Source organism: Callionymus lyra, chromosome 3 (genome assembly GCF_982586985.1).
Source record: "Callionymus lyra chromosome 3, fCalLyr1.hap1.1, whole genome shotgun sequence".
In the NCBI taxonomy this organism is placed as follows: Eukaryota; Metazoa; Chordata; class Actinopteri; order Syngnathiformes; family Callionymidae; genus Callionymus; species Callionymus lyra.
In genome coordinates this window covers 29,859,014-29,931,102 of record NC_141820.1, presented here as the reverse complement: position 1 = coordinate 29,931,102, position 72,089 = coordinate 29,859,014, and the positions used below count along the sequence as shown (strand labels likewise).

General features: G+C 39.9%; 3 protein-coding genes across 4 annotated transcripts; all 3 read left to right on the top strand.

Annotated features, from left to right (window-relative positions):
* Nucleotides 1-16,677: 16,677 nt before the first annotated feature.
* On the top strand, nt 16,678-26,524 carry topaz1 (testis and ovary specific TOPAZ 1). 2 transcript variants are annotated; one of them, XM_087785924.1, is made up of 21 exons: nt 16,678-16,766; nt 18,273-19,209; nt 19,276-19,325; nt 19,468-19,559; nt 19,646-19,689; nt 19,804-19,838; nt 19,939-20,012; nt 20,529-20,621; nt 20,750-20,807; nt 21,860-22,011; nt 22,112-22,204; nt 22,298-22,413; nt 22,569-22,619; nt 22,778-22,835; nt 22,930-23,101; nt 23,462-23,562; nt 23,653-23,818; nt 24,518-24,670; nt 25,169-25,372; nt 25,634-25,814; nt 25,874-26,524. In XM_087785924.1, exons 2-21 carry the CDS (start codon nt 18,362-18,364, stop codon nt 26,070-26,072), a joined length of 2,940 nt encoding a protein of 979 aa, XP_087642050.1. In that variant the 5' UTR covers nt 16,678-16,766; nt 18,273-18,361; the 3' UTR covers nt 26,073-26,524. The 2 variants fall into 2 exon arrangements, with proteins under 2 accessions (XP_087642050.1, XP_087642049.1); XM_087785923.1 differs by having other exon boundaries at nt 19,646-19,838.
* A 3,261-nt stretch (nt 26,525-29,785) lies between these two features.
* Nucleotides 29,786-57,661, top strand: trim71 (tripartite motif containing 71, E3 ubiquitin protein ligase). The gene is made up of 7 exons (XM_087787496.1): nt 29,786-31,230; nt 44,417-44,584; nt 47,869-48,003; nt 50,782-51,024; nt 51,202-51,699; nt 51,980-52,120; nt 52,383-57,661. The coding sequence occupies exons 1-7, from the start codon at nt 30,493-30,495 to the stop codon at nt 52,953-52,955; spliced, it is 2,496 nt and encodes an 831-aa protein (XP_087643622.1). The 5' UTR covers nt 29,786-30,492; the 3' UTR covers nt 52,956-57,661.
* A 1,065-nt stretch (nt 57,662-58,726) lies between these two features.
* On the top strand, nt 58,727-67,944 carry LOC148084425 (class I histocompatibility antigen, F10 alpha chain-like). Its single transcript, XM_087787495.1, has 8 exons — nt 58,727-58,850; nt 59,756-60,022; nt 65,672-65,950; nt 66,296-66,586; nt 66,742-66,843; nt 67,003-67,020; nt 67,153-67,209; nt 67,313-67,944. Exons 1-7 carry the CDS (start codon nt 58,799-58,801, stop codon nt 67,206-67,208), a joined length of 1,065 nt encoding a protein of 354 aa, XP_087643621.1. The 5' UTR covers nt 58,727-58,798; the 3' UTR covers nt 67,209; nt 67,313-67,944.
* Nucleotides 67,945-72,089: the final 4,145 nt, after the last annotated feature.

Here is a 72,089-nt window from a genome sequence, read left to right as displayed (position 1 = left end):
TGGCGCACTAAATGTCGCATACTAAGAATTGAGACGCACTTATGCACTAAAAATACTAACTTTGAGTATGCAAGTATGTGATATGACACACAGCAGTGTTATTTATGTGTCCTTTTGTCTCACTTCCTGGTTTTATTTTGAAGTCTTGTTAACTTCCTCTTGTGCTCCTGATCTGATTGCTCTGATTGGTGTCACCTGTGTCTTCGTCTCACCTGATCCCTGTTCACCTTGATTGTTGTGTGTTTAAAAAACGCTCCTTTGTCGGTCAGTGTCTTTGTCATCAATTTTCACTGGTTACGTGTATTGCTCATTTATCGTGTTAGTGTTATCGTATTTTCAGTTCAGATAGAAGCAGTGCTATTTCGTTTTTTTCATTAATTCTGTTTCCCGTTTCTGAATTTTTGGTTTCCTGCCATTGACTATCTGAACAGCATTGACTTTTATAAACAAACTAACACAGAAAACAATGTTAATTTTTATTACGTTTTTGTAATATAAATTGTTTACTATTTCATATTTGAACATTTGCAATATATGCACTTTTATCATCTCAAAAACATTTGTGTGAGGGAGAAGATAAGCTCAACTGTTTAGCTTATGTATTATCTTTCAGCACGCCTACTTGTCAATGTACACATAAATGTTAAAATACACTTGACTTAAATGCACTTTGTTTTTTTGAGAAAACATTTAGGCATGTCAAATATTCATGAGTGTTTTAGAATTACATCAAAACATTTGTTTTGATTTCATTTCAAGTTTATTTTGTGCATTGTTGATAAATTATTATTTGAGGCTTTTGAACTTGACTTGACTTTTGACCAAGAATCGGTCCATTCCTAATTTTTACCCATGGATCTGATTTAATATGTACTGGAGCACAATATTATAAACAATAATAAAGCTGAATAAAAGAAAAAACGCTGCTTTTAAAAGTAAAATACCGGAAAGATGTTCTCACTTACAGTCACATGATTACGTACTAGTTACGTTATATCTGCGGTGACAGTGCAGTTTACAACAAGGTTGATATTCACACACTCACGAACAAGTGCACTGTCATAACAACACACTGTGCTCCTGTGTTCCTCCTGTTTTGACATCGGCGATGATTCCACCGAGATCCCAATATATTTGGGCAGGACGGTGTAGAAGGCTACTCGGGGTAATTTAATCTCTAAAGATGCGGCTCAATTTGTCCGGCCAATGATGAGTTGGCAAAACACGCAGCGACTCAGAAGCTGCTTCTCCATCTGCTCGTCATTCGCTCGAACAATGCTGGATAAAACCGTGTCAAAACATATCGACTAATAGAGTAAAGACATTCAGAGGAAAGGCTGGGCATTTTTATTTTCCCCTCTTAGTCCATCACGTGACTTCTGGTAAATCTAGGATCTATTTTAGAGCTATAAAGAACTGACGATATTCAAGGCAGGGCTGCCGCACACACACACACACAGAAACGTAGTGTGTGATTCCGAGGTGCACCTGCTGACCCCAAAGCAACCACAGAGTTGAGCTTCTGTTGGTGCTCACCACACATCCGACACACGTGCGCGCAGAAATGTGTACGTACTTTGACTAATAGGCCTAATGCTTCCTGAAGTGGGCCCGGCACTGCATTAGCTACGGATGTGGCATCGATTTAGAAACTGAAAGCCTTATAATGTGTGTGTCTGTGCGTGTTTGTGCGTTTCTTTCTTTTGAAAGCCGCTGTTATCTTTTCACTGATAATTAACATTTGCGCACACAGAAGCTCGTCCCTTTGTCAGTTGAAAACATTGTGTAGCGCAATGATTTATTTTTTATATTTCATCTCGCTGCAGTTTGTTCTCTCCACCTCTCTGATGTGATGGAACATAATGATTGAAAGACGTTGAAAAAAACCCTCTGGGTGGCTGTAAGACACAAAAACTCACTTGCTAATTATAGCAAGTCAGCAGCAGGGATAATTAAAGCAGTTTGACCCATCGCACTCATTTAACAGGAGTGGAACTCTCTTCCCCTGCCGGATTGACTTTTTATCTTTTATGAGACAATGCTTATATTCACCTGGAAAACAAACACTAATCCAGACAGCAAGGAGATGTTCTGTTCAAATGGAACCCTCAAGCCTAACAACTGATTGTGGATGTGGACTGCCAGGGGCGAACAAATAATCAGTTTGCTGCTCCGCTGGAGCAATAACCAGCAACCCTGCAGTGAAGCGGGTTGGTCGTGTGGCTCTGAAGCTAGCTTAATTGCTACATTATCCCTCGCGCCCAAAGACTATCTCGTAAACATTGACGTGGCATTTGGAATGAAAACTTCAGTTCAATTCTCTGTATTAGACCTGGTTTAAACACAGTTAAAAATAGATTTTAAAAAAAACTTAAAAGGTCAAGACAACACAGTGACAAACATAGTAGCCCCAATATAATTTAGAAAAATAAGAAATAAAAATTTCTTAAGATGTTACTTAAAGGAGTCAGTAGATCTATCAAACACAGAGGGAGAGGAAGATCGTTCCAAAACTTAAGAGCAACAGCCTGGAAGGATTTCTCTCTTCTGGTCCTGAACCGTGTGCCAGGAACCATCAGTTCTTTCTGATCCACAGACCTAAGAACCCGAGCTGTTGTGTAAGGCTGGATCAGATCACTGATGTAAGGAGGAGCCTGACCATGAATATTTCTGAAAGTAAGAACCAGAATTTTAAAATTGATCCTGAAAGAAACTGGCAGCCAGTGAAGAGTTTTAGGGATCGGAGAAATGTGAGTTCTTCTACTAGAGTGGCTCAGAATTCTTGCTGCAGTGTTGTATTAACTGCAGGCGAGCCAGCTACTTCTTGTTTAGACACGAAAATAAACTGTTACAATAGTATAAATGAGAAGTCACGAAAGCATGGATTACAAGCTCCAGATCATGTTGTGACAACCTTCTCCTAAATTTAGAGATTTTTCTCAGTTGAAGGAAACAGTTTCTGTTTAGTTTTCTGCAGTGCAACTAGAGACATGACTTTGTCAAATACAACACCTAGGTTTCTCAGGCTCAGTTTGACAGACTGACCTAAGTCACCCAAGTACTGACTCAACCCTGGAACCTTACCATCAGGAGCAATAACCAGAGTTTTGTCCACATTTAGCTGCAAAGTGTTTTCACTCAGTCATTGTTTGATTTCTAACAAACAATTGACTAAGCTGTTCAGCCTCTGGGGTTGAGATTGATTAAATGAGCAGTAGAGCTGGATGTCTTCAGGAAAATAGTGGCAAGAAACATCAGGAAATCTATGAATAATTTTACCCAAGGAATCAAGTAAAGCAAAAATAATAATGGACCCAAAACAGAACCTTGAGGGACTCCACACAAACAGATTTAGACCTTTGGACTTTTCAAGTGAGTGTTGATTGTGTCTCAGAATTGTTTAGTTGAATCTAAAGAATATTTGAGAAACTTGTCCTAAATATTTTTCTTAAAATAAAGGTTATAAAAATACAATAAATGAAATCATTTAAGGATATTTGGCTTGATTTCCTTGACTTTACACTTTTCGCTTGTTTATTTTTGCTTGATGTCTCCTCCCAACAACCAATCCGTAAGATCTGGCTATTCACTGCAGATCATTATTTATATTTTATATTTTGTAAACCACAGGACAAGTCACATTATGATCATAACTATTCTTTATTTTTGAGAAAAACATTAGTAATAGTTAGTAATATCAGAGCAATTTGTGTAAAAAATATTTTATTTTAGGAAATGCAACAAAGACTATAGAAGATATAATTGAGACTCATATCAAAGAGTCTAGCTAGTAAAGGAAATGATATTTTCACAATGTTTTAAAAGGTGTTTGACATAAAAAGAACCTCCAAATGGATGTCATGGTTTTCCACAGAGCTGGAGAATGGAGAGGGCGGGAGTTTTAATGGACGTATCACCATTCAATAATGATGTTGTTAATTGTATTACATTTCCACATGATGTTCTTTTTTTCTGTAATCAATAGTTGGTTATTAACTTGAGGAAGTCCACCCTTTATTAATATATATATTTTTAAATGATAATTTGTTATCTTTGTGTGTTTTTAAATTGTGTTGCTATCTCTATGATTCTAAGCTTTAAATTGCTGAAACACAGCTAAGTTTCACCAACTTAGAAATCATGCAATTGCCTTTGCATTTCAAGATAGCGACTATCTCTGCCTTCTCTTCTATTTAAAGATGAGAAGGAGCAGCCAGAGATTGAAGGAGGTCATGGAGGATGAAAGGAATATGGTCGGGGAGGCAGGTGAGTATCAGAGCATGCTGGTGGGAGAATAAGGGCGGAAGAGAAAAGGGTTAAAGAGTGTTGCGAGCAGAAGAGAGGAGAGGGTGAGGTGGCCTGGGGGGAGGAGAAGTAAAAGAGCAGAGAAACAGGAAAGCAGACGAGGAGGAGGTAATGAATTGATGAAGTCGAAAGCTGGCTCGGTCCTGCTGCGAAGCCGTGTGTGTGCGCGTGCACACGCTCCGCACACGCATGTGCAAGTGAGTATGAATGGCAGTCTTAGGCAGTAAATGAAACTGTTTATCAGATCAATATGGCCATCATCTCTCAGAAGACTGTGGCCTCTGCCGAGGAGCCATCATAAATCACCACCGAATATGGAAGGCACCGATCTATACTGCCGTGTGACTGAGAGTGTTCACGAGGCCGTCTTCAATATCTGAGAGCAAAAGATAATAGAGATTAAAAGAAAAACAACGTATATTTTCATTTATATTTTGTTAATCACCGAACACATCTTCAGACTTTTCACAGCGGGTGTTTCGTAGGCAGCCGAGCACACTCTGGTCGGGTCACCTTTACAACGTCTTTACTGTAGAACGATTAGTAAAGTCAAGGACATGAATCGTGAGTGAAATAAATAAACTAGTTATTCTGCTCTCTTATCTTCCAACATCACTACGTTAATACATGTGTTGTATCAAGACAATACCAAAAGCTAATTAATAAAATATATTAATCTTTAACTAATATTCACGTCTTTCAGTAGATGCTTTGTCCTGCAGTACACAGTTGATATTTACACTTCTGGGTGAACCATGTCTAGATAACACAACAGCTCACTGTCCTCTTCTAAAGCACAATTTATATTCTCACAATGCACCAACTGTTAACTCATGGTGTGTATGATAAACTGTGACTATTAGAGGTTGTCATTTTTCAGCTAAAGCAGGGGTGGTAAATTAAATTTCCACAAAGGCCACATTTCATGCTGCTGTGTGGGGCTGTCAAGCCAAAACGACCAAAAAGAAAAAAAAAATGCCTTAATGGCACATCTTGACCAAAATATTTTTTAAGAAACAAGGGAACAAATGTTAGAAGTAATCATTTTACAAACTATAATTATATAATGATGGTGGATAAAAAGTTTCTGCACATAATCAATGCATCAATGAATCCGCAGTGAGAAGTCAGAGACGGCATCGTAAAGAACTGACTCAATACAAAAAAACAAAACTATGAATGATCCAGAAGGCTACTATATCTTTACGTATATCGTTACACCCGTGGCATACAGTAAGGTGTGGCCTATATTTATATAAATTTCCCTTTTTCTATTTGTGGGTATATCAAGGTGAGCTTACAGTCCGGTAGTATGCCACCAAATGTTGTCCCTTCAAAAAGGCTGCATAAATACAGTCAAAGAGTAATGTGACAGAAGTCCAAATGAATACAGTTACAATTTTAGTAGGTTTGTCTCGGGGACAGCGAGTGGGAGCAAAGGGATCGAGACTTCTCTCTCTCCAGACACTCATCTGATGAGATCTGGATGTTCCCAGGTTATCTTCCCTAGCACCTCAAAAAGGTGCCTAAGACACCAAAATAGCTTTTCGGGTCTGGCCACAAATTTTCTTGTCTCTTGAGGCCTCGACATGAGCGATTTTTCCGAAACAACTTAAATAAGTCTATATTTTAAGTTTGTTTGTAGAAGTTATCAATCTCTCAGCAGCTGCCCGATGTATTCCAAACCCATTGCAAGTGTGAGTGTGCAAGATTTACACTGCAGGCCTGGCAGCTTACGCTAAAAAAAATATATAGACTTGTTAATTATTTCAAAACAATTCCTAAAATCGAGGCTTCAACACTAGATGGACGTTACAGACGATCACCACAGAGGGATTTGTATGTTTTTAATTGTCTTTTTGGACGAAGATGAAGACGACAACAACTGAGCATCAGTCGCCACATTAAAATGTACTTTTTGACATTTTTGTCTATAACTCTCAAAAGGAACAGATTACTCTGAAAATAATCCCAACCCTTAGTCGACGTGAGAGTGAGTAGATTTGTTATTTCAAGAGTGACATGGGTCAAAGTCCATTCTCTTTAAATGTGAAGTAGAAAGAATCCTTTTTAAGACGTAGATTAGTCAGAGATGACAAATGAAATCCCCCCCAAATAACCTCTACATTAGTGATTGATAAATACCATCCAACACATTGACCAAGTTTTCACATTCAAACCTTTAAGATTCAAGACAATCTGACTGAATAATTTGTACCCCTGAAAGATCTGAACCCCACATCGATTGGCCTTTGAACTATATTAACTTGCTGAAGTCTGGGTTGGTCATAAAGAGTAGTGTCAGCCAAGATGAGTCATTTAGGTAGCACAGAACTTTTCATACAGTTGGAGATATCGTCTGCAGTAAACGTGATCACACCTACTGACTGAACCCTTCAGATGTATTTTTCAGAGGAACATCAGCTTTTTGTCTTTGGCAGGCCTCGTGGCTCCCGCCCTGAATAATGTAGCCACTCGATATCACCGAGAAGAATCGTGGAACCAGAATAGCTACTCTGATAAATATAGTAGGTAATTAAATCAGCGGCAGGAGGGAGACGGGGAACAGTTTCCGTGAGAGCGTGTCCCTCCTGCCGCCATCAGACTCGAGTGCAAGTCTCTTCTCTGGAAATCATCTGTTTTCCAAGAGCTTCCAGTCTTTGGTCCGCGGCCGACAAGAAGAGCACAGTGATTCAGCAGTATTTCACCAGACTCTCGGGAGATCTGGGCGTGTGTGTGTGTGTGTGTGTGTGCGAGCTCTCACTTTCAACTTCCTGCTTCTGTTCCGTTGCTCCACGAGAGCTCCATGTCCTACCTCATCATGTCAAGTTTTGTCTGGGAGAGGGCAGAGGTGAAAGGTGGACGGGGTTCATCATGACATGATGTCCTGCGGGGTGTGTGTGTGTGACATGTTGTGACAAAGACTTACTGACAGGCCTTTTTTGTAAGACGACACCCGCGATCACAGACTAACGATGACAGCTCTTTTTTTTTTTTTACCAATATCTTCATATCTCTTTTCTTTGTGGAAGAAACAGCATGAAAGACCAACAGTGATGTGTGTGTTCCTCGATTATAAGCACATGTATGCACATTGTCTGCCTTTTTACTCACACACCGACACACACACACACACACTACACTACTCTTTCTGTCTTGGAATTCTACATTTTGATGAGGGAGGAAGGGCTCAGTCCAATCAGAGCGGCGGCAGCAGGGACAGACCATCATCTCAGGAGCTGCAGGATGCTCCAGACGCAGCCAGAGCACAGATGAGAGGAGCCATCCCAGCCAGTTCCTCCCTCTCCATCCCTCGCCTCCGAGATCCACGTGGTACATTCCAGCCAGCTTGATAAGATCCCCTCCTCTCGTTGTGCCCCCTCTCTGTCAGGCTCCAACTACAGATTCTATACTACGGCAGCGAAGGGAACATCAAGTGTCAGTGCCCTGCGACGCCAGCCAAAGACTGCTGATCGCCACGACAACCGGGCCAGGTGAGTCAGGACACGCAGATTTGTGATGTGACAGGGGGTGACGCCAGGAAATTGCTGCAAGTATGCAGGTGTGTTTAAAGCTTCGGGGTGCCATGGATCGTGACACAAAAGTGAGTCATGTCAGCGTTGCATGCTTGTTGTACGGGGCAGACGAGTGTGGATGCAGATCTTCTCACTGTGGGAGACAAAGACTTCCCTTCTGTCTGCCACTGGGAAGCCAGCTCTCACCGATGCAAGGGGGGAAAGTTCCCTTCATCATTTCTACTCAAATAAACCTTCTAAAAACTACATATCCGACGTCCAGCCGCGATGGAAGGCTGCGATCAGAGCGGAAGAAGAGCGGATGGGTGGGGGTAGGGTGCGGGGTTACGGTGTGTTCTGAGGACACGCCGCCTGGCTGGCGATCAGGACACTGGTGCTACTGTAATGTGCTGCAGACGGAGAGAATGAGGTTAAACACACATGTCTGCAGGGACACGGGGGTGGTCATCATCTGCCGTGCACATGACCGTGTGGAGCAGAGAAGCGACGAGATGTTGCCATTGACCAATAGACAAAGAGATCAAATGTGCGGACTCATGTCATATCGGTACATGTGCAACGGCTGGGAGCGTGTGGCGGTTCAAACCCGGCGTCTTGCAGCGATGGCAAGAAAAAAAGAACATCACTATTACACCTACAGCTCTTTTCTTTTTTTTTTTTTTTCTTTCAACCTGTTCTTTTTGACAGCTGGGCGCCATCACAGCCCGACTCCTCGCCATCATGCGACACCAGCCCAGCCGGAGAACTGTAAACTGGTTCACCCCATATGACAGGAGATCAATCCCTTCTTTGTGTCCACTCCTGTGATGGATTTCCTTAAGTGGCCTTTGTTGTAATTCATCGCAGATCTGAACGGTGACAGTACGGCTGTAGTCGACCGTAACTCCGTGGTACACGTCGGTATTTCATCCAAACTAGTTGCATTAGGTGCTGTGCCTCCTTGTCTGATTCATTTATTTATTTCGTGTTAAAACGGTGGCTCAAACGTGGGTGGAGATCCTGGCACGACCTTAGGACAAAGAGAATTGAGGCCAACCAGCTTGAGAACAGAATGTTTCAGGACTTCCACATTACAAATGCTGTACTTCTGCCTCCTCTTGCTTGAATGTAGTTTAATTCCTATTAAATTTTGAATCCTGCTGATCTCTATCATGACCATGCACTTGTCCATATGTGAGCACCGTCAAACTGTAGGGCGTGCCCCCCCCCCCCACACACACACACTCCACTCCACTCCCTCCTGCACCCCCCCAACCCCCTGACACATACATTAAACAGAGCTGTGTAGCATACTTACACTCATGCCAACTGGAGTTCACGCATGGATGCACACAAACTGACATGTCGGGCTGTTGTGCACTGCATGTCCTAGTTTACATTATGGAGGCTCAGCAGTTTGAAAAAAGGAAAACACAATTTAAGATCCCGAACAATACACTGGATTTGAGGAAGGTGTCGGGAAACGATGATGCACGTAGCAATTAAGGTTTCAGAGCAGCCCTGCAAAATGGCTGCCGAGCAAACTGTGATGGCCGACACACGTGTGTGTAGGTTGCTTGCGTACAGATATTTAGTTATAGAAGTGGAACTGGAAGAGACGTATGGAAGTCTATGAACAGTCTGAAGTCACCTCACGTCACCCTACGCAAAGTGTCGATGAGGCTGTGATAACGTTCTCGATTTCAATCCAAGCTGCTGAATTTGTTCCGTCAAAAAAAAAAAACCCGCTGACCTTGTCATTTCTTCGCAGCAGCCTGTCTCGCCAACACAGCGACCACTCGGCCGTCCAGTCGCCCAGAAGCCCACGTTACGACCGGCATCAGGGTTAGTGCTTCACCGGCTCTCGCCAATGTATCTTCAGATCTTACACTTATACTGAATCAGAGGTTAAGCCGCCGCTTTCTAATTTACGATATTCAGCAATGTTTCGCCTAAAAATGTACACTCATTAAATTAAAGCTCTGACGTTGTGTCCACGACTCGTAAAATCGCCTGCGTGACACACAGGTTGGACGAGAAGTCTTGGTATAACCGAGAATTCTCGTCTCTACGGCGTGGGTGAGCCACTCGTGCTCCAGTGTGTCCAGTCATGAGTGTGACAGCCGAGGGTTGGACTACACATGAAAATCTCTGCTGCTGTCGCGAACGCATTAGTCAAGGAAGAGGAAGAGGGTGGCCGAGCCACTCAGGCCGTCGAGCAGATACCAGGACGACAGCTCGGTCTCACATAACACTCCAGTTTTGGGTGTGACCACATTTACTGCGTTTAGTGATCAATAGACCATTAACTCTGTACTTCCTGTCTGTGTCATACACATCATCCACCGCTTGACCCTTGTACTTTTAGTAAATGAAAATGTACTTATACCTTAAATGAATACTTTAATTTGGATTTCAAGAAAAAGGCAAATATTATAAAATAATAAAATATATTAATTAGAACACCATACAAATAGTAAAATAATCTATATTATATATACAATGTATGTATTCATGAAATACAAAATAATGTCATTAAGTTATTTAATATTCTTGAATACATCTTTGGTGAATTAGGAAGGCATGACTAATAGTACTGCACTGCTATGAGGCGTACTCACATTTATTAAATCATTAATAAAATAGTATATTCTTCACTATACTATAAATACTAAACAAAAGGTAAAATACTTAAATAATACATTAATACAAATAATTTAATGGTTAAATATAAACTGTTTTCAAGAAAGAAAATGGTGACCATTAGTACGCTACACTTATAACACACAAAAAAAACAGTATGTAATACGTTGAATTTCTTCCTTTAAAATAAGTTACACGCCCTCAATAATCTATAGATAAAATTGGAACTGGATTTTCTCCCTTTTTTTCCTTTTAATTCATATTTCTAATTGTTATTTGTGTGCTGGGAAGGTTGTTTCACATCATAGAAGAACAGATAAAATAAGAGACCTATTCAGCGGAGACTGGTCGATAGTAGAAGTGGGAACAAATAAGGAGTTCTGGAGTGTTCAGTGGTCCAGTGAAGGAGTTTGACCCTTCAACTGTATCACTCATGAAGTCATGACTGACACAGCAACTCCTCCCCGTCATAAAGCAACACTTATCATTTAGACAAGACATAGTGTAAAGTAAGAAAACGCTCAGATAAATTTAGGTTTTTAATAGAGAACATCCTTATATGACCCATATGCAAGTTATCTAATACTGGTGTGAAATGTATTTCCTGAAGATCTATTTGAATGGTTACTGCCTGGATGACTGTCAAAGGTTTTTGAGTTGTAAAAATTAAAAAAAGACTTGCTATAAAAGTATCAAAAGGACACCAAATAGAAGTCCTTTTATGTTTCTTTTGGGACCCATCACTTTGATGATGAGTTAAAAATAACACGACGGAAAAAGATTGCACATGTAAATGTCTATCTTTGTCGTGCGTTCACTCGAGGACAGGCCACATGAGGATAATGATCTGTGCGAGCGGCGAAAAGCCTCTTTAGACCCTGCGTGGAGAGGAAATGGAAGCTGGACAAATGCTGGTCCTTATCTCTCACCGCGAGCCGACCAGTGTGGCTCCACAATAATGACCAGGCGGCACGGAGTCACTGGAGCGCTCATCTCTTCGACAGAGGCTTGACACGAGCGGCAACAATGCCAAAAATAATTGTATAGTAATCCATGCGTCTCATTGATCCGAGCCAGAAGATTAGCGTCGTTCCTCGCGCAGCCAGAGAGCATTTTGGACAAAAGTGATTAGGGGTTTGACACAAGTGCAGGTCTGCTGGTTAATAGTGTCAGAACGCTGAGTGGGGAGGATATTCACCACGGCAAGGCTTTCTGCTTCCCTGGCGCGCATCCCGAGTGCAGACAACAGACGTCGTCATTTTCCAACTCAATTTACGGATGCATTAGAAGATGCTGAGGCGCGCCCCAACTCTCACAAATGCAATCAGACGGCCTGTGTGCTTTAGGAGGAAATTGAGGGTGCCATTTATCGACTTCTTTTCTTCCACGGATAGATTTTCTCCACTGATATCATTTCCAAACATTCACAGCTGCCTATAGATTACAAAATGACAGTTAATGACGGCTGCTTTGTCTCTCTTTCATACTCAGGGAAGGCCCGGAATGGTCGTCGTCGGCACGATCGTCACGTCAAACTGGTTCGATGAGGTCAGTTCATCTCTGTACCTGCACGACTTCAGGTTCTCTGCGCTAGATAATCTGTTTATTGTATCTGTTTTCCAGGTAACATGATATTGATTCATGCCACGTATACTACCTGGCTTATTATTATTTTAAAATATGTTGTCTAGGTTTTTCCTTCAAGATACCTTAGGGTCATCATTTAATGGTGTAATTCTTGGAAGGTAATACACAAATGCAACTTTACATTTAAATTAGAGATTTAAGAAATGTATTATCACCGGACATCTACAATCCTTAACCTTTAATTATTATTATTTTTGAGAGTTAAAGTAAGCCTGGACGGTATAGATTAATTTAATTATTTTTTTGCCTGATGTTTTCTATTGGGTTGTGCAGACGAGTAATGCTACCTATACCACCTTCTGCCCAATGGAGCCTTTAACTATTTACGTTTTCATTTATATGTTAAATGATTTCTTTCAGTTTTTTCTCAAATGCTAAAAAATGTGGAGGAATAATTGTTTACTAGAAACAACCTTTTCCCTTGTTCATAGATTTTAATATTAATGATAATATGTAACCATATATAGGCTTAAAGGGTTTGAAAATGTTTTTATTTTTCTTTAATCTCACAGAAAAATATGTTCGAAAATGGACCTGCGTAAAATTTCACGAGATATTTGTAACGGGATCAGCTTAAATTTCAAATCTTTTGAAAAATATATGAACCTCTGTTAGCACCCAGCGCTTCAGAGCAAGCTAGGCTAATTTTATTTATTGTTTATGTGCGTGTTGCGCAAGCTACTGCCATCTGCTGGTCAAATCGGCTCATTTATATCGTTGATATTTCAAATGCTAAATAAGTATAAAATTTAATGGCATTATAAGGATATATAAGGATAAGGATATATGGAGCTACATTTGGTGCTAAATTATTTTCAGTTGTCGACCTTTCTTTAAATATTTTGAACACAATTTTCTGCCGTGAATCCCACATTCGTCTATGAATGAAACTGTGCCTCGGTCTCTTTTCTACGCCCCTCAAACCTTTGCGTTGCCAATGTCATAGGACTTAAAGACAGAATTGACCGTCGAGGTAACGTGTGGGCTGATCCCATCCGGGTTGACCTCAGCTAAATATACTTCTAATTGAAGGATAAACACTGAAGGGGGTGAGAACGGAGGAGCGGCAGCAGACAAAGGATGGGGGCTGGGAAGGCTGCTGTGCCATGCATTTCTGGGGAAGACAAAGTAGAAAAGGAACAAAATCAGTATGCAGAAATCACTTTAAGGTCTTATGAAAGATGGAGAACATCCAAAGCACATTTAAGTGTTTTCTTTTTTTAGGAATAAGTCTCAGTATGCTTGTTTGATTCATCACCACACTCCCTCCTCTCATGTACTAGTTGTTCAGCCAACTGTATCGCTGTTGATCTCCTTTTCTTCTCTGTATTATGTCTGCCATCACACTCCAGCTTTCCTTTCATTACGCTTCCTTTCTGTCATGTTTCATTCTCGCCGTGACCTCCTTTAATATCAGGTCACAGCCATTTCTGCACACATAGTCTAGGATCGCTAATTTACTATGCCACGGAAGACACCTTTTTCACAGGTGCTCCTGCAGAAGAAGAACCTATAGCTTTCTAGTGGAGGAGGTCTGGGAGCATGTGGACGTTATCTTGAAATGAGGGGCTGGCTACCATGGCAACCATAAGATGAGGCGGGCAAGGCTATTTAAAGGAATTCATCTGCTGCCTGCGTACCCGTCAGCTTCATGTTGAGAGACAAAGAAACACAGCAGAGTCAATATATATATACCTTCTGCTTTTGCTTATGCGGAACAATATTTAATATGAAGGCTGGAGCCCACGGAATAAAGCCAAATATGGTTTAATAAAGGGAAACAATTCTCATATGTATTATGCTCAGACATTTAATTTCAGATGGTCTAGACATGTCTGGACTGGTGCGGATTGGGATTTATTTTATATTTTGGCATTAACCAGAGAGAATTTGTGGATACATTTTTACTACTTTTCATTGTTTTACACGTGAACATTTAAACATTTGTGTTGGGGCAGCATTCATATTTCTCTTATTCTAATGTTTAAAACATCTGAAGTTAGCGACAAAGTGTCCTTCATATACATTGTTGGGTAAAAAATATTTCGATGCGCACGCTGGTGCTTGTGAGGGGAGGTGCAGCTCGTCGCAGTCATGTCTCACAAAGGAAGTTTTTTTTTATTCCACACGATGATCATTTAGCTACAGATTATCACCACATTTGGAGACTCTTGGTTTTGACACATTCAATAATTAAAATAATGTATTAATACTGAGTCACTATTTATTTTTAATGTGGTTATACATGACACTCGTAGCTTTTTGTTTGGATCTCGAAAATTAAGTCTTGTTCATGTTTTTTAATTTTTTTAACACATTTTTACCTTGTCGATTACGTATTAAATATGGATTTGGATAAAGTGCCTTATATGTGCTTTAAATAGATATAAATATGAAGGTTTTCATTTGAATTAATAAAGTTTAGACCAAGTCAGTCTTTGCCGGCAAATCATAGAAGAGTCAAACAATTAACTTAAATTACTGCCAAGGGGTTAATATGATAATTCTTCTGTCTTTTAGCAAATTTAAAAAAGAAATAATGATCAGATTTCAAAACAATTTTCAGACAATATTGATATCACTCTGCACACAACAAATAAATCAACCATACAAATAATCTCAATCTTAAATACCTGTTTAAACCATTATAATTTTAACATTTTAAAGAATCATTTCTGGATCTGATGTCCAAAAACTGTTTATTTAACAGTCATTTAAATTTAAAAAAGCATCTTCTTTTACGCCTTCATACATGGAGATGGAATATTAGCAATACTATGACAGACTTAACTTGTGAATCCCTCTTCTGTTTGCATTCTCGATCATATTCTAATCCCAACTCATTTCATATGCTAAGTAAAAGCTTAGATCCCTCTTCAGTCAAGTGCACACTTTCCTCATCTGCGTGATTATGAATTTGCATAGTAGAAGCATTGAAGTGCGGTGGTGGGGGGCTGCTGGTGGTCTTACGCCTGTCAGGTGTAAAGAGGTGGAGCACTGGCTCCCGCAGACTGGATTTAACTCCAAACCTCAGGAGCTACGACTCCATGTCTCGGTATGTCCTCGGATTGTTTCTCGTCTCGAGCTCATTTGCATTCTCTCTTCTCGCGCAGCTGTCACGAGCGAAGAGATGGGCCCCCCTCAAGAACCCCCTCAAGAACCCCCACGAGGAGCAGGAGCCACTTCACGCCGCTGCACATGGAGAAGACTCTCGTAACAGCGACCTCTGCTGGCGTGGTGAGGCGGGACAGCTGGTGTTGTGAATCAGGCCGCCGCAGTCCTGGGAACCGGCTACTTCCCAACACCAGGGTCCCTCCTCGACCCCTCACTCCTGCTGCCTTCGACGAAGACCCTTCACTGTTGACCTCGAATACTGAGCACGTGATGGAAGCCGTCTTCAATATTCCATAAATATATGTATTTATTATCTATATATACGTTCACTGTATGTATTAATGTGTGTCCTTACTTTTGTTTTCAAATAAAATGTTGTTACCGTTATTATTTTAACCCTAAATCAAAACACTTTAAAGTTACGTGATGGAATTTAAGATGAATACTTTTCAATATCAAAATGACGAGTTAATGGTTCATCACTTTTAACCTTTTCTGACTGATGTGCCTATTTATTTATTTTTAACTATGGACATTAAGATCCTCACTTGCTTGGTCATGGAATAATTTTGTTCTTCAACAGCTCGAAAATTTTCTTGGACACATTAAATAATTATGTGTAATATTAATATTTATTTACATTAAATGTGGTTATACATGACATTACAACTTTCTTTGTGTTAGCATCATAAAAATCTGAACGTCTTGTCTATGATTCATATTCATTTTGTTAAAACGAAACAAATCTTGAAGCCACCTTTCCCTTGTTGACTTGGTATCTATTTTAAAACGTTTTTAATTATGACTGGTATTTTTTAATGGGTATGGGCAGCAGGAATTGATCTATAAAAAATAGGTTTAGTCCATGGTATTTAAAGTGAGTCATTTTCATTGTCAAAATAAAATCTCAATTCCAAAAATGTACTCCTCAAACATTTAGTTTATAACATGTGTTCATTTTGTACCTAATAAAAAATGTCCTCAAAAAATGATACTTTTGCTCCTGTAATGCCTTTTAAAAAAAGTTTCAACAAGGGTTGCCCCATTTATATGTATTATATGGTGAAAGTGTTTAACAATCATCCGCTCATTTCATGTAAACTTTAATATCCAGCGAATGGCTTTTCCTAAACTGTGAATCAATTTAAAAAATAAAAATATAGTGTAAAAGCTGCTGCCCCCGCGACCGAGCGTTTCAGCTCAGGTTAGCTTTTTTGCACAAGTTAGCTTAACTTCCCCTTTTCCAACAGCGACACTGACCCGTGTGCGCGGTGGAATAAACCTCGTTTTTTAACTTCAAGCAGATACAAACGCCCTTTCTAAAAAACACGTTACGTGCGCAGTATTTCATGTTAAGACGTTAGCATGAAAAACAGCTGACCAGCAGGGGGCGCGTTTGAGGTTTAATCACTGGGGGACCAGAGGAAGTCAACACCTGGACATGATGTCAGGAGAAACGTTCACGTCTGAGGGGGTAAAAAAATCGAAGATTATCGACGAGAATCCGGGCGAGGAAACGAAAAGCACCAGCTGTAGCTGAGGGTGAGAACACATGGCTTCTGGACATCACACCTGAAATAAGTGTTGCTATTGTGTTTATCACGTGTTACGTTAGCTGTGTAGAAAACACTAGCTAAGTAGCTACAATCCCTTTTAAATAGCAACGACTAGCTATCTTAGGCTAACTAAAATAATGTTTGTGAGTGTTGTGAAGCTTCAGGGAATTCTGTAGTACTTTTATTTTGCTTACTCTTTACTTTTATCTAACTTCAACATACTTTTATTTTTAAATGGCTGGCTAATGTCCTAAAATGTCACAAGTAACTCGAGTGTTATTCAGTTATTTACTGGTATCTGCACGTAGGTATCCCGTTTTCTTGTATTATTATTATTATTATTATTTATTTATTTTGTCTGTAAAGAGAAATTAGTTGGTTGGCTTCTCAAATTCTCACTTGATGTTCTGCAAAGTAGTCCTTTTTTAAAGATAAGTGGAAAAACTGTCCTCTAAATTGAAAAATAAGTTGCAGTTTGTGTAATTTAATATGTATCTTTGTTAAAATACTGATGGGCGTTTATTTGAATTCAATTTTTTGGTTTTTCAATCATGCTGAAATAATTTCTTGCCTTAGCAGAACTTTTCATCTTTCCACAACTTCACATTGGTCAATTACAATTACAATCAGAATAATTTTTATTGCCATTGTTGGTGAAGGATTCCAGCAACTGTGAATTTTTTTTTTTAGGTACAGTTGTGCAAACATTAAACAACTAAATCTTCAACAACATACAAATGAACTATTTATGTAGTGCAGAAAGTGTTTGCAATTGAAAGTGTGGGCAGTTACAGTAACTTTGTGTTCATGAGTTCTGGTAAGACGGATGTTGTTGACATTTACAGTTTTTGTATAAGTATATTCTTGAATTTTCCTTTTTAATGCAGGTGTAGTGTATTTTGGGTAACTGGTGGTTGACTTTAAAAAAAAAAAAAAAAAATTCCTAGGGATGCAACGATCTGACTTTTATGGTCTAGATACCAATACATGTGTGTTAAAATATTAACTTTCTTGCCCTACTGTAAGATTACACCTGTCTTCCCTTGAATAAAAACACTAACAAAGTTGGTATTGACTTATAGAAGGGTTTCAAAGTTGACCAGAAAACAGAGAAAATATGCTTTTACTATAAACTCTGTTTACCAAATAATATGCAAAGAAATAAGCAAGCAGAATAATATCCAATAAACAAATGGACAATATTGTAATATTGTGTGTGAATTGTCAAGCTCTTTAAGGAAAAGGCATACCAGAATGAAATACAAATTATGTAAAGAGTTACATTGCCTTGAACGTACCTTTTTCACCAACACCCGGCCTAGCTTTGAGAGGCTGTAACGGACCGTTACCTGGATCGGATTTGTGCATCCCTATTTGAAATGTATCTTCGGTCCTGTAAAACTTAAAATGTGGTGGTGATTGCTAAAGACGTTCTTTGTGGAACTGAAAATGAAGTGCCTATTCGTGTTTTTATTTTTTTTTTAATTTGCAGGAGGAGCTCAGCCACCCATCCTAGAATACTCAGCGCTCTTAGAAGGACGGCCTCGGTGTGTTGATCGGAGCGATTCGCCTTCCCAGAAAATGTTCAGTCAGGGGCGGCAACATCCCTCAACAGTTCCTGAGTGTGTCAAGAATTACCCCGGGATTACACATCAACCCACAGTGGTGCTCTGTGATATTATGCGTACCTCTTTGCACAGCAGTTGTAGATCAGCATCACATCTTGATCTTGTCCGTTTGAAATGTACACCTGCTAGGATAATGCCAGAGTTGAAAGATCACTGTAGCGTCAGTGATTCCTGTCAGCGAGTGAAGCCATTTGTAGGTAAGGAAATAGCATCCTGTGCACGCACCTATATGCCCTGGCCCTTTGAGAAGAAGGGCCCTTTATCAACTGATGGCTTATCTTTGGAGCCTTTGGCTGCATCATATGCTGTTATATCGGACTCTTCACAAAATGAACGTCTACCCTTGTCTCACCAAAGCAATGACCTTGGCCTAAATGGAACAGATCATGTTTCTGGGGAAAATAAAGATGAAAATGAAGATGAAAACAAGGAACAGGAAGCAACAGGACATAACACCTGTGAAACAGAGTGTTTACAGCATCAAGTGGATTCTATATCGCTTGGTGAGATCCAGAAAATGAATCACTCAGATTGTAGTGAACCAGAAGAGCAGAAAAGTTCGCCCAGAAGAGACGAACCGACTTCTGATGGTCTGGATGGTGTTGGAAATGGAGCAGGATCTGACGGTTGTGTGTTGGACGAGGTCACTGCTTATGAGCAGGACATCCTAATTGTCAATGTAATCCAAGACGAGTTGGATCTATGCGATGACTTTCCTCAGAGTGGCTGGATTGAAGATAATCCAGAAAGAGTAGTAGATGTATCTGAAAAAAAAACAACTCATGTACCAACAGACACAAGGTAATGAATGGATCATCCAAGTAATACTGTGCTATCTGTTATGCAATCTAATCAATTACATTTCAGATTAGCTGACCAGGTTGACCTCAACGGTTCCCGGCCCTTCCAAGTTTGTGGTATTTATTTTTTTGTATTTACACTTCATTGTATTGCTCATCCCTTCCCAAATTACTCTAGAATGATCCCCATTCCAAATTACATTCGTGTGCAGGTTTCTTTGTCTGTGCTTTTCAAAATATTCTTTATTATTTCTTCCAGTTAACACCATTCCTGGGGGGCAAAAGAACAGGTCTAAGTTGAGTCTCCGTATGAGAACTTCATGGACAGGAGGGTATCAGAATCATAACATGGTAAAGCTTCTTCATCTGTTAAATTCCGTTTTTATTTTGAATTCTTTTTTTGTGGTCTTCATATGGATATGACACTTGTTTGGCAGATTAATTCAAGCAGCAACCAACATTTTCAAGGAGACCATGGAAGGTGCTTTAATTTACTTTATTTTTGGTCTGCTGTTTTTTTTTTGTTTTTTTTTAAAGGTTTTTCTGTATTCACCATAAATTATTTACAACCAATCAATATGTGTACTCTCTGCAGAGTCCAGTTGAACCAGACATCTGGCATTCCACAGGGTCAGGAAATATGAAATGTTTTACCACACGTCTTTAGTCTAGCACATTGTAGATTTCTGTTTATTGTGAGGTTCAATGGTTTTACCGTTTTGCTTAACAGCTTCTGGTCTTCACCCATGTGCGACTTCACATTTCACAAACTTTTCCGGGCTCCAGCAAGGGAAACGTTTATCTGTAAGTACCAGAGTGTTGATAAAGTGTTGCTTTTTCAGCTAGATATCTTGGGCCTGTATCTGCATTATACGAGTATGGAAAATGTTAAACAAGTGCAACTAATATGAAAACCCAATTCCTCTCCAAGATGCAGTGAGTCCCTCATCATGACCATGTTTTGAAGTCATTAGTCTATATAGTTCTCTTCCATCTAAAATCTTTGCTCTCGTAACCTCTCGTCTGCAGAGTCCATTATGACGTAATAATGGCTTCACTCCTCCTCCAGCCAGCTCTAATCACGCCACACTTTGTTTACACAACAAGTCCCTTTAAGGTGGAGACTTCTGGAATTGACAAACCTTGATGCTTGACCAACACAGCAGAGTGGGTGTGTTTTCAGTGGGGGAATCTTGAGCACATTATATAAATATTTAAACTAAAAGAGTTTTGTGAAAATGAGGTCCAAGATCTATTTAAGACACACTTTAGTTCAACACATTAGTTGACCTTTTAATGATTTACATGTGGTTTCCCCAGCAACAGTACTGCAGGCTGTTCTTCAGTCAGTCATTGAACTGCAGCCTCAAGAACTGCCGCTTCCAGCATTTCCCCCAGAACGGGGATGAACAAGTACGTTCAGTGTGTTACTGTGCACTGTTCAGCTTCATTTATTTTGCAGTTTGTAACTCCAAATGTTGTGAAATAACGTTGTTTTTGTTACCTAAGAAATGCAGACTTAAACAAAACCTTTTTTTTAGTTTTGCATTGAATCTATGGAGCGGTTCACCCTAAATCCGGGGTGTCTTCATAAAGCAGGTATTTACCTTGTTTCGTTTTGTACACACTGTGTTACCAAAGTTATGTTTTATAAGGCATGTGTACGGAATACTCAAGGAAAACGTTCATAGTCTATTCGTCCCAAAAATGCTTTCATTCAAAAACTGTTGAGGTGGGAGAAAAGGGCTATTATTCTTCAATTTACATTTTGAAATTTACTTGAATTTTACATCCACTAAGGAGCTTGTTATACTATAATTGTGTTGGCTTACTGCAAGGTCACCCAAAAAAGGGCGTGAAGTGAAGAGCATTGTTAAAATATTAGCTTGAGATGAAAAAATGAAATGAATCATTACAGAAAATGTGTAAAAAATAATGTGAAAATGTTCCCTTTTAAAAATAAATAAAATAATAATAATAATTTGGGTGAGTTCATTGGTTGGGCAGTGTGACACTTGACGTGTTAGTTTTTCGATTGGTTATTGGCTTTGTGATTTTGTTAAAGCGCATCTTATTTTTTTCCATTTTGAGGCATGACATGACATCTCTGAGCCATTGAGTGTGTGTGGGCGGGCAGTGTCCTTCCACCTGAGCAAGATTGCCCTCCGGGCCAAGAGGGAGCAAAAGGAAATTAGATGTCTATTGTTAGACGTTATGTTTTTAATCTCTCCAGTGAAACCAAAAAGGGTGATGAGTGGACTTGGTCTTATCTCGGTATTCACGATTCTGGAGAGGGAATTTAAATATGCCTCCAGTATTTGTGTAGGCTCGGACATGTCCAGAAAATGTGGCCTAAGGAGCGTTCTAGAATCTGTCACAGAGTAGACTGACCTCGGGATAAATGCTTGAAAGATTGGTTTTCGCCAAGTGGGCTCTATGTCCAATTTTGGATCAGACTTTGGCATGCACAAAAATGTTCTTACCTTTGATATCAAAAACGGTTTACTTCTCACACCTTCCTGACTACCTCGAGTCCTTGAAACAAAACACACTAAAGTTGTATTTAAGATCATAATGTTTTATACTTATATAAAATTAAAAGGATAACACTGCTCCTATTTAGTAACTTCATGTACTTTGTTCCACTCCAGGAGCTGTTTTCAGAGGCTACTACCAGAACAACGCACCAGGGATGCACTTTTCATTGCAAGCTTTTCTGTCACTCCTGTGGCGTCTGCTCGAAGAAGGCATGGTGACTGAGATACTTGCTGTGCTAACGGTCAGCTTGGAACACAGAATTGTGGTTGGTGCAAAGTTTCTCATGTCCAGCAGAGGGCAGACTAACTTCAATATAGCAACAAAGAAAATCCCAAAGATTTCTACTACTGTTTCTTTACTTTCAGCCTGAACATGATTTTACCCTTGCCTTGTTTACATACGTGAGAGAGAAGTGTCTTAGCAACTCGATCCCACAGCTTATGCAAGTCACATCTAAGGTATACAAATTGGAATCGGCTTCAACTTTGATGAAAAAAAAAAACCAAACCCAAAAGGTTCACTGTTTGTTTACTGTGTTTATATACAAACAGATGGCCAGGGCAGGCCTGGTGCTGAATTTGGACTGCTTCAACTATATCCAAAACATCCCAGAGTTCCATCAGATCAATCCTATGAACTCAAATACTGTATTCTCAGGCAACCCCATGTGAGTATAAGCACATCATTAAGGCTTCTTCCATCACTTTAACAAATACTGCCATACATTTTCCTATGAAGGCAGATGCAGATGTATATCCAATCATTTGTTCACGCAATGAGTGGAAATGGAAGCTTTAAACTTGTCAAACTTCCGGCTTTTAGGGGTCCAGCAGGCCATCAAGACTCCTTCAAGGGGACAACCCCTAATGCACAGTGAGTTAAAGCAGCATTTAAGATGCAACATTTTAATCATTCAGCATTATTTATTATAATGGATATTATTATTACACATCTCATCCCCCATTTTTCCAAAGGAGAATTCTCCTTTCATCTTTTCTTAAATATTGAATATGTTTTCTTGCACGCATTAGGTCATACTCTGCATTTGCACATGACCAAGCCATGGCTCCTATAATGGTGGAGATTGAGGTTTGTCCTGTTGCTTATGTTCTCAATCACATTATTCAGCTGTCACATCACTCAAACGTTGTATTATTGTTTTTTTTGTTTTTCTTTCGCTCAGCTTTACTCAAATTTAGGGAATTGGAAGCAACTGGGTGAGTTCTTTCGGTTCATTAGCCTTTCTAACTCGAGCAGCAACAAATTGGAGATTATTGGTGTTCGGATCGCCACTGTTCTTCTGAGCGACAGAAAAGAGCAGACATCGCTTCCCTTTGTTGACTTCGCCAAAGCAGGTATCAACACTGAAATCCATTGCTTCTTACAATTCTATTTTATTATTCTCTAAGTCAAATGAACTACTAATTAAAAGCAACAAGAAGTTGTTTTTTCACAAGATGTACTGGGGGAACTTTTGAAATTAGCAGGAAGGTATAAACAGAAACTTACAAATCCAAAAGTATTTATTTTAGTATGTTAAATGCTAATGCAACAAAGGTTTAACGATGTTGCAATTTTGCTATTAACACTAGGGGGAGCTAGAAACCATTTTTTCAATAAACTCACTGCTTGAAATCATTGGAAAGCGACAGGTGTATTTAGAACTATGATGAACTATTACCGGTAAGTGCTTCCTTTTTTCTGTAACTTTTCAGTTTATCAGAATGAAAAGGAAGAATCTCCCGCCAAGTACTACTTGGGCAGAATTGGAGTCACCCTCATGATAAGATATCACCAACTAAACCAATGGGAGAAGGTACATTTTGAAGTCACATTTTGCTTCTTTAAAGGTACAACAAATGTGGCTTTTTACAGTTTAATTATTGAGAATCCTTGTCTTGTCAAGGGTCGGAATGTGGTGGAGGTGTTGTCCCTCTTAAAAATAAATTACTCCATGTCGAAAGGATTGTTTCTTAACCACAACCTTGAGTCAAGGTGCTCCCTGATCACCGTGGCTTCAAAGCTCTTCCTTTCCAGTGGAGGTGTTGTAGGAGCGCTGAACACACTAAAAGGTAATTTATTGCATCGTATTTACTGTAAATACAAGTTTTAAATTTTGTTTTAGATATCATTCATTCCACAATTTCCACAATTGAAAAGCACACGGCTGTGATCACTGAGCTCAATGTAGCTAATGTTTTTTTTTTTAACAACTGTCATTTTCATTCCATTTATGTTACATTTAAAATGTGTGTTGCACACTCAAAGCAGGTCATAATTTACCTTGTATGGTATTGTATAATCAAATAACAAGTGGTAGATCTCCCTTTACAACATACCACATGCAGTCCTGTGACTGTATTTATTCGGTACCAACACTTAATAAAACTTTCATTCAAGTTTCAAAATAAATGTAGACAATATTGACATCATAATTCAAGTAAAAGGATATTTTTCTTAGGTTTATAAATATGTTTTGCTATACTAAGGTTTATTTGATGTTGATATTTCTTTCTTTAACATTATTTGCTTTTTTTTTTTAACTTTTTTCTATCATATTTTAGCTCTTTACTCCACTCTTTTTGCTTGACTGTCCCTCACAACAGTCACAGTATATAAAGTGGCCCCAGAGGAAATTCAATTGCCTACCCCTGCTCTAGAAGGACATGATGCCCTAAGGAAGAAACGTTCAAAAGCATGCACCTTTTTTAAGTAGTGTGATGTTTTTTTCAGTGTTCCTAGACACTAAAGCCGATATCCTCTTCATTCAGAAAACGAGTGGTTTGTGCGCTCAAATGAGTGGCCCTGTAGCCCAGCTGACCTGGAGGACCGACATTGCCTGTTGATCAAATTATCTGAAAAGGTCTCCTGCCGAGAAAGACTGGAAGTTCTCTCTCACCTCCCTGGGATCACAGAGCCAATAGGTGAGAGTGGGAGCTGGAATTGGAGCCAGAAATCTGTGTATGAGTTGAGTGAAGGATTGTTTTCAAACTGATTTAAACTGATGTTAAGGACTAGATGATAGTGAATCAAACAAACAAAACGGCATTACACAAGTGGTGGTAACATATAAAGGTCTTTGGGTTGTTAACTGTAGATCTACCTGCTGATATATTTTAATACTAGTGTACTCTATAGTAAGCATTACTGACATTCTTTTTTCACTATTCCCATACGGTTTTGTTGTCTCTCATCTGCCCTTGTTATAATTTTTTTTTTTTCCCAAAATGGGGCCAAAAACTGAGAGAAAAGGTAATAACCCACTTTACATGTAGTTGTTTTGGCAGACTTTTCAGGTGCATTTAGCAAAATGTACCCGGTCCGTGCTTGGGCAAGTGTTTAACTGGCTGTTGCAACTCATTTTGTGGTTTGTAATCTTGTGCAATTACTCTTTAATTGAATGCATCAATGTTCTCACACAGACATGGTGGACATATCCAAGTACACTCCATTCTTCATTACGCACCTCAAGCTGTGCATGGAGAAAACTTTGCTGGTTGTGGCATCGGACACAGTTGAATACATGTTTTCTAAGCGCCTGTTTGTGGAACGCTCATTACTGCAGCAGCTTTTGTGCAAACTAGTGGAGAAAAACAAATGGCCTCGGGCAAGGCAGGTGTTCAAACGTGAGTCACTCTTCTTAATGATGGTGTGTTTGCTCTGCAATAATAAATAAATGTTTTTTCGCTGCAACATTCAAATAACCTATTTCCTTTCAGGTTCAAAGGAACTCTTTAATCCTGACATCCCTGTACTTATTAATGTTGAGATTTTAGTTGTAGCCATAACATCTTATTAAGAGTACTTTGGACTGCAATAGTTCATGTAGCAAACAAGATTGATCATCTTTACGCCTCACCTGCTCACTTTATGTCCATTTGACCCAGAATCTTTTTGTGTCGGCCATTATTCTGGTGTGTCGGTTGCCTCGGATTTGATGACTCTTCCGTGGGAACTCCTTGAGGTGGAATTTGCACTTCATTTTGAGAAGTTAATTGCTGTAAACGCAGCAGTTATTCTCAGCCCTACAAGGATGGAGCACTCCTTCCTCACCATAGTTCTCAAAAGGTAATGCCGGTGAAGAATGGGTCCCTCTGGTGTGTTTTTAACCTCTGTGTAATTGACAGGACAGTGAGCTCGGAGAGCGAATATCTCAATGCCAGCAGCCGCCTGCTCGGCGCAGCAGGCCTTCTCACGCCCAAAATCGATGTCCGGTACACAGAGGTGAACTTGTTCCAGGAGCAAGTGTTTGCACTGGACATCGGCTCTGCTCGCGACTGGCTGCAGGACAATCAACGATGGACCAAAGACTTGTGGATGGATTGATGTATAAATATTAAGATTTTGTACTAAAATATGTACAGTTTGGTTTGAAAATATTTCTTTAAAGTTTTCTGAATTTAGTTTTTCTTTTATGCCAATATCTTGAAGCTCTTGTAAATTGTAGTATAATGGACATTAAAAGAAAAAGTGTAAAGAATGGTTTGATTTCCAGAAGATTATTAGTACAACTGTTCTGTTATTAATTCGTATTTCCTGTGTTTTGGTTTTATAAAATGTGTCAAGAGTATAAAACTGGTTCATTCTGTTGCTTTTACATGAGACACTATGTCTGCTTTAGGTCTGTTGAACTCTTCATTCTTTAGCGAGAATGTTTTAATAATCACAGTGGTTTTCTGTCAACTACTTGTAAGGTTTCGAGTAAACAAAAATACATAAATGACAACTAACAAACTAACCCTTGGTTGCTAGAGAGTGAAGGTTAAGGTAAAGGAAGAGTTGAGGAGGCTGGATATAAATAGTTAACGCTGGTTGCCGCGTTAAAAGCAAAAATTACAGCTGGATAAAATGGAAAATCGTTTTTGCTATTCCTGACTCAATAAATGCAATCAACTGTGTGGCTGTTTTCTTCATTTATTCTAATATAATTTTCTTGTTGGATAGTAATGAACCATTTGGTGAAAAAATGTATACATTCTTCAAAATAGTCATAAAATGATTTACCTTTTACTTGAATCTAGTATTTTACTCCATCTAACCAACATAAATACTCTATATATTTATGTCCATGTTTACCACAGATGTATTATATTAAAACGCAATAAAGACTCCGCGGAAATCCCGTGCCTTTATGATAAATTGCTAAAATTTGGAAATCGTAAAAAATAACATGTCGCCCGGTTTTTTACTCCCACTCACAAACACAACCTTTGTAGCTTCAGGTGCTTTTCTTAAGTGAATCAACAAATAACCCCTGAGTTATGATCATAATCTCAGGTTCTACGAATTGGTGATCCGCCCTCTAACCGCTTCGCTATTGGTTTACCCCAAGGCACCGCCTCGCCTCTGAAAAAGCTTAGGGGACTCGCCACCCAGGTGGGTGCAGTCCACTTACTGGGAAACACCCGCCGCGCTTCCTCCAACTGAAAACTCAGCGAGAAAGGCGGCTTCGCACCAATTCGTAGAACCTGAGATTATGATCATAACTCGGGGGCTCTACTTTATTTGGTGCTCTCCGACGTGTGGAGGATGTCCGGATCTAGAGTCCCGCTCAGCTCATCTTGTGCAGCCGATGATAGTTTTCTGGACGTCTGAAACACTCAGCTGAACTGACACCTGCTGAGCCACATCACTACCGACATCTGTGTCCAAGCGGTCCTGTTAAGCTTTCTCAGAGACAAGGTGGTGCCTCGAGGGTAAACCTATAGCGAAGCGGTTAGAGGGCGACCACCAAATGAAGTAGAACGGTATATTTATTGGCACTGCAAGCCAACAGAACTGATTATACATATCAAAATAATAATTAAAACGAATCCTTAGGAAAGACGCAGAGTTTTAACTCTTCATGTTTAATGATAACATTAATACATGTTTTATAATATAATTTAAATTGAATCTGCCGGTTAAACCGGATCTGGATTGTAGGTCCACTCTGGCGGTTTGGAAATTCCTGAAGGAAATTGGAAGCTGAGACACTCCATGAAGTGTAAAATATGAATTGTTTTTTCCTTGTGGGACTTGAAGCTTCATTAAATGGGACATATTTATCTTATTCATGTTATGAACAAAGACAGCTGTACAGTTGTTATTTATTGGTATAGCTGTCATTGTTGACTGATGGATTTATACACATAAATACTACAAGGAACGTGTTTTCTTTGCTTCAAACTTCTCTTTCCACCTCATAATCAGCACATGCCTCAAGGTCATCTCAGATCTCAAGGCGGTCAGTGAACTGGAAGGGCTTTGGTATATTTTGTCATGAGGGCCATTTGCTTGTTGTGACAAATCATTTCAACCTTTGGTATGTTTTCAAACTATTCATCCTTTTATCAACCCTTTCATGCTCCGCTGTAAAGACCTTGCAGTCTCTTTAATAGTCTCTCTTGACCCTGACATAAACGGAGTCACCAGTGTCAAAATAGTCTCCTCAGCGTCACATAATCTGACCGGGATAATAACTAAAGCTCACGGCTTTGACCCGCCACTCTTCTGGCTGCTTCCTTACTATAAGGGTAACACTTGCTACATGACCCGAGGGTTTCCTTTTATCGTTTGTTGACAGATTTTTATAGGAAATCCTACAACTAGAGCAAGTGAATACATGTTAAAAGGGATGAGAAAATGCCAATAATGTGTTCCCTTTATTTTATTTATGATCAAAGACTTTTGCATCATTTTACCCAAACTCTTTTAGGAGTGTGACTGTTAATGGTTTGTTATTTATCCTAATTAAATAACTTATATTACCTGAAGAGGTTATGTCTTTAAAAAAGAAACAATGAAATTTAGCTTGTCATGCATTTACCAGTTTAAATCATATGTAGTGATCTATAAAGAGTTTATTAAACTAAAATGTGTGAATATAGAAAATAGTTTTGGATTTTTAAATATTTAAAGTGCTTAAGATTGTCTAAAACATTACATATTTAACAATCGTCTTTATGACAATTATTATTTATTTCCTGTCAAAATTTCTCTTACTATTTCATGTTTGCAAATTAAAGTTTCTAGTTTAATATGGCAAAAAAGAAATGACGAAAGGAAAGAAGTAACTGAACAAAACTACAGGACTAAAGACATTCTGGTACATTCATTCTAAAATAATATGATATTCTGCCTTTCAGAAAGTGCTTACTCCTTTTCTCCATCAACATTCATTAAAAAACGATATACTAAAATACAATTTTATTATGGACGTATATCAGTGCCACCAGAATATTGGATGTTTGAATTTTCCATTAAAATGTTGGAACTAATTTTCTTTTTGTTAAAAATAGTTTTAGTATTGACATTTTTTTCATTAATTAATTAAACACAAAGTGAATAAAGTACAAAAGATAAATATGTTTTATCTAAGTATTCAATACAAAAAAATAACAATTTGGAAATAAATGTTTTTTTTTAACCCCTGGAGTTAAATATTTTAGTTTGACATCCTTTTTTAATTCGAAATTAATGTCAATCACTAAATTAAATGTATCTACGTGTAAAAAAATTGAATATTGATTTTTTTTAAATTATTGTAATTAAAATGTCAAACTCGTCATTCCTTTTGAATATATTCGAGTTATTTAATCAGTCAACCTTTCAAGAGAAACATTATTGAATTGATCATTTATTTTTATAAGATTGAATTCTACAAATATAAAATAATAATTAAATGTTAATTCCAATTTCTATCCATATTCTAAGTATATGTTTTATCGAGTATCGTTTTGATTGTTTAATCGATTTGTGACCCTGGTCTGGAAAAGCACTCTATAAATATAAATTACTTACTTACTTACTTTAATAAAGTAGTTTTGTTATTTGATAATAATGAATTGTATTAATGATTTCATAATTACGTTACGATTCAATATATTCATAGTAATAGTAATTCTTAAAAATACTGTATTTAAATTACAACCCTGTGACGCACGCGCGGCACGCCCCTCCCCTCCCTCTCCCTGCGGCGGAAGTGAGTCCATTTTTCCCCGTCAGTCGGATTAAGAGCGCAGAGGAGCTGGTCGAGCAGAAACACGAGAGCGCAGCGCTTCTCGGTGTCGCTCAGAAACACCGCCGGAACCACCCAAAGCACGGGCGTCAACACGTCGGTCGTTTAACGGCGTCTTTCTGGAGCAGCGTGTCCGCGCGGCTGGAGGTTCACGCCCCGCACATTCCTCCATGCAGAGCCAGCGAGGACGAGCCAGAGGCTGACGCGGCGACGGGAGACTGGAAGGCGGCCTCTGGTCGAGCTGAGGTTCGCGGTGTTGTTTTGACTCTCTGCCTTCTTTTTTTTTTTTTTTTTTTGGACGCCGCGATGCTCCGCACTCTCGTGATACCGTCGCCGTCAAATGAGCAGTAGTCGGTGGGTCGTGGACCGAGTGCAGGCTGCGCCCCTCGCCGCCTGAACAACACAGATGGTGGACTAGACTCGGCGGACGCAGCGGCAGGTTAACATCAGACCAGGTTCGTCGTCAAGTTACGACGCGAATTGAAACGCGTTGAAAGTTTTTTTTATTTTTTTATTGGTCGAAACACAGAAGGTCCAAGAAGGACTTGCGCCTTACACGACTGAGCCTCGAAAACTTTAAAAAACAAAAACAAAAAACCTACCTCATTCCAGGAAGAAACTCTTGAAAAGTGTCTACCTCATCATCTCTAGTGACTGAAATACCTCATGACATCCAGACCTGGTCCTCTCCACTAAGCAGGCCAAGAGAGTCGCCAAATGAATACCTCAAGTTGAATCTGAGCCTTTATGATCCAAGCGCTGCTAATGGCTTCATTCCCAGACTCAGACCTGCAGACCTGCCCTCTCTGCAAGGAGCTCTGTGGATCCTCTGCTCCCATCTCCTCCAGCTCCTCCACCTCCTCCTCCTCGTCGCACACCTCCTCCTCCTCCAGCCAGACCACCAGGAGGCTCCACGTCCTCCCCTGCCTCCACGCCTTCTGCAGGCAATGCTTGGAGGGCCAGAGGAGTCCCGGGGACCCCCTGAAGCTGCGCTGTCCCACCTGCGACCAGAAGGTCTCCATCTCCGAGTCCGGCGTCGACTCGCTGCCCTCGTCCAACTTCCTCTTCAGCAACATGTTGGACGTGGTGGTGAGCTCGGAGGAGCAGATCCAGAACAAGAATGGCCACCATCACAGAGGCCTGGGCTCCTCTAGCTTCCTGCACCCCCACACGGGTCTCCTGCAGCCCCACCACATGGGAGAGCCCCAGTGCAGCTCCTGCGACGAAGACAACCACGCATCGTCCCACTGCCTGGACTGCCAAGAGTACCTGTGCGACAACTGCGTACGAGCCCACCAGCGGGTCCGGCTCACCAAGGACCACTTCATCGAGCGCCTGGGGGAGAACCTTCTCCTGGGCAGGATCAACGGCAAACCCAGCCAGCCAGGGGTGTCCGTGTCTCTGGCCCAATCGCTCCAGAACAACTTTGCCCTGCTGTCCCTGTTCCAGGACCGCATGAGCTTCTGCCAACAACACGACAATGAGGTGAGTGGAGCCCGATATGATGTCATTATGTTGAGGCTGTTATCAAAATATTGATCCGGTGATATAATCGCAACCTTTTAATCCATGATATTGTATTGATAATCACCAGCACTGTATTGATTTTGATTATTTATATTTTTGGGTCTTTTTGACCAAAGTTATTGTACTGTTTACGCTTTAATAAAGCATGTTTAAAATAAAAGGGCACAATTAAAATACCAATATTCAAACAGTTTGTTCATTAACGTGTTGCAATTAAACCGGCCATTAGCTAAAGTAAAAATGAATTCCAGCAATATCCCGGTGATGACTGAGGACTAGAGGATACAGTTGTTTACAGCCATTTAAAAAGTTTTTTTTTTAAGACGTATTTTGGTTTCAAAACAAATGAAAGCAGTAACTACTTTGTCAAGAGTGTAATATTGCCTGTGCCGGTCAAGTACTCGGGCAATACTACAATATTCTTGTTCAAACAGTATCACAATTTGTTGTATCTTCGTCCCGGGATCGTATTCAATCGCAAGATTCTTACCAATACATGATCGGTTATATATTTTTATTTACTTAATGTCTTTTATATGTTTTTATTGATGAAGTTGCTACAACAAAACAGAAATAAAGTACCTGTGTAGCCCAGCTTGGAGCAATATTCTAACAATAATTGCAAAACACTTTTGTGCAGTGTGTGTGAATTGTGGAACCATACTGGAGGACAATATGGCCTCATGTTGGAAGGGATCTGAGTGGCTCTTCACCTAGTACATGGGCTGGATTCGCAAACACACATGTATGCACTGACACATGTGAAGACGCATGCACAAACTGGTTAATCTGTACCACACCATCCAAGAGGAGGCCCCTGGAGTAACTCCACACATGCTTCCAAGTCCCATCCATGCACATCTACCAGCTTCTCTTTATTGTAAAGACACATTTCAACTTCAGGGCTTGACTGTTTTTTTTTAACTTCCTGTGATCAGGGTTAATTTAAAAATCATTCAAGACAGCGATGCTGCTTTTTTTTTTTTCCCGAATCCCTCATATGGTCCAGAACCATAACAAAAACCACTGAAGCCAAAGTTCTAGGCTGCTGCTTCTGATTTCTGAAGAGAAGAACATTTCAAAGAAGTTCTGTTCACAGAAGAAGCGCCACACATGTCCCTTGGATCATGAATAAAATATTTGCAGTCATATTCCAAACGGACATCAAAGCTAAGACTTAATGCGTTTGTTCTTTCTCTGCCAGTGAGTCTCTGCTTGCTCAAGGACAGACCAGGAAGTTATCATGGTGGTGTCACCCTCGAATACATTTAACTCGTTGCTGCACAATATTTAATGTTGTTTACTTGTATTCATAAATACTAAGAAAGCATATTAAGTGACTTTAAAATCAAAATGTTTGAAGTTACACATGATATTTTCTATCAGACTCATGGCCTCATGGGGTGCTATGTTTTTGTGACACATTGGGGCGCCGCCGGGGCTACAAGCACATAAAGTGTTTTTCCAATCTCGGTTTTATCTGTTAAAAAGATCCCACTGGAGCGCAGTTCGGATTTCCAATTTAGTTTTTCACTGACCCGCCGCACGCCTTCTTGCCACCCCCATCCCCAATGCCAGTAAAAAGGTGGGTTCAGTTTTCCAGTAAAGGCGTCCTTTCCCAGTAATGCCTCTCTCATGCACACTGAGCCTCGGGGGATGGAGTGACACAGGAGAAGGCTGGGCTTTTCTTTATCTTCTTTCCTTAAAATGTTTTTCTTTACACCGTCTGCCACACAATGAAAGGAATCCTAAATTGTTGTTTGAAATTCTTTGTCTATAATATGTGTACTGGATGGTTCTAACTCAAAGTAAAGTATAATTTTCTTTAAAAAAAAATAAAGAACCCGAAATACAAGGATAACATGATTTTAGTGTCTTATAACGTATAAAGCTGTGAAAGGAAAGATAAAATGACTTAAAGTTATGTAATTTCCATCCTTTCAGACGGCGTTGGCATTTATTCAATGACATGAACGGTCGACTAGTTAATTCAAAGTGCATTTGTCAAATAAATGTCTAAAGACTACCTGCAAATAAGGTATTGTCCAATGTCATAATTAAATCTCATGCTTTTCCCTCTTTGTAAATCAAAGGTCTTTTGATGCATCTAAACCTAATCCAAAGTGAACTGTTTTATTTTTTGTATTTTCTTCGTTGCTTGCGTTACAAGTTTGAAAACCAATATGTGTGTCCTGTGGTGGAGACCTCACACATGCATCTTATCAGCAGCACTTGTGTGCGTCATGAGTGAATGTTGTTGGTCAGAAGTGGATGCTATTGGATTGTTGTGTTCGACCGATTTTCTGTCTCTGCCTTGTTCGATACAATGCTTGTAGTGGACCGTTTGAGTATCAATGAAGAACGATGATTCGTAGAACTGTGAAGCTGTCAGCCTCGATGATTCTCTATTATCTCCGTTTGAGCTCTTCCATGATCTTAGATGGAAGAAGAAAAAAACGCTCCTAGATAAGACTGTTTCCCCTTATCTGTGTCAAAACAGTAGCCGTCCAACTCTCATGGCAACAAACTACTTTTTATTAACCAAACATGTGCATACGTTTGTGCATGTTAACTACATTTTTGGTTTTGAATCGGATGGATGAAAATATAAAGACTTGTATAGCAGCGCTATTATTGTACATTTATTTCCCTTTTCTGCGAACCTTATTCTACATGTGCTTCTTGTTAATTCGCTTTTATATTTAAATTGCTGCCTAATGTTAATTTGACCCCAGGAAGATTAAATAGTTTTCAAGTCATACACGTTCTTTATTCAGACATTTTCCAATGTTTTTAGTTGTTTTTAATCTCACTAGAAGAAAAGGAGATCAGACAGCATTTTTTTTTGTTTAGAAAGAAAACTCTTTTCCTTTTCAAAATCTAGAATCATCTAGTGTGAAAAACGAGCTCTAAGGTCAACTGATGTGTTGATTTACGTGTATCTTAAATAGATCTTGGACTCTATTGTACTCATCAGTATGTGTTTGTACTAAACTCTTTTCATAGAAATATTTAAAGTAGAAAATGTGCTTAATCCCCGCCCACAGAAACGTGTTGTTTTTCTGGAGATTAAATCTTGTTTAATCTAACTACACGCACTCTGCTCTCGCAACCTCTCGTTCATCCAGATCAGACGGGGGAGAACTTAAAAGTAATAAGTTCAAAACATGGTCATGATTGAGGGACTTACTGCATCTTGGAAAGGAATACGTCAACATTTGAAACGCGTTAGGAGAGTTCGATTTTCACATTAGTTTCCCTTTAATGCACAAATGTGTCCCCTTCTGCAATCATTACCCGAGAGTTCAGAACTGGTATGAAAGTCTAAGTTGCTTCTCTAGAATTGCTCCGGCCACCCGAGTCCCTCGCTGTGTGTGAGGTGGACATGGAAAATTGGATTACACCGAAGGAGCATCCACGGCTCGCTGTGATGTCACCCTCCAAAACACAAATCCATACCCAGCTTCTTCTGAGAAACGGCTAATGATATGGTAATCCTGTAAGATCCCGGTCTTATATAGTCATTACCATGAAAACTGGCCGCTCGCTTCACTCCTCGGCACCTCGCTCAAGAATGGGTTTTATAGGCTCCGGGTGGAGGTTACTGGAAGACGCTCATGAATCCTAGTTGCTCGGCAATGACGCCACGCTGTCATGTCTAATCAGTTTGACAGGCCTTTGATGCGTGTTGGGTTGTAATGTCACAGCAAGTGTATACATTAGTAGTATAGTAATGACGTTAAGACGTAATATTTTAAAACTTTTTAGTTGTGACAATTTTTGCTTTGAGATGCACTCTGGCCTTTTTTGTCTTTTGGGCCATTATGATTAAATTTGTTATATGTTGCATGGAAACAATGGGTGGGGCTTTCCTTTTTTTTTTTTATAAACTGCTTTTAGACCACGTCACATCCAGAGCGGGTCGATTGCGCAGTAAGTAAATGAAATTTATCCAGTACATTTATGCTGAAATAATGGAGATGATTATAATTTCCTAATGAAAAATCAAATTTATATTAAAATATTTTCTTTTGAATGTTAATAAATGTCTTTGTAACACAGAGAACAGAAGAACAACCAGTTAATGGTATAACAACTTAAATATCATCTTATCCCAGTGGGGCTCTCAAGGCTGAATGATTTAGCCAAGCGTATAACAGAATTTTCCGTGGACTTAATAAAGGTCAATAAAGGACAGCAATAAAGTTGCAATTTACAGATGCAAGGGAATGTCAGTGAAAAATGACTTGTACAACACTTTGAGTTCCACCAGACAATTTAAGATGAAGTAGGACATCAGCAGGAACATGCCTGATATGGAATCTGTGCATTTCACCAGTGACACTGTGACATCATACGGTTTTGAATGATTGTTTTTTTTTTGTTTTGTGAATTATATTGAAGTCTCTTTATCAAGTGGTTTATGCTCCAGATTGTTTCATTAGCTCACTATTTCTCAAAAATGCCTTTAGTTATTTTATATTTTATTTGTGGTTTTAAAAATACATCTGCTTGTTAGTTACTGTAATTATCCTGGAAATTATGAAATATAGTCGTCTTGTACGTTGGGGAAAAAGGGGGAAGTAAGAGTAAGCTCAACATTCTATCAACGTTTTATTTGGCTTTCAATAGTTGTGTTTTTGAATCGGCCCTCCTGAGCTGCTATTGTAATTACCGGAGAGGCTCTCGTGCCTGTATAGAAGTGTTGGTACGAGCACAGACTGCGATACAAGGCCCGAGGAATTCCTGTAACTTGAGTTTGTACCTCCTGGGTTCCCCTCTTCCCCCTCAAGCTCTCGCACACATTCTGGGCATTTCCTCCACAGGCCTCTGCCTTTCTCATCAGGCCGCCGCCCGTCCCAGACAATGGCCACTGCAAACCCCGAGCGTCACCTCGCCGCAAGTCGGCAGCTGTGGGACGAGCGAGTCGTGACGTTTCATCATATCGGTCCCGAGCGTGTGGCGGCGGCGTTTGCTTTTCCAATAGACTCTTACATCTGCAGGTAGTTATCCTCTGAAGTGGACTTTAGAGTGTGCTTCCACGCAGCCACCAGAGTTGGATTATATGAAGTTGGACTTCCAGGGTTTTAATGTGCAACATGTGCTCAGTAATTAGAACGCATTCTCTGTTTCCTGTGTGTTGTGCGTGTGTTTCAGGCAGAGGGGAGCCCCGACCCGTGTGTGTGTGTGTCCTGGCTTTGATGTGCATTTCAAGACTTTGGGCCATATAAATTTAATGGACAGAAAGGGAAGGCATTTATCACATTTTCTTTGGCAACAGGATTTAAAACCTATTCAAAAGCTGCTACTTCCTCTTCAGCAGTTTGGCACAAATGGGGTTTTAATTAGCCACTGTTTGACCCCGCTCCGCGGAATTGTGCTGTTAACACATTTGACATAATGGCCCTCAACCTTTTTGTACAACGTTGGTCTGAGGCGCTGTTGTTTCCTTCAGAGCAGGTTTTCTGGGCTTTCTACGCGTGTGCCCACAATTGTGAACACACACGAATAAGAAGTGGGCCCTTAATATATTTCAAAAGCAGATACTGCAGAGAATAACAATCAGTTAATTCCAAGATGCGACACTGAGTTACACAAATATTTAGGGTTGGGTCTTAGAGGTCCGGTTCTTTTGTGGCACCGACCAAAAAGCCTCGCTTATACAGGGTATCAAAACATTGTACGTATTTCAGAGAAGAATTGTGTATTTTTTTCATCAGATTGATGTGGCACTTGTTTGTAAGTGCTCTTCGGAACTGGATGATATGTTAACTTTTTCTAAAGGAAAACAATCTTGGAGGAGAAATTACCAACACTGACATATCTCCTGTCAGAATTGATCTTATTAAATTGGTGTGTGTGTGTGTGTGGGGGGGGGGGTAATGGTTCAGGAACTGTTATCGATATCACGACCAGTATCAAACATTTGTAATCAATACGCAGGCCTACAAATGGGTTACAAAAATGTAAAAAATATTTTTTACAATTTATTTTCACTGCTTTGATTATTCTTTCATTCTGTATTTTACATCATAAACTTTAACAAAAGTCATACCTTCGCAAACATTTCTTATGAATGCAAAAAATCTTTGTATTAAGATGATTTCAGATCATTGTATAATTTACCTTTGACATCATTTTAGACAAAATATGTATTATGGGTAATCCTCAAGTTGTTTTATGGAGGTACTGAAATCTGTTTTTGTGAAATTGCGATATAAACTGCAATAGTGTGGCTCCATGTATTTCCAACAGTATGAGAGAGTTCTTTATTTAAAGAACTTCATCGTGACTTGCTATTATGCGTCTTTATATAATCTAAGCAACCCTACTTTAGTCAACTTGCATAACTTCGGAGTACGCAATGGTCTTCTAGGAGAATGATCTTCAAGTAAAAAGACTAAGATATAAGTTTGATTTTAACTCTGGTCCCTTGAGGAGTTGTTGTTGTACGTTTGCTGTTAAGTCCATGCAAAGCTGTAATGCCATCTTGGTCACAGTACACGGTTGTAGAGCTTGTGAAAACATATTTCTCTTTCATTGGTGCAAAACTATTGTATTTCACCCTCTTTGTCATTCTCGCCTTCTCATTGTTGTAAAACTATTTCTCCTTCTTGGTTTCCACCTCCCACAGTCTCCCCCTTTTTTCTTCCATTTTCTCTTCTGCGATCCTTCCCTCCCTGCAGGAGCGTTAAGCACACGCCAGTCGGTCACATGCTCGCTGTGTAAAGAGGCCAGCTGACAGTGGTTTGTTTTCCTTCTCCGCTCAGCGTTTCGTCCAATCCCCGCACAGGCTCAGAGCCACCGCCCCCGCTTTGTATCTGGCTGCGTTTCAAAACATCGACAGGCCCGTCCCAGTGCATGTTGTGTCCGTGGCAACGAGCCAACACGAGTTACCAGGATGCGTGGCGGCAGCGAGAGCCATGAGTCACGCCCATATCGTAGTTTTACAGGATGCTTTTCCTAATCTACACAACACCGTTAAAGAAATCCTTGTGATCTATAACAAGCGAAAGGATTCATGCAAGTTTTTAATAATTTATCAAGACTTTTAAAGACATTAAAACGTGGGTCAGAGAAGATATTAAAAAAAATTGCATAATCTCTGCTTATTTTAATTGAGTCGCAATGTTTTATTTAAAACAAATAACCAGATTTTCTTCTCACATCTGGGTCACGTGGTATGTTAGCTGTAACATTTTCCCACAATGAGTAAAATGAATCTTTAGAAAGTTTCTTTACGGGTAAACGGCCTGGCGAAGAGACAAAAGACGAGTCCAAGACGTTAAAGAAAATAAAGCTGCATTTAAAAGACAATATCAAGATACCTGCTTAAAATATGGATTTATCGGCACAGGCCCGTTTTATCTGGCGACCATTGAAGCCTTCAAAACTGATCCGCCAATTGGAGACCAAGCACCCTGCATTATAAGACAGACCGTTGGAATATTTTGAGAGAAAAACAAGGAACATGAAGGACAGAAGCAATTATTGAGGGCCACCTCATCGGTAAATGGCAGAAGACATTGAGACGCAAAAAGAGGATTAAAGTGTCACCGTGGTAGTGGTATAGATGTTGTTAAAAGGCGATAATACCTCTTTATGTGCGATATATTTATCAGGAGGATTTGCATGAGGATGTGTTAGGTGCACTGTCGTTGCCGTCCAACAGCACAGCCACAGAACTATTCAAGTCTCTGGATAGTTCTATATCAGGTAATCTGAAGTGGTCATTTTGTGTCGGCGTATGCACAGATGGAGCAGCTGCCATGACCGGCCGGCTGTCTGGTTTAGCTACTCGGATTAAGGAGGTTGTGCCTGAATGTGAATCTACACATTGTGTTATTCACAGGGAAATTGCTCGCTAGTAAAAAAAAAAATGCAGACGAAACTTAATGTGTTGAAGGATGTTGTTAAAATGATTTACGTCGTCAAAGCACAAGCACTTAACTCGCGCTTGTTTGAGCATCTTTGTGAGGAGATGGACGCGGAGCACAGATGCTTGACCAAGGTGGTCTTAAAAGCACATTTGAAACAACAACTCTGCTGGTTTTCTGGAATAAAGTCATGAGAAAGTATGTTTGCAGAAAAGCAAGTGCAGGGCTCGCATTGATTTAAAACTATAGTATTGGAGTGAGTAAAACATGTCATGCACTTTATACTTGTTTCATGGTGCATCGGTATTTTACCTGTATCATTTAATTTTCATTTGAAGGTATCTTACCATAGCAACTAAAGAGCATGCGGAAGAGTCTGCTCGCACTAATGGTACCAGACGGGTATTTGGCCATCAGATGACATTATTAGATTGTACTGTGTTTTCGTATATATTATTGTGTTTTTTTTTGCTTTATTTGTATGTGATGTATTATGTAACTGCAACTGAAGACCACAGAGGGGCCGGAGTGGATGTTACTTTCTGTTATGTTTTTGGCGTGATGTTACGAGTACGCTGTAAATACAGTTGAAAGCGAGTTCACAGTGGGTTCAGGTGTATTGTTATTGTATTGAACACACCATAAACAGTTTTACGCTGGTCAAATCATTTTTGTATTTATACACAACACCGCTCGTCTCGTGGTGACGTTACACGTTGCAAACTCAAATGTCTTTGAGAAAATGTTTTGATTAGTGAAAATAACTTAAATTGCGTGATTGAAGGACACTTTCTACAACATATTTCACATTTATATTGAATGTTTTATTATTATTTCTTTTTTTCTCCTAAAACGATCTTTTGAAGAGACGTTGGCGTGTGTGACGTCATCACTGAAATTGTACTTCGCCAAAATCTTGTCTGACATTAAACCGGTCCGTGGTGCAAAAAAGGTTGGGGACCCCTGCCTTAAGCTATATTTATTGGTTGCTTTAAAACGCAACCTCTGGACAAGATTTGAGTGTTTTATGTAGGATATGATTTAAAGGTAATTTTAAGAATACACAGTACACAACGGGATTCTAGTTTCAAAACAACCACCTTATTGTCAATATTGATAGAAGGTGTCTCTTGCATTTGCATAGTTTATTTTATGGTTTTTAGATGACTCATCCTTCCTGGTTCTTATTTGCATCTTGTCAAGAGACTTCAGCACACTGGAGGCAATATTTTTTATTTCCCCCCCAAAAAAGCCTTTTTCAAATATGCATAAACAATTTGTTTATATAATTTTCGTCACGGCCTAGAGGAGATCTGAAAGTGAGACTTGGGGATCTATCTAAGGGGTCCCAGCTCGACCAGTGTCATTCTATAAATGGCGTTAAAGGACATGGTTGTCTCTTGCATTCTTGTAGCGGCTAGTTTAATAAGCGTTGGGATGATTTCCCAAAAATGTGACCTGAAAAAGTCTTTCTTCTATTCCGATCCAAGATGGGATTTCCAAACACAATTTGAAATCACAAGCTGACGCACACTTGGGTACATATTTCCTGCACGTGACATCGTAGTGTTTGGAGTTATTTGATACTGCAAGGAGACGACATCAGGACGTGACCAGTGCAGATGTGCTGGCTGTGATGCAGGCTTGAGTTGCCTATGAAGACACGCTTCCTCCGTTCTCTGCACAGACCTGGTTTTTCTAGCACCACAGTGTGACATTACATCGGCCCCGTCCCCTCCCCCTACTTTGCTGTGCATGCAAGCAGCGAATGCATCACGGAGAGATTTTACTGGCTGGCTGTGTTCGTGCCCTCTCCCCCAGTTCCCAGTGTCTGTGAGGGGAGGGCGGTGGAAAAAAGGGCTGGTCCCTCTCCTCCGCTAGCGAGTCGCCTCATTGAGGGATTCATTCACTCTTTGCTTCTTCAAGATTTAGCTTTTTAAATGCAGAGACATTTGCACTTCATGGCTACATTTGAACAACAATGAGTGGTTTCAGTGCATATGTTGATCTATTGGCGAAACAATGAGGGAAGGTGGCTGGTTGGCGATTTAATTATCATTTAAAACATTTTTTTTCAATTAAAGAAATGACGGTGTACATAAAGTCCTCCTGAGTAATGTAGTCAAATGAACGTATCACATATGCAACCCCATCACTCTTCAGAAAGAAATCAGCTTTTGATTTTATTTGCCACAAAGCTAGACATGGCGCGGAAATGTTTTAATCTCTAATTAAACTATCATTTGCACATATTATGCTGTACGACCAGGAGCATAGGCTGTTGGGACCAAGACAAGACTGAGAATAAATAAATGCTCACTATCACATATCACTGTTCTTGAACTGCAACAATACACGGGGTTATCAGCCCAGAACATATTGACAATATCATCATCAATGTTGGTGAATGATCAATATACTATACAGATATGATATCTGTTAATGCGACTTTTTACTTTAATTATCAGGATGTCTGGTAAGAAAGTGTAAGAATAAATATTATGATGATGATGTTTACACTTTGTTTGGTTTGTTGTAGCAACACTAGGTTAAATGCATAATGGTTCTTTGCAAGAAAAATGGCAAACATAGGGTGTCTTAATGCTAACTTTGTTCCCTGAGCTGAGGATTGAAGGCGTTAATAAGCTGTGGCGTCACAGTGGCTTCCCTTACGGGAAAACAACCAGCCCGTCTTGTTGTCAGTTTGCGATTTTGCTTGACCTCTTCTGTTTGAACTGCATATATGTTCATGCAGAATGCAAATACACTATGAAGGTGAGTCACTGCTGCCCCGCCTGCATTTTACTAATGGAATTTACGACTGTTGGTGTGACACCACGCCTATTTCACATGTTTTGAACTTGTTTTTCACATGTCCATGTCACATGTGTCCTAGATGTTGTGTGCGTTTGTGTATCCACCATGCAAAGCACTGTTTATGTTAGTAAATTATGTCTTATAAAGCGCTTTGTGACCCTGGTCTAGAAAGGCGCTATATAAATAGAGATTATTATTATTATTATTATTATTATAATTTACATTTTAAGTAAAAGCTATGAAGAGTCTTTCAGTAAAATTTTAAAAAGCAATGAAAAGTCATTCAAATGCACTTTAATAAACTAGTATCTGCTGGCTTGCTGATTTGTCTCGGCATTTATTCGTAATATTCTCGTACATTTCAATGACTACTAAAACGTCCACTGCCCTTTATCTTTATTTAAATACTGTATACATACATAAAATGAGTATTCTCACTTGCTTGTTGTTTGTTGGTCACTCCCATCTTTCTGTGAAACGCGTGGCAAAAGAAAGCTTGTTTATTGTGGTTTTAAGAGACACTCGTAACTGCAGAGGCAGCAGCCGATGCAAAATGATCCCCCCCCCCCCATCAAGACCTCTGGGAGCTGCTAGTATCTACTGTGGATCGATAATATTGACCAAGAGGCCGGTGTGTTATGTAATATATAACCCTGTGTGTGACTCTTCAACTCCAAAACGGGGCTGTTGGTGACCCCAACACGTGCGGTTTTGAAAATATCAGTCTTCAGGGTAACACCTAAGATTTAAATAGATTAAATTAAGTAAATTAACCACAATTATTTACTGTTAATCTGTTGTAAGGGTTGTTCAACTCTGAGTTACTATCTTAGTGTAGAATAAGTTAAGTACTTTTTAATGATAAAAATGGCTAATATGCTACTACTACATGTTTAATTTTGGAGTTTATTAATGTAAATATGTGTTCATTCCTCTAAACTGTCACCCTCTTGTTTTATTGTACATCTATTTGAACCAATGTCATCTTTCATTTTATTTTCAATGCCCAGCCTCATTTAAAAGTTCTGTGTGAAACCAAACCGGGTGTATTTTTGACCACTTTAAAATAGCGTTTTCTAGTGATCCACACAATGGTAGCTACACTCAAGCCCTGCACGGTTCTGTAGCATGTGATCATGACGCTGCAATGGTCATCTCTCACTTGATGTAACGCATTCCAACCTTTCACTGCAGCAACTCCGGCAAGGACTTAAACTCTTGGCACCCAAGTTGTGTACATTTCATAGTAGAAAAGGAAACAGAAAAGGACCAAAGATGCTTGCCAGATGAGCATTTATTCTAACTAAAATTGCGAATGCTATACTTCCTCGCACCCTTTTACCATCAATTGTTCCCAACCACCGCTGAGGCCTCATGTCCATCATTGTCCCCTGTCCTTCTTCACTCTTGCTCCACTACATTCCTGGCTTTTGTGTGCCCCATCCCCTTGGAATTTAGGAATTTTCCTATGTGGAGCAAAAAATGGTTTGGGGTACTGGTTAAGATGGCTGTCGAAGGTGATTTGGCAAGAAGTAAAAGGAAGAGGATCTGAGCTCTTAAGAGAGGTGGAGAAAGTCAGATAAAAGGGGGAGGTGTGTTTGCGTCTCATTAGATTATGCTACTCCCCGGGGAAACGGTCTTTATTGATGGATTGATTGCTGGTCCCACCCCATCCACCCAGGCCTTTTTCTGTCCGTGGGCTATTCAGCTAATCTTTCTCAGGCATCTTCTAGAATGTGAATATTAAATCCCATCCTCTTTTCAAACATGACAAAAGTGCTTAAAAGGTATACTTTCAGAAATAAAACATTTGTTGTTTCCTTGTGTACTTTCTCCCAATTTACTACTTCCAACATTCCTAGAAGGCTGAGAATTAAGACGATAAAATTGCTAAACTTTAAAAGGTATTCTGGTGGATTATAACGAATATACCAGAACTTTTGTCTGTAGAATTCTTTTGAAATCGAGGTCAAGAATGGAAACTTTTGTCTTCGTCACCACTGGAAACGGTGCCAGCACTGAGGAGTTGACGCATGTCACCCAGGCCGTCATTCTAATGCGCATGCATTCAACTCATCACATGACAACAATGGCGGACACATGGAGCTCACGCCTTACTTCCGATAATTCTATCGCAATACATTATAAAATAACATGTTCATTGAAATTTATTTTCACATGAACATATGGGGATTGTCTACTCTGGTGCTGCTGCTAGTGATAAAAAAAACACAAGGATTATTTTTGAATCCAATCTTAGTTCCTTTCAATGACTAAATAACATGAACGCCCTTAAAAAAAAACAACCTTCCTCCATATACAGTAGTCAATCATGTATGGTTGAGACGATTTCTACAAAATCATTTTTGACCCCACGCACCAATGGTCTGCCGGCTGTAATTATGAATGCTTTTCCACATAAATCATGTTTTGTCTTTCTTCTTCTGTAGGTTTTTCTGTTCTTCTGTGAAACCTGCTCGATGCCCATCTGCAGAGAGTGCAGCATGGGCCGCCACATGAACCACACCTTCGTTTACTTGCAAGACGCAGTTCAGGACAGCAGGTCCATCACCATCCAGCTGCTGGCAGATGCACAACAGGGACGTCAGGCTGTTCAGGTAAGATGGGAGTCGTCGATCTTTATCGTCTATATTTTGTTGTGTCATAAATGTTGTGAATCCCCACATCTTACCACGTCTAAATAAAAACTATTGTTTTATTGAGATTTCCCTGGAGGATTTCAAAGGGGAAGCAGCTTTGTCTTTCCGCCTTCGATCAGTTTGTGTATGCTCAAGAGTGACCACTCCTATGGTTTTGCAAGGCCCTGGAGAGGGGGTGGGGGGGTGTCCAGCTGGCCCTGAGAGGAGGCGGGTCAACGGGGGTAGGGATGAAGGTCAAAGGGGAGGATGAGTGACCAAGAGGATGGGGGAGGGGGGTGACTGTGGCATTTAAAGGATTTCAGAGAAAGGAAAACTCTCCTCCTCTTTAAACAAAAAGAGCATTTAGCACCTCCCTCTCCTTACAGCGGAATTGACGCTGTCTCAACATTGCAAATGTTTCGACTTGTCGATTACAGTTAACGCGGAGTGAAAGTAAAGTTTTCTTTAGATTCAGCTTTCTGGTGAAGTGGAGTAGCCATCTTCTTTGTATAAACACAAAATAATTCCATTTGGATCTTTACGTCCAGGTCACTGCAGTATGACTCGATAGTATCAGTTTTCTTTTTACTAAATCTGATTTGATGGTTTATTCTTAGAAAGAAAATCATACACAAAAGTAATCTTTAAAAAATGTATTGACATGTGACAATGTTAAGAATACTGTATTTTTTAATGATAATTAATTCAGTGAAATGCTCAAATAGAAATTGATCGTGACATAATGATGTGAAAACGATAATTCAGTATGTCGATTCTTCGGTTCCTTTTATTTTATTTCAAGCTTACACAACATTAACAGCAACTTGTCATTTCTCAAATTCTTTAAGCATTTATTAGCTTACATAAGTTAAAAAAAACTACTTTTGATGCATCTCTGTGAGGACGAGTCACATGATACTTTGAGGGGGTTTTTGGACACACATTAGATCTTTGTCTGCACAAGTATGACACACAAACTGGTTTCCTAGGTTTGCTTAATTCTCTTGTGACCTTCATAACAACTTGCTTGACTAGCTTTGAGGTCATTTTGACATGCTGGCGTTTACTATATCTTCGGCAGACCTTCAAAAACCGTCTATCTCTTTCTTGCCTTGACCTTTGTGTGGTTGAGTCACATTTTTACTGCAGTAGATGGATGTTAACGTCGAAGTGTTCTTGACACTGGAAGACCTGGTTGCACAACGTAGATCGACAGGCCTGAATGCACACACACGTCTTTGGTGAATTTGAACACTAGTGTTTGGTAGAGAAGCAAATTTTGTTAGTGTTTGTGCTCGTGTTTAACTGGAGGTCACTGCAGGAATAGGTGCTGACGCCACAGAATATGAACAGGCACGCACGCTCCGATCCCCTGAGGTAGGAAATTTCCGCCCACTCCACTGCCATTATCTTCCCTGACCTCCGACCCTTTCCTTGTGACCTCCTGGTTGGCCACTGCGCTCGCTTTCAGGCTGGGGGAGGTTGGTCAGTTTGACCCCCCCCCCCCCCATGTATTTCAAGCTGCCGTCCGCTGGGAATCCAGCGATTAAGCATGGAGACACACGGACGGACATCAAAATGTTTCGTCAATAAAAGAAGTGGCTCAACGGGTTTGTAACTTTAGCTTTATCCCTAAAGCCAAAGAAGGCTTTTTGGTTATTTTAAAATTAATTATTGATTAATTATCAACATTTTCAAATTGCTGTTAACATCCCCATTTAAATTTTCGTAGAAATGTTGTAGAAAAAGACGTTAATTTGATCAAAGATGGAATTTAGTTCTCACAATGTTTGTCAAATACATTCATAACCCGACACCCGATTGTTTTCTCGTTAAAAAAAAAATCACTTTTTAATATGTCAATAGTCAATATTTCTCGACTCGGTTTTTACATTTTTTTTTCTTTTCACACATGATGTGAGGTATTGATCATCTTATTTTGTATTCATGTTCCATGATGCTTTGTGAAGTCCTCAGTTGACCCTTTAGCTGCCTCAAATGTCTCTGTGAGAAAGCAAAGGGCCATGCTGCCGAGCTTTGTTCCTGCTGTGTGCTGCCTCTGTGGGGGTGGGTGGTATGCGTCTTCAGACCGAGGTTGCAGATCCATGACCTGTAAGGTTTTAGTGACCTTTGATCCCTTCAGCCAATATCACAAAGCAGCCCTTATCTAGCCTCCCCCTTTTGTCCTGCTGACCTCCCACACGACGCCAGAGGAGCGAGGAAGAGGGCTCGGGGTGGGCCGGCGGTGTGGTCGGCGTGTCGCCTCGGATGAAATGAATGACATTTTGGAACGCGTGTAGTCAAGGATGTAATGGAAACACACAAAGACTTTGGAAAACTATATTTAAATAGTTTAATTTGACTAAGAGTAATTTTATTTATTAATTTTTACATGATTGTTGTCCATTTATTATTATGTCAAGGATTACTTCCTTGATAGTTTCAAACAAATCATTGTACAATGAATATATGTTTAGTAAGCAGTTTAGTAAAAATTGTGTATATGTGCGATTATTAAAATAAATATATATATATATATATATATATATATATATATATATACATTTTACAGTAAAATACCTAATTATTTTCTGACCAAATGTTTAATTTCAGACTTAATATTTTTTTAAGAGTGATAATATTTTAAAATATTTTGTCCTGGCATAGTACTGGTTATATCATATTTGATGTATAAGGTATTGAAGAAAAAGGTCATCTGCAGATGGAGCAAAAAGGCCATGACTTTCCCACCAGAACCTCTTCCAGAGAGAATACAACGGCGTTCCCCAGGCCAGAGACAGTCTCTACAGCATGTCCTGGGTCAGCCCCGAGGTCTCTTCCTCGAACACATGCCAAGAAGGGGAGATGTTCATGGCATCCTAAAAAGGCCTCTTAACCACCAGAATTGACTTCTGACTTTCTCGATGCGGAGCAGCACCAGTTTCCCAGAATCACTGAAATCTTTAGTCAATTCACCCTGTGGGGAAAAGGCCCGGTCAGGCCCAAAAGAAGGGCATTGATAGAATAACAAATACTGCATGTGGATAAAGAGATATCTGCTCTCTGGTTGGCACCACCTGCAAGAGGAGATCGTAAAGGTTCAGTGTACAAGCATACACATATTGAACCCATTAAAATAGTACAAATATAATGTCTTTTTTTTAACCTCTTAAAACTGATCTAAAAGGTTCTTCTGAATCCCAGCGAATCTCATTCTGCCATTAAAAAAACAAGTCCTCCAACCTTGTTCTTATCCTTCTCAGCTGAGCATGGAGAGGGTCCAGGCCATGGCGGAGCAGGTGGAGATCAAGGCAAAGGTGGTCCAGAGCGAGGTGAAAGCCCTTGTCCTCCGACACAAGAAAGCACTGGAGGAGAGGGAGTGTGAACTACTGTGGAAGGTAAGATGTGCAACAACAAACATGTTAGCCCAGAAGCATCAACACCTTGATGTGTTGTTCATTTTAATGTAGACCCTGAGAGTTGAAGTGAATTGTGAAGATACTCTGCTCTTAAATTACTGTAACTGTTCAGCATCACTGAGTGTCAGTAAATTGTATTTTCCCCACCAACTTGGTTAAGAGCATAATTTGTATGTATATCGGTTCCTTCGAAATATGGTATACAATTTTACATCTAAATTTCTTCAATTTAATTGTTATTGCTGTTATTCATTTATTTTTTACCAATATTGTTTAATATTGAATTTAGAAATGTTTTTTTGAATCATTTGAAATTGAATATTTATTAATCGGAAGCCTGATAAAGAAAAACTATAAAACAAAATTAATTTTTAAAAGATTCAAAATTAGATTTAAATATATACATATTACGAATTGAACTGTTCAATAGAGAAATTATTGAATTCAGATATTCAATAAAAACAAATGTAACATTTTAATATAGAAATGATTGACTTCAAATAATCAGTTACAACAAATTCAACCGATTAATATAGAATTACTTGAATTAAATGCTTAAAAACACAGCATTCAATAATTCAAAGTGTGATCATTTGAGATGTTTATGTCAACCATTCAATATTCTGATGGCACTGATATGCTGCTCATAGATTCGTCCCTGCAGGCAATAGTGACAGTAATGCGTCTTGCTCAGATATCAGCTCTGTTTCATACGCGTCACTCTGTTTTCCTGAAAGTCAGTGAAACACCTCCCAGCTGCCGTCCCTGCAGTGTGGAAAAACACCCAGTTGAGCCAGAAAGCCCAGGTTGAGTCTTTGTCTTCGCTGACTATAAAGTGTAACTCTAGTCTCACACATGCAAATTGAAGTTTCTTGTGTGCTGCACAGGAACAAAAGGGCCCCCTATTCTGGATACATTGTTTCTTGCAGAGTCTCCGAGCGTTGAGGCTGTCCACCATTGTGTCGTCTATTGGTTGGAGGATGTTGGATAAGAGCCACAGTCTTTGTTCTCGTTTGCTACTGTAACGTTACCTGTGTGATCTGTAGCTGTGGAAAAATCATCTTTGACAGAATCTTTATATCCCAACAATAAAGTTACTGACCTCATAGTTGTTAAAAGTAACTGGTTTTATCTAATCATAAATTGTATTTTTAATCTATGTTGTGTTTACAACACTGACTATGAAATATTCTTATTACAGTAAGCATAATGGTTAATGGGACTATTGAGTTGAGTAAATCAACTCATTGCTGCCATCTTGCGGACACTGTGTGCAACTTTCTGAATTTCCGAATCACATAGAACCACAATATGAAAGGACTTCTTAAGCTTAAGATTTTAGATTCTGGAAATCCAAAATATAAATAAATGAGTGATTATAATAGAGGTAACAATATTATTAGGTAATAATATGTCATATTGAATTATTTATTAATTTAACATTTGTGGATGCATAATAAATACTACTTTACCTTTTAACCATAATGAATTTACTGGGTAGAGCTGGTTGATATTGTCTAAAAGTGAGTTTAAAGTAACATGATGGCGTCGCTGAAGTAGACCGGACAGATTACAGTTAGTTAAATGAGGCCTTGTGTATTGCTGCGGTACAATGACTGAACTGTATTGATACTGTGCTGGTACAGTCACGGTTACTCAGTACTCACATCTGCTGGATTGTTACGTCTGTTGCATGCAATGACACTCAAACACACACATGTAAATATGGTATTTATTTTCCTCTAATTGTAAGAAAAAAATGATATTGAAATAAAAGGTGATGTACTTGAGAAAGGGAATTGGGTACATCATTTTTCTGTATTTCTTTAAGAATTCTTATTCCAAAACAATTCCAAGGTCTTTGCACCCAAACAGTTTCTTTTTTTTTAGAGAAGCTCTCCAGCTCCTTGCTTAACTTTTTTAACACTCTGCATTGGCCGATTCTCCGTTGCTACTCGACCAATTGCTAATGTCTGCTAAGAATTCAATATAAATTAATTTGCAATGAACAAAAACGCAATAACCCACGCTTGTCATCCAATCACAAAGCAACGTCACACCAGGAAATTACAGAATTGAAAGATGTATAAAAAAACACTGATATTTGTTTAACTGATCGTCTATTTCATGTGTGGTACAAAGTATCCTCAAATATTTATTTTCAGAGTTTTAGCAACACTCGAAGGGGCTTTTAAAGGGAATATCGTAACCGCAGGATGTGACATCATAACGGCGGCTTGAAAAATATCCTTAAAAACACTGCGGCCTCTGTTTTGAATGCTCGAATAAGTTGTGCTACAGTTCTTTGGAAATTGTTTGGAGTTGTTTGAATCCTTTTTGCAAAGTTATGACAACTTAACAAGAAACTTGTCTCTATCATTTTCTGTAGCCATTGTATGTAACATTTCGCGTTGGACACTGTCTAAGCGATGACATTACACACTTGAAGGGCACGTTGTACTACACATTAAACTTGAATAAAGTGTTGACAGTAAATATATGTAAGTTCCTGAGGGGGGTATTAGGATTAAAAAAAAAAAATCAATTGATTACATCGATATATATATATCGCCCATGCGTAGTACTGGTAATACTCTACATAATGCATTTGTATCCACATCTGTAGATGTGAAAACTTTTGTCCTTTAAAAAACTGAGCACGTATTTATCAATGAATCTAAGGTTTATACTGCACTGGATCTGGACTACTGCTGCACATGTTCATCCTCCTCTTCTTTTCTCCCTCTCTGTGCTCAGTTGGAGAAGATCCGCCAGGTGAAGGCCAAGTCTTTGTACCTGCAGGTGGAGAAGCTGCACCAGAGTCTGACCAAGCTGGACAGCACCATCGCAGCAGTGAGTCAGGTGCTGGACGAGGGACGACACATCGATGTGCTGCTGGCCAGGGAGCGAATGCTGACGCAGATCCATGAACTGAAGACGCTCAGGGGGCTGCTGCAGCCACAGGAGGACGAGCGCTTCATGTTTACTCCTCCAGACCAGGTAGGAAGAAGCAGACTAGCTTCAACAATGCACACAAGCTCCTTCACCTTTTTGTCGTTTTTTTTTATCCAATAAATCATCTTAATATTGGGATATTATTTATTACTTTTAATGGTTTACTTTCTACGATCATTTCTTGTTTATTAAAATCTAAACTCGCTGGTTTTGTCCCTGCAGGCTCTTTATATCGCCATCCAGTCATTGGGCCTCATCAGCAGCGGAGCCTTTGCCCCGGTTACCAAAGCCCATGGCGAGGGCCTGAAAAGTGCTCTGTGTGGAGAACCCTCCTCCTTCACCGTCATCGGCTACGACCACGACGGCGAGCCACGTCTCTCCGGCGGAGACGCCCTCTCCTCCGTTGTCATGTCCGTTGTCGATGGCAATCTTTGTGCAGTGGAGTTGACGGACCACCAGAACGGCTCGTACACCGTCAGCTACCTGCCCAAATGCGAGGGCGAGCACCTGGTGTCTATTCTCGTGTGCAACCAGCACATCCAGGGCAGCCCGTTCAAGGTGATGGCAAAGTCGGGGCGGAGCTACGGCGCCCTCGGCACCCAGGTGTCGTCGTTTGGAACCGAGGGCGAGGGAGACGGGCAGCTCTGTCGTCCGTGGGGGATCAGCGTGGACAAGGAGGGATACGTGGTGGTGGCAGATCGCAGCAACAACCGAATACAGGTACAGTGATGATAGCCATGAGGTTACTGTTCTGAGAACATTAGGCACGACTCATCCGTTAAAAACGATCACCGTCTGCAGCCGCAAGTTTAAAGGCTGGGACTAAAACTGGATCAGGAACATTGAATGAGTGTGTGTGTGTGTATATATATATATATATATATATATATACACACACACACACGCACACACACACACACACACACACACACACCTTGTCCTCAATTGCTTCTGAAATGTTTTGTTTTCAATTTATGACAAAATGTCTTTCTCTCTCCAGATATTCAAGCCCTGCGGTGCCTTTCACCATAAATTTGGCTCTCTGGGTTCTCGGCCCGGTCAGTTCGATCGGCCTGCTGGTGTTGCGTGTGACAGTCAGAGACGAATCATTGTGGCAGATAAAGACAATCACCGTGTACAGGTACTGTGAAAAATGTCTATTAAAATACTTGAACTGAACTTTTGAACCTGTTAAATATTCCAGCTTTTCCCCAAGTTTCCTAACTTTAAAATATTGACTGAGATGGATCAAGTTAACAATCGGCCATCTATTTGAACCCTAGAATTCTACCTGCAATTATTTATTGATATAGTATTTTGAGTGACCCTGATATACCTGAACACCAAAATGCCCCCCCCACTCTCACCGTGGTGGTGCCTGAGACCTTTGCTTTCTCCGACAGGTGTTTACTTTTGAGGGCCAGTTCTTGCTGAAGTTTGGGGAAAAGGGTACCAAGAACGGGCAGTTCAACTACCCGTGGGACGTGGCGGTCAACTCCGAGGGTAAGATCTTGGTCTCAGACACCCGGAACCACCGCGTGCAACTCTTTGCTCCCGACGGATCCTTCCTCAACAAGTACGGCTTCGAGGGAGCTCTGTGGAAACACTTTGACTCCCCGCGAGGAGTGGCCTTCAACCACGAGGACCAACTCGTGGTCACCGACTTCAACAACCACCGCCTGCTGGTCATTCGTCCCGACTGCAAGTCGGCCCGCTTCCTGGGTTCCGAGGGCATGGGCAACGGGCAGTTCCTGCGGCCTCAGGGTGTCGCAGTGGACCAGGACAACCGCATCATCGTGGCCGACTCCCGCAACCACAGGATTCAAGTGTTCGAGCCCAACGGGAACTTCTTATGCAAGTTTGGAACCCAGGGAAGTGGCTACGGCCAGATGGACCGGCCCTCTGGTGTGGCTGTGACGCCGGACGGGGTCATCGTAGTCGTTGACTTTGGAAACAATCGTATCCTCAAGTTCTAAAGAAATATTTGAATGTTCTCTCCCTCCTTTTTCCTTTTGCAGTTTATTAAGTGTTCAATGAAGGAGACGGAGGCGAGAGAATGAATCAGAAACCCGATACAAATGTCGGAGAGGTCGTAGAGCACCAGGAGCACACTGACCAATAGGGAAACCCAAGATATTTCAAATGTTTTTTGTTTTTTTTGCCTCCACACAAAAGTCTGTCGGCGGTGTTTCATCTGGGACCTCTTCAGTGATAATCAGTACAAGAGCCATCTTCCCTCCTCAGATGCTCCTGGTTCTCCGCGTCTCTCCTCACAAATCCTTCTCAGGGAATTTCTCATTTTTCTTCAAACCTCGACCCCTCTGCTCCATACCTACCTCATCTAGCTCTTTATGAATGTACTCATAGTCGTTGAGCAGAGGATCAGTCCGTGAAGTTTTACAAAGAAGAAAACGTCTACCTCTACACTTTGTTATTTAAGAGAGACAAAAAAAAAACCTCATTCACCATCAGTTGATGTTTGCACAGGATTAATAGAGTTTTCTGTGCCGTTTTTAAAAAAAGAGCAAACCGCTAGAATGTTGCTGAGACAATACTCAGACGCTGTAGACGCTTCTTTCTCTCACTAGAAGGGTTTGCCTGGACAGGACAAGGCTGGTTGGGTTCTCACCCTTGTGGCTCGGCGTGGTCATTGGCCTACAGGAAAAGCCGAACTTGATGGAATCAAAACAATCTCAGGTCATGTTGGAACTGATCAACGAAATCAGTTCTTTTATTTTATTTTTTAGACCCTTTTATCCATTTTAATGAATTAATCCCCCCCCCTTAAATGATCCCGACAAGTTACACTCCTCACCCCTCCTCGGAGAAAAAAAAAGTCTGATCAGACAGAACCAATCGATCTGAGGAAACAATGTTGGGCCTCTCCAGTTTGCAGCGAAAGCAAATCTCTTGTATGTAAAGATTTCTAGCTCAGGACCTGCCCCAGCATTCTGGAGAAGAACTTCCCTGGATTGAGATGCATGATGATGTGTCATAATGGAATGACGCCGTCGTTGACGAGGCATGCTGTGTGACAAGAGCCTCAGAAGTCAACTCCTCATCGGGCCGTCCAGAGGACATTAACCACATCAACTAATCCTTTGGATGTAGCCTGTGGTTGAAAGCCACCCCACTTTAGCCTGTGGTCCAATCTAATGAGAGCGCCGTCATGGCACTCTACTTGGTGCACTTGGGAGCCGGACATCCCATCACCCATTACTGATAGGCCGATCCTCTAAAGACGGAGTCTATAGACCAACTACTAGAGTGAACCAAAGTTAGAATCTCTGCACAATGGCAACTTTTCACTTTGGCTAGGTTTAGAAAAGAATAATCCCTTTAAAGCATCTTAGTGAAGTCATTGTTACTGGGAGGCTCACAAAAGTCATGGAGTGCAGAGCACTGCCCACATGTGGGTCTGCTGAGTCCGAAGCCTGTGCTGCATTAGGTGGAGGGAACCCGCACCAAAGAGAGCCTCCCCGCATTCCCCCCCTTTTATTTCATACTGATGCTGTAGTCCAGTCCCCCAAAGAAACGCCTCTGTAATCCATGTGATCTTATAACAGTGCTAACAAGTGTGATTTTTCTTTTCCACCCTGTCTTTCGATAAGTCATGGTGAGATCTTGGAAAAGTCCGACTTGCTGGCTCTGGCCTCGGAGGGGAGGAGCCTGTATGCACATGATCAGGACTGACTTCTCCTCCCGAAATAGTGATGCTTTTATCTCCTCAGAAAAACCAGAATACCTCAATGATGGAACATAATACCTCAGCTGTGTTACACTCATTTCAAATACCTCATTTTCTTTCTGTATCGTCAGCTTTTGAAATACCTTGACCACAAACCGTCTTCGACTGTCGTGATCGTGTTGCAGTCCACTTCTCGGGCATCGCTCCTGGACCAAAGATCATCTCTCAGTTGTCTCTGAAAAGCTGTTGCTTTGTTTGAATCTACTGCAATGGCCTTTTTCACCAGAAACCAAATATGTCAGACTCAAGCGTTGTGCCAAAAATGAGAGTTCTGTGCCAAACACGGTCGGTGTTTCGGAACAGGAGGTTCTCCACGACTCGTGTCACTGGACCAGAGGACAAATCCTCGCTCCCTGGATGCACTTAAGAGGGCTGGGCCCCCCGAATACTGGACCTCAGATTCCTCCGTTGTTACTGTGCTCAAGGGCTGAGGAATTTGGAAAACACCTCTTTAGAAGAGCGGCATTCAATTCCGCCTTGATAAATGCACAACAATTACCTCAATCTTCAGCACAAGTCACTGTGGATTTAATACCTCGTCATGACCTGGACCTCCACTGTGTCCATGGTTTTATTCCCTACACCCTGTTGCTCTTAACACAACGCCTCATTACACCACTTCCTTCATGTTCAGTATTAGTACGACAAAGTTCATTTTCCCTCGTTTGCATCGTGTTTTAACGCAGAATTCTACGTGAGACGTTCACGTTCAGGTCGTGTGCACCACTTTTGAAAGAATGTTTGCAGAGTTCTATCTTTAAGATCCTTAGGTCTTCACTCTAAAAGAGGCAAAAATCTTTTATAAAACTTAATTTCTTTCTGTTGCATGCTTTAAAGAAAACTAAAATTTGTATTATACTGATGTCTCTCAGATGGTGTTGACAAGCTCTGGTGGACTGGGTCGCTGTGATGGTTTCTACCAAAATATATACCCAAAGATGTGTGTTTTAGGTTTGGATGGATTTAACCTTTTGACCTTTTCGATTGTATTTCCTCTTCTATCCAAGCTACACAGAGCACAAGCCAGAGCTTTTTCCAGTCATCGCAGAAGATCTTGACTCTTGTCTCTTTTTTTGTTTAACTGACGAACCCCAAACGTCTAAACTTCAACCTCTTTCCTTCAAGTTAAAATGGGAACACGTTTCCTTTTTAAAGCAGCACTGTAGAATATAGCCTTTTTCAATGAGATGATCAGTAAAATCAATAATCGTTCAGATAAAACTCCGCCACGATTTGTCATGTTCTGAATGCAACTATGACTTTCCCCAGTTCCCTGTTTTTTAACTGACAGGATCAAAGGAATATTACACCAAAACACTCACTTGTGAAGGTAAAAATGAAGACCATTTTTCACTCAATAGCTTTATTATTAACGTTTGTCCATTTTCCTCTACTTTACCACCATTGTTTAGTAACGTTCATGTTGATTTAGCAAATATTTCTTACATATGAGATCTTTAATTGTGAAACTTGATTGAAATATTTTTTTAAAAAAAAGTGAAAGTGTATGATTTATATTTAAACAAATTGATGTATGTTGCTAAAAAATACTGGTAAATCAGTGGAAAAACCCTTTTTGATTTGACTCTCAGTTCAGACACAAACAAAAAGTGACTTGTTGCACACATGGGACTAGCATGCTGTAGCATATTGTAGCAACATGCTAACAGGAGTGTGTACAGCAGTACTACACAACAATCAAAGGAGCTAAACTGCTGCACTAACATGATAGCAAGCTTTTTTAGAGGTCACATGATCACGGATAACCGTCGCAGCATCTAGTGGTTCAGAGTAGCAGGAAGGTCCTCTGAAGGTTCTCCTATTTTTCTATCAGAATAAAGTGAGTGTTTGATTCCAAACTGCTGCTGGAGATGTTCTGCAGCGCTGCTTTAAGAGGAACTGCTGATGAACAACCAGCTACATGGTGAAGAAAATAGGTATAGAATTGAGGTTTTGTTTGTGTCTGGCCTGTTACAGCGCTGAGAGAACGAACAGGCTCAAGTTATTTTTCAGGTCATAGACCTTCTTGAAATAATTGCATTAAAAGAAAAGAGTGGGTTGTTTAGAAAGAAGAAGATCATCTGGAGTAGTTCTTGTCAACCTTGTCTCATTGTGTCTCGTAATGATAGTGTAGTTATTTTCTTTCCCCTTCAATTATGACTTTTCACTTCTAGACTTTTGTGTCCATTTATTATGAAAAAAATTATCTCTCCATTAAAAAAAACAACAACTTTGAATAGTTCCCGTCTTTTAACTTTGTTTTCTTTCCACATCATTGGTACAAACGCTTCACTCCACTTGCTGCTCGTCGGCCCTTTTAGAATGTATTTTGTGAAGAAAAGGGTTGAATGGGATCGAGCTGGTGTCACTCACTCACGCCCACTGCTGGTCGGAGCAGGAAAGTTGAGAAACACAGAAGTGCGTTGAATCATTTCTTGACCATCCTCACCAGCAGTACTCGGAGTATTTGATGCTTCTAATATTGGGCTGGAGTTTTGCTCTACAGGCGTTTGTGTTGCAGCCTGGTTCTCCAGCAGGCGGGTGTGTGTGTGTTTGTACCCCGCATCTGTTGTCCAAACACAAATCCACTGAATGTATCTTCCTCACAGTCCAAGAGGCAGGGGGGTGCAGCGGGGGCCGGCTGAGTTTAGATGGCTGCTACTGGTGCTTCCTCATCCAGGCTGCTTGTGTGTGTGTGTCTGTCAAACATGTGTGTCCGCCAGCACACTCTCCCTCCCTGTAACACACCTTCGCACACACACACAGTCCTGATGGGGGGTGCAGATGTCAGGTCTTCAGTCTAAATAAGGCACAGGAGACGATAATATTTTTGGCCGCCTGCTGCTCTCTCTGTGCTCTGAGGACTTTAAACATTTCCTATGCAGTTGTTTTTGTTCTGTTTGTTTACACTTAAATAAAGTTGTATTACTTTGACTTCACTTTGTGTCCGTGTTTAATGCTTCACAACTGATTCCAATGATGCATCAGGCCACAACATCTTCTTCTTTCCTTTCCCTTTATTATTTTAATCACCGCTAAAAATATTCGATAATTCTCTGAAAACTGTTTTTCATGATCGTCATTTTTTTTTGTCTAATCACCAAATGAGGTATTAATAGCTACGTTACATTAAAACATATAAACAACATATACATAATTATAAGCAGATGTTTCCAAAAGTTATTGCCAAATACATATTTTCACAGTCTTGCAGCAACAACTTTAGTTTTTAAGATGAAAATGACCGATAAATGATTTTTAATGGATTTACTGTTATAACTCAGTATCATATGTGAACCACTAGAGGGCTGTAGAACTGTTCCTGCCTGCTCAAAACACTATTTTTTAACTTTCATTGCCATGTTTACGAACGACGAAACTATGTTTGTAATATCATGTGGGCCATCGTTAGCAAAAAATAATTGTTGGGGAAAAAATAATGAAATTTATTTGACAAAAAGTGTAAATACACAAAGTGTAAATGGATATACAATTAATAAAATCAATGTGTACATGAAATGAAAGTAGGTTAAAATAAAGTTTATTTATTAATCTTATTCTGCAAATCTATGTCCACTTTTACATCTGTTTATTTGTAATTATGACACTGCTGGTATAACATATTGCTGTGTGAATATTAAAGGTTCAGACGAGTCACATTAGTTTGCTGCTAACGAATCTAAAAAAAACTAAAAACAAAACAATACTGGAGTGTCTCTATTATACTGTTATTACCAGTATTTGGTACTCTTAATATAACTTTAAAAACAATATAATTGTTGCTTGTTTATTGAAATATGAAAATAATAACGTTTTAGAACTCAAAACTGGACTTTTACGACTACAAAAATCTTGCAAATCGAGTTCCTGTACTAAATAAAGTCGTAATAAAAGGCTTGGTTTACTTTCACTTTCGACCTGAAAACGAGTTGCAGGCGGGTGCAGAGTGACGTCATGCTGAATCCTGATTGGCTGAGAGATTTCTTCCTGCGTCTCTGGTTTACTTTCACTTATACTTCGATCCTCGACCTGAAGACTTGTTGGATCCTAGTTTCCAGAAAAGAGCTGAAGATGAAGAACGTGATGTTTCTGCTTGTTTTGTGGATCCACAGCTCAACTGCGAGTGAGTCAACTTCCTCCACTTTCATGTGTTCACACCTGCGTCACCTTGTATTTCTCTAAATACTCTTCACTACAACCTTCATGACCTTTGACCCTCAGAGGAGTCAAAGTGTTTCACTGATTCACTTTTCATCTCAGAACCCTGAACAAATCCTCAACAGAAAAGTAGATCCGAGCTCAATGTCAGGTGCTCACCTGGTGGCGCTGTTGAGTCACTTCTGTTGACTGACGTATGAACTTGTTGTTTGAACAGAAAGTGACTCCAGAGTTTTGTCTTCATCAGCTGATCACTTGTTTTTAAACACTGCGGTAACGACTGCTCTAAATAATAACTTTATCATTTCTATGATTTTAAGAAGCTTCTTGATTCTATTCTCTTAGCTCACGTTGTGTTCATGAACGTATAATATTTTATAACTAAATAACTGTATAACTGAACATTGTGTTACTTTATAGAAGAAATGAACAGAAAACATGGACTTTCTATGAATTTCTATTTGCAAAAGAGAAACTGTCTGTCAGCAGATAAAACACAAATGTTTCTGTTTATGAAGAAAAACATGACATTAAGTTATTTAAGTGACGTTTACATCATGGGTTTGATAAGTTTACTGTTGTCTGCACTTATTTAAGTTATCAAGATATTTGTTGGTTTAACACTTTTAGTTTTGTAATGTTTTTTTTTATTTTCCTTCAAATGTTGATGTGTTTTAATACAGTGTTGTACAGTTTTTATTGTTATTTTTTAATACTATTCTGCATGTTCCCTCATATTTTAACTTTTAATGACGTCTTTAACCACAGAATCCTAACTTGTGTTGCACGTGCACTTGGAACATTTGCCAACGTTGGCTCATCAGAACCAGACTTCAGAGAAGATCTAAACTTTGTTTTTGTGTCTCACAGTGATTCACACATATCATGGATTCACCACTGCGTCTGCTGGAGTTAAAAACTTCCCAGAGTTTGTTGTTGTCACTTATGTGGACGGAGTTGAAGTGGAACACTACGACAGCAACACCAGGAGACTTGTACCCAAACAAGACTGGATGATCCAGGTCACAGCAGATGATCCTCAGTACTGGGAGAGAAACACAAATCAATTCAATAACCACCAGCAGGTCCAGAAGAACAACATTGAAATAGCAAAACAGAGATTCAACCAAACTGGAGGTTTGTTGTTTAAATCAATGTTTGACCTTCAAACTGAATCATCTGACAGAAGAACATGTTCAACCTTTTACATCCTGAACCATCAATCTTGTATACAGAGTAGATCAGAGGAGGAAAATGGAGTAGATCTCAGAGGAGTATTAAACAGTGGAGTAGATCACAGTGGAGTATTAGACAGTGGAGTAGATCACAGTGGAGTATTAAACAGTGGAGTAGATCACAGTGGAGTTTTAAACAGTGGATTAGATCACAGTGGAGTATTCAACAGTGGAGTAGATCACAGTGGAGTAATAAACATTGGAGTAGATCACAGTGGAGTATTAAATAGTGGAGTAGATCACAGTGGAGTATTAAACAGTGGAGTAGATCACAGTGGAGTTTTAAACAATGGAGTAGATCACAGTGGAGTATTCAACAGTGGAGTAGATCTTACTGGAGTATTAAACAGTGGAGTAGATCACAGTGGAGTATCAAACATTGGAGTAGATCATAGTGGAGTATTAAACAGTGGAGTAGATCATAGTGGAGTATTGAACAGTGGAGTAGATCACAGTGGAGTATTAAACAGTGGAGTAGATCACAGTGGAGTATGAAACAGTGGAGTATGAAACAGTGGAGTAGATCACAGTGGAGTTTTAAACAGAGGAGTAGATCACAGTGGAGTATTAAACAGTGGAGTAGATCACAGTGGAGTATTAAACAGTGGAGTAGATCACAGTGGAGTATCAAACATTGGAGTAGATCACAGTGGAGTATTAAACATTGGAGTAGATCATAGTGGAGTATTAAACAGTGGAGTAGATCACAGTGGAGTATCAAACATTGGAGTAGATCACAGTGGAGTATTAAACATTGGAGTAGATCACAGTGGAGTAGATCACAGTGGAGTTTTAAACAGTGGATTAGATCACAGTGGAGTATTAAACAGTGGAGTAGATCACAGTGGAGTAATAAACATTGGAGTAGATCACAGTGGAGTATTAAATAGTGGAGTAGATCACAGTGGAGTATTAAACAGTGGAGTAGATCACAGTGGAGTTTTAAACAATGGAGTAGATCACATTGGAGTATTCAACAGTGGAGTAGATCTTACTGGAGTATTAAACAGTGGAGTAGATCACAGTGGAGTATCAAACATTGGAGTAGATCATAGTGGAGTATTAAACAGTGGAGTAGATCATAGTGGAGTAGATCACAGTGGAGTATTAAACAGTGGAGTAGATCACAGTGGAGTAGATCACAGTGGAGTTTTAAACAGTGGAGTAGATCACAGTGGAGTATTAAACAGTGGAGTAGATCACAGTGGAGTAATAAACATTGGAGTATATCACAGTGGAGTATTAAACAGTGGAGTAGATCATAGTGGAGCAGATCATAGTGGAGTATTAAACAGTGGAGTAGATCCCAGTGGAGTATCAAACATTGGAGTAGATCACAGTGGAGTATTAAACATTGGAGTAGATCATAGTGGAGTAGATCACAGTGCAGTATTAAACATTGGAGTAGATCACAGTGGAGTTTTAAACAATGGAGTAGATCACATTGGAGTATTCAACAGTGGAGTAGATCACAGTGGAGTATTAAACAGTGGAGTAGATCATAGTGGAGTATTAAACAGTGGAGTAGATCACAGTGGAGTATTAAACAGTGGAGTAGATCACAGTGGAGTATTAAACAGTGGAGTAGATCACAGTGGAGTTTTAAACAGTGGAGTAGATCATAGTGGAGTATTAAACAGTGGAGTAGATCATAGTGGAGTATTAAACAGTGGAGTAGATCACAGTGGAGTTTTAAACAATGGAGTAGATCACATTGGAGTATTCAACAGTGGAGTAGATCTTACTGGAGTATTAAACAGTGGAGTAGATCACAGTGGAGTATCAAACATTGGAGTAGATCATAGTGGAGTATTAAACAGTGGAGTAGATCATAGTGGAGTATTGAACAGTGGAGTAGATCACAGTGGAGTATTAAACAGTGGAGTAGATCACAGTGGAGATTTAAACAGTGGAGTAGATCACAGTGGAGTATTAAACAGTGGAGTAGATCACAGTGGAGTAATAAACATTGGAGTAGATCACAGTGGAGTATTAAACAGTGGAGTAGATCATAGTGGAGTAGATCATAGTGGAGTATTAAACAGTGGAGTAGATCACAGTGGAGTATCAAACATTGGAGTAGATCACAGTGGAGTATTAAACATTGGAGTAGATCATAGTGGAGTAGATCACAGTGCAGTATTAAACATTGGAGTAGATCACAGTGGAGTTTTAAACAATGGAGTAGATCACATTGGAGTAGATCACAGTGGAGTATTAAACAGTGGAGTAGATCACAGTGGAGTTTTAAACAGTGGAGTAGATCTCAGTGGAGTATCAAACATTGGAGTAGATCATAGTGGAGTATTAAACAGTGGAGTAGATCACAGTGGAGTATTAAACAGTGGAGTATTAAACAGTGGAGTAGATCACAGTGGAGTTTTAAACAGTGGAGTAGATCATAGTGGAGTATTAAACAGTGGAGTAGATCATAGTGGAGTATTGAACAGTGGAGTAGATCACAGTGGAGTTTTAAACAGTGGAGTAGATCACAGTGGAGTATTAAACAGTGGAGTAGATCATAGTGGAGTATTAAACAGTGGAGTAGATCACAGTGGAGTATTAAACAGTGGAGTATTAAACAGTGGAGTAGATCACAGTGGAGTATTAAACAGTGGAGTAGATCATAGTGGAGTATTAAACAGTGGAGTAGATCACAGTGGAGTATTAAACAGTGGAGTAGATCACAGTGGAGTATTAAACAGTGGAGTAGATCACAGTGGAGTAGATCATAGTGGAGTATTAAACAGTGGAGTAGATCATAGTGGAGTATTAAACAGTGGAGTAGATCACAGTGGAGTTTTAAACAATGGAGTAGATCACATTGGAGTATTCAACAGTGGAGTAGATCTTACTGGAGTATTAAACAGTGGAGTAGATCACAGTGGAGTATCAAACATTGGAGTAGATCATAGTGGAGTATTAAACAGTGGAGTAGATCATAGTGGAGTATTGAACAGTGGAGTAGATCACAGTGGAGTATTAAACAGTGGAGTAGATCACAGTGGAGATTTAAACAGTGGAGTAGATCACAGTGGAGTATTAAACAGTGGAGTAGATCACAGTGGAGTAATAAACATTGGAGTAGATCACAGTGGAGTATTAAACAGTGGAGTAGATCATAGTGGAGTAGATCATAGTGGAGTATTAAACAGTGGAGTAGATCACAGTGGAGTATCAAACATTGGAGTAGATCACAGTGGAGTATTAAACATTGGAGTAGATCATAGTGGAGTAGATCACAGTGCAGTATTAAACATTGGAGTAGATCACAGTGGAGTTTTAAACAATGGAGTAGATCACATTGGAGTATTCAACAGTGGAGTAGATCACAGTGGAGTATTAAACAGTGGAGTAGATCACAGTGGAGTTTTAAACAGTGGAGTAGATCTCAGTGGAGTATCAAACATTGGAGTAGATCATAGTGGAGTATTAAACAGTGGAGTAGATCACAGTGGAGTATTAAACAGTGGAGTAGATCACAGTGGAGTTTTAAACAGTGGAGTAGATCATAGTGGAGTATTAAACAGTGGAGTAGATCATAGTGGAGTATTGAACAGTGGAGTAGATCACAGTGGAGTAGATCACAGTGGAGTATTAAACAGTGGAGTAGATCATAGTGGAGTATTAAACAGTGGATTAGATCACAGTGGAGTATTAAACAGTGGAGTAGATCACAGTGGAGTATTAAACAGTGGAGTATTAAACAGTGGAGTAGATCACAGTGGAGTTTTAAACAGTGGAGTAGATCATAGTGGAGTATTAAACAGTGGAGTAGATCATAGTGGAGTATTGAACAGTGGAGTAGATCACAGTGGAGTATTAAACAGTGGAGTAGATCACAGTGGAGTAGATCACAGTGGAGTTTTAAACAGTGGAGTAGATCACAGTGGAGTATTAAACAGTGGAGTAGATCACAGTGGAGTAATAAACATTGGAGTAGATCACAGTGGAGTATTAAACTGTGGAGTAGATCATAGTGGAGTAGATCATAGTGGAGTAGATCATAGTGGAGTATTAAACAGTGGAGTATCAAACATTGGACGACATAGGGGCGACATAGTTCAGATGGTAGAGTGGTTGCCTGCAGTCCAAAAGGTTGCAGGTTCAATCCCAGCTCCGGACAAGCTTGTGTCGTTGTGTCCCTGAGCAAGACACTTCACCCTGATTGCTCCTGATGGTGAACTTGGCGCAAGTGTGCAGCCTACTCCCATCAGTATGTGTGAATGGTTGAATTTCCCCTCGCGGGACTAATAAGGGATTCTATTTTGGAGTAGATCACAGTGGAGTATTAAACATTGGAGTAGATCACAGTGGAGTATTAAACATTGGAGTTGATCATAGTGGAGTAGATCACAGTGGGGTATTAAACAGTGGAGTAGATCACAGTGGAGTATTAAACAGTGGAGTAGATCATAGTGGAGTATATCATAGTGGAGTATTAAACAGTGGATTAGATCATAGTGGAGTATTAAACAGTGGATTAGATCACAGTGGAGTATTAAACAGTGGAGTAGATCACAGTGGAGTAGATCATAGTGGAGTATTAAACAGTGGATTAGATCACAGTGGAGTATTAAACAGTGGAGTAGATCACAGTGGAGTAATAAACATTGGAGTAGATCACAGTGGAGTATTAAACAGTGGAGTAGATCACAGTGGAGTTTTAAACAATGGAGTAGATCACATTGGAGTATTCAACAGTGGAGTAGATCACAGTGGAGTATTAAACAGTGGAGTAGATCACAGTGGAGTTTTAAACAGTGGAGTAGATCTCAGTGGAGTATCAAACATTGGAGTAGATCATAGTGGAGTATTAAACAGTGGAGTAGATCACAGTGGAGTATTAAACAGTGGAGTAGATCACAGTGGAGTAGATCACAGTGGAGTTTTAAACAGTGGAGTAGATCACAGTGGAGTATTAAACAGTGGAGTAGATCATAGTGGAGTATATCATAGTGGAGTATTAAACAGTGGATTAGATCATAGTGGAGTATTAAACAGTGGATTAGATCACAGTGGAGTATTAAACAGTGGAGTAGATCACAGTGGAGTAGATCATAGTGGAGTATTAAACAGTGGATTAGATCACAGTGGAGTATTAAACAGTGGAGTAGATCACAGTGGAGTAATAAACATTGGAGTAGATCACAGTGGAGTATTAAACAGTGGAGTAGATCACAGTGGAGTTTTAAACAATGGAGTAGATCACATTGGAGTATTCAACAGTGGAGTAGATCACAGTGGAGTATTAAACAGTGGAGTAGATCACAGTGGAGTTTTAAACAGTGGAGTAGATCTCAGTGGAGTATCAAACATTGGAGTAGATCATAGTGGAGTATTAAACAGTGGAGTAGATCACAGTGGAGTATTAAACAGTGGAGTACATCACAGTGGAGTAGATCACAGTGGAGTTTTAAACAGTGGAGTAGATCACAGTGGAGTATTAAACAGTGGAGTAGATCACAGTGGAGTATTAAACATTAGAGTAGATCACAGTGGAGTATTAAACATTGGAGTAGATCAGGTCTCACTCTGGTTTCTCTCTCAGGTGTTCACATCTTTCAGATGATGAACGGTTGTGAGTGGGACGATGAGACTGGAGAGGTCAAAGGTTATGAACAGTACGGCTATGATGGAGAAGACTTCCTCGTGTTTGACCTTCAGACTCTGACCTGGGTCGCTCCGAGTCCTCAGGCCGTCATCACCAAACACAAGTTGGACCAGAATGAAGGCATGAAGAAATATAGAAAGTTTTTCTACACCCAGCAATGTCCAAATGAACTGAAGAAGTTTGTGAAGTTTGGGAGCAAAACCTTGATGAGAACAGGTAGTTACATGACCTTCTTCTCCTTCTGCTCTCCTTCCTCCTCTTGTCTCTCCCTCCTCCTCATGTCTACTCCTTCTCTCTCTCCTCTTTTATACTGTTCTCCTCCCCAACATTCTATTCGCTTCCTCCTCATCCTTTCCTCCATCCTCCTACTCTTCATTCTCATTATTCTGCTATTCATTATTTACTTTCTTCTCTTCTCACTCCTTCTTTCTGACTTTTACCTTGTCCTCTCTTTTCCTCTCTTTCCTCACATCTCCTCCTCCATAGCAGATGTTGACCTCTTCAGGTCCAGACATGAGTCCACTAGAAGGTCAGTCCTCTGAAGTGTGTCTCTCCCTTCAGAGCGTCCACGAGTGTCTCTCCTCCAGAAGACAGCCAGCTCTCCGGTCACCTGCCACGCTACAGGCTTCTACCCCGACAGAGCCATGTTGTTCTGGACCAAAGACGGAGAGGAGCTGCACGAGGACGTGGAACACGGAGAGATCCTCCCTAACCCTGACGGAACCTTCCAGAACATGGTCCACCTGAAAGTCCCGTCTGACGACTGGTCCAGGTACGAGTGTGTGTTTCAACTGGACGGCATTCCGGAAGACGTGGTCACCAAACTGGAGCGGGCGAAGATCCTGAGCAACGGTAGGAAGTCTTCAGAACCTTCTTCATGTGTCCAGAAGTTTCATCCAGATGAGAGTCCAGGTGTGGTCAGCATGGATCTGCTGAATGAGGCCCCACTACGACTCTAACACTGGTCACCTGATCATGTCTCCACTTACTTTGCTCTCCATCCACAGCCAGGACTTTCCTGACCTTGTACATCATCATGGCCGCCGTCGCTGCCTCCGCTCTGGTGCTCACAGTGGTTGGATACTTCATCTACAAGAAGAAGAAGAAAGGTGAGAGTTAGTGATTTGATCCAGATCATCTCCAGATACTGGAGAGAAAGAATAGAAGGTCAACGTGTAAGAAGGTCAGCAGAGATGAGAAGAGGTCAGAGGAACTCTTCTATGTTCATCTTCTTCAGGTGTAATTTGTCCTCTTTCTTTCCATTTCAGGCGACTCTGACTCGTCTTGTAAGTACATGATCTTGTCTCAGCTCAGATGTTGACCATGTGACAGAGTGCTAGCATGCTAGCATCAGTGTTGACACTCGTTTCATCTGCTGGTGAGAAGCACACAAGCTAACAGGGTTTGTGATCTTACAGCGCCCCCCAGCTCGGAGCTGGACCATCTGAAGGATCCGTCCGTGGACAGAGACTAAAGTCAGTGGATGATAATTGTCACTTTTCTTCAAGACATCAACGTGTCGACTCACTTCACACATGATTTTACAAGTTGATACATTTTTCTGTCTCCATGTTTCAGGAGGAATCAACCAAGAAACATCTGGTTCTCCTGAGACTCTGCAGACTTCAGAGCTGCTGATCTTTGTTCCTTCACTGGAAATGTGTTTGAAAGTCACATCAGGATGTCATGTGATCTGATTCTTGTTGACTTTGTAGCTTCTCTTGGTTCATCTGCTCAATTCTAGCAACATGTGTTCACAGTCGCCGTTATCACATAACACATGTGCACACACACATGCATGACAACACACATGCACACACGCACACACACATGCACACACACACACGTGAACACCTAACACGTACACACATGCTTCATTGACACACAAAAATACAAATACACACAGAGTCATATACACAGAAACATGCACAAATACAAAAACAAACTTAGGGACATGCACAAAGACACACACAAAAAGAAATTCATGCTCATACACACACACCAAAGAACAAATGAAACACACAGCATCACACACACAAAAATCAGGCACACATGCACATTTAAGCACAAAAAACAGGCGCAAACGAGCACAAACACACACACTTTCTTACACACAAACAGACGCACACCAAAACACATACCAACAAACAAAGGAGGCACTCACACATGAATTCAACAGAACTAACACACACACACACGCACACGCACACGCACACACACAAAAAATACACACAAATACACAAACCCAATAACAAATACACAAACACAAACACACCTTCAGGTTTTGTGCAGTGGTGATAGTTGTGTATATTGTGTAGTTTCTTCCAGGTGTGTAGACATTAGTTAATGAGTCACTTGTGATGTCAGAGGTGAATAATCTTGTCCAACATAGTTGAACTGCTGCTTCATTTCTTGTATGTTTTGATCTTCAAATAAATGAATGGACAGAAAACATCCACGTGTGTTTAAATCAACATGTTAATGTAAAGTCACTTGTCATTGAGGGTCTGTGGAGGCTCAGAAATAATCTATTTGTGCAGATGTTTCAGGGGCAGACAAGTTTGAGAAAATGACAAGAGCGAGATTTAAGTGTCACAAATTCTTTTTTTTCAATGACGATTTATACGATTAATAATTCTGATGTCCTCACCATCATAAACTTGTCATCTTTGACACTTATTAAAATCTAATCATGAATTTCTCCAAAAGTCTACATTGAAATGTTATATTTTCTGGGATATTGGTCGACATCTTCTAAGATATATATTGATTTATAGCATCATAAACCTTTGACAATATCATAAATGATTCTAAAATATTATTTTTTAATGATGAATTCTACTAATATTCTTCATTCAAATTATGTATTTCTTTATTTCGCTTCTTAAAATCTCCATTTAAATGATCTGAAATATATAAACTTCAACAGTCAACATATATGGCACAAAGTAATGAACAATAAGTATTTAAAAAAGTTTCATATAATTAAAGATTACAAGGCAGTCACAATTGATTCAATGCTCTTCATTTGAAAGTTTATTAATGGAGAAATTGCCGCAAAGTTAGGTGAGCAAACTCCAGATTTAAAGATTATGAGCTGAGAAACATGAACTACAGATAGATGGACTGATGTGTTCAAATGTTACGATGACTTGATTTCTCTGTTGTGCTGTGATGACTTCAAGAGACTTGTGTTGCTTCTGACTGGTTGACCAGATTTACCCAAAGGGCTTCTTAACCCTTCTGGACTGTTTCCTGATCAACTCATGTCCTAAATATGAGGGAAATATTACTTTGATCAAATCGTTCTTGTGCTGAAGAGGTGACCATACGTTGTAGAAGTAAAATCCAGAAGAGCTTCTGCTGATTCACATGTAGAAACTTGATTCAAAGTTTCCTGCTGAGTCAGCTGAATGTGTTTGTGGAGGTTTGCTCTCTGACCTGCTTCTCTCAAGTCAAACTTCATCAGGTTACACAACCATGAGACGCCGATCTCACGCCACACCTGTGCCGCCATCTTAGATCCAGCCAGAGCTCAAACGTCCAACACTGACGACACATTTGGACAGGTGAGCTGAGAGTCAGTGTTCTGTTTGACTCCGCCCACAAGTCACGTGTTTCTCTATTGAATCTGTCCATCAAACGTCTATAAATGATCACAAAAGCTTCTGGACTGAAGAAGCAACATGAAAGGTCAAAGGTCACTTTTTAAGTGAGTTGATTCTTGAATCCCTTCTGACTCAAAATGTCTGATGTCGTCTCATGAATTGAGGATGTTCAACTTCACTACACCGGTCAGACCACTTGTGTGTCACGCCCTCACTGCACTCACCTTCTTTCTGTTTGCAGCGTGGAACAAGACACCACTACAAACTCTTGATCTCCACCTAGCGGTGACTCGTTCAACTGCAGCGTTGACGTCACACCACGTGTGAGACTGGCGCTCCTCTTACATTCACCAACATTGATGTTTTATTTAGGCGAGTGTTTAGGATCAATATTAGGAAAACTTTGATTGTCAGAGTTCGTTTTTTCACCGCCTATAATTTCCAAGCCGACTCATATCTCGTATGACCGTACACGCGTGTATTTCTAGCAATGTCCACTAGGCGTCAGCCTTTACCCAAATAATCCACCCATCAGCGTAAATGAATACTATTTAGGAAAGATTAGATAACAACCTTGTTCATGTCACTTAACTTAACTTAACTTCTCCATTGAACTAAATAATGTGGTAAGTTACAGAAGTAAGTGGAGACAGTGGAGACAAAGATATTGTTCTCACTTCAACTGACCATATGTTTGGTGCTCACTTCAAGACTTGCAAAGACGTTTAGTCCTAGTGTTTGTCTTTGGCTACTGTTAACTAGTTTAAAATGTAAACTTTATACAACCAGTGATGACGTGTCACAAGAATGTTAATTAATAAATCATCATCAATCTTTTCCTCTCTTTATACTGTTATTATCTGGCCCACGCTTCTTCTATTGCCGTCCTAAGCATTGCCAAGTATTTGGAAAAACACAATAATAAATATTCATTTTGGTCTCTAAAAACTTTAAAAAAACTAAAAATTACAAAAAACAAGTTCATCTTTACCATCAATATTTGAAAAAATATACTTATATGACACAAAATACATAACTTGTGTTATAGTGTAACTAATCAGTTTATTCACTTTACAATTCACATTTATTTTCATTTCATAATCAATGTCTTTCATTTGTGACATTGAGACCCTTTATTACTAGTAAAAGAGCAAACTATACTTATATCTTGCTTGAGACTTTGGCTCCTCTAAGACTTTAACAAAATGCTGCTTGTGACGTCACTTAAAACTGTCTTTTTAATAACCACAACATGTAAGTGTACAACTTCAGGATGGGCATGAATCATTATTGAAGAAATAAAACTTCCAACAATGTATTATGAAGGAATGTTTTAGGTTCTAAAAACAGTTGACTAAGATGTCCACTATTGTCGCCCATTTTTCTCCTTTTTCTACACGTTTACAATCTCGACAAAAACATCTCAACATCATACATCAGGGTAACTGAGTGATGCTATGGCTCTTCCACTGTACAGCCAATGGTTGATTTTGGCTGACGTGTCATTGCGTGTAACTTTTGAAAGTCCGACGTCTCCCAACAGAGCCAATATGATCATGGCGTCTTCGTCACAGTCGTGGTAACCCTTGAATAGCACAATATGATTGAATATGAGTAATGTCGGTGCAGAGCTCCAGTAAACCAGTGATGGGATTATGGACTCACTGTGACCCTGCAACCTCGTCTAGTCAGAGACGAAATACAGGAATTCTATTGGACGCACATCCACGCTGGTGTGTGAACCGCCTGATATTGGAGTGGAGCGCTGGAGTGTGCATTGAGCTGAAAACAGAGGCACAGGCGTAAGATGGAGTCATGTATGCGCTCATTGACCTCTCTTTTGTTCAGGGCACGCTGCTCGCTGGACGAAATTACCTGTTCATCCGTCCCGTCCTTCATCTCAGCAGAATGAGACCTGCAAACAGATAGAGTCTACGAGCACATCACAGTCCAGTCATGCGTTCTCTCTCCGGCCAAACTCACTTGCAAGGTGGTTTGACAGAAATCAAAGATAGCTTGCCATAAACGTATAAGTTTCTTTGGGTTATATTTTCCAACTTCGATTTTTGTGATTTAAAAAAGTATGTATGCATATCCTTAATATATGGTCTCTGATTTCCTGATGCATTAAAAAAGTTTATTTTTTATCTTGTATTATTTATATCTGTTTTTATGTTTTTATTAACTCATAACCATTAATCATTCATGACTATCACAATACATGGAAAAAAATGGGTTGAACGTGTGTAAGTAAGTAAGTAATTTTTATTTGTATAGCTCTTTTCCAGACCAGGGTGTCTCTTCTGATTTGTTTAATAGATTAGGGGTGTGAAAAACCATTGATATGCAGATATATATATCAATATTTTTTACTCGTTAAGTGTGTGTAAATAAAAATAATTGCATTTTTATATTTTATTTACAATCAACATAGAAATATTTACCTGCAATTAAACTTATGGTCGCTAGATGGCAGCGGTCATTACATCCTAGAGTAGCAATGAAATCCCGCGAGATCCTGGCAATGACTGAGGACTAGAGGATAGTATTCGGCTGCTTTTGAAGCTGATGATTGGCTATATATTATTTACTTGGTTTGGCTTTTTGTTCTACACATTCAACCAGGCTATTCAGCTCATGATACAATACCTAATATTCATATCATAGCTTAAGACTGGTGCTTCTGTACAGCTCAATTATAGACTGCAAATTAGCATTAACTACTGACCTTTCTGTGAAGGTTTTAA

What these genes read in the sequence shown, in the direction of transcription:
- topaz1 (XM_087785923.1), top strand. Translation starts at nt 18,362, where the DNA reads ATGTTCAGTCAGGGGCGGCAACATCCCTCAACAGTTCCTGAGTGTGTC. An exon ending in GGGACAACCCCTAATGCACA is followed by an intron (nt 22,620 to 22,777) that starts GTGAGTTAAAGC and finishes TGCACGCATTAG; the next exon opens with GTCATACTCTGCATTTGCAC. An exon ending in CTCACCATAGTTCTCAAAAG is followed by an intron (nt 25,815 to 25,873) that starts GTAATGCCGGTG and finishes TGTAATTGACAG; the next exon opens with GACAGTGAGCTCGGAGAGCG.
- trim71 (XM_087787496.1), top strand. Translation starts at nt 30,493, where the DNA reads ATGATCCAAGCGCTGCTAATGGCTTCATTCCCAGACTCAGACCTGCAG. An exon ending in AGGGACGTCAGGCTGTTCAG is followed by an intron (nt 44,585 to 47,868) that starts GTAAGATGGGAG and finishes TATCCTTCTCAG; the next exon opens with CTGAGCATGGAGAGGGTCCA. An exon ending in AAGACAATCACCGTGTACAG is followed by an intron (nt 52,121 to 52,382) that starts GTACTGTGAAAA and finishes TTTCTCCGACAG; the next exon opens with GTGTTTACTTTTGAGGGCCA.
- LOC148084425 (XM_087787495.1), top strand. Translation starts at nt 58,799, where the DNA reads ATGAAGAACGTGATGTTTCTGCTTGTTTTGTGGATCCACAGCTCAACT. An exon ending in GATCCACAGCTCAACTGCGA is followed by an intron (nt 58,851 to 59,755) that starts GTGAGTCAACTT and finishes TGTGTCTCACAG; the next exon opens with TGATTCACACATATCATGGA. An exon ending in GAGATTCAACCAAACTGGAG is followed by an intron (nt 60,023 to 65,671) that starts GTTTGTTGTTTA and finishes TTTCTCTCTCAG; the next exon opens with GTGTTCACATCTTTCAGATG.